The sequence below is a fragment of the Vigna unguiculata genome, chromosome 1, assembly GCF_037176805.1.
Source record: "Vigna unguiculata cultivar grain cowpea cultivar isolate G323 ecotype 2 chromosome 1, ASM3717680v1, whole genome shotgun sequence".
In the NCBI taxonomy this organism is placed as follows: domain Eukaryota; kingdom Viridiplantae; phylum Streptophyta; class Magnoliopsida; order Fabales; family Fabaceae; genus Vigna; species Vigna unguiculata.
The window spans coordinates 46,435,774-46,507,436 of NC_140792.1; the positions used below are offsets into that span (position 1 = coordinate 46,435,774).

General features: G+C 30.9%; 7 protein-coding genes and 5 pseudogenes across 10 annotated transcripts in view; 4 read left to right on the top strand and 8 right to left on the bottom strand.

Moving 5' to 3' along the window:
• Nucleotides 1-248: 248 nt before the first annotated feature.
• LOC146889014 (small polypeptide DEVIL 11 pseudogene) lies at nt 249-1,231 on the top strand (annotated as a pseudogene).
• An 11,050-nt stretch (nt 1,232-12,281) lies between these two features.
• LOC114178422 (FKBP-like peptidyl-prolyl cis-trans isomerase family protein) lies at nt 12,282-15,826 on the top strand. The gene is made up of 6 exons (XM_028064316.2): nt 12,282-12,417; nt 13,410-13,527; nt 14,621-14,754; nt 14,834-14,913; nt 15,299-15,391; nt 15,493-15,826. Exons 2-6 carry the CDS (start codon nt 13,419-13,421, stop codon nt 15,641-15,643), a joined length of 567 nt encoding a protein of 188 aa, XP_027920117.1. The 5' UTR covers nt 12,282-12,417; nt 13,410-13,418; the 3' UTR covers nt 15,644-15,826.
• Nucleotides 15,827-17,857: 2,031 nt separating this feature from the next.
• SDIR1 (RING/U-box superfamily protein) lies at nt 17,858-21,958 on the bottom strand. 3 transcript variants are annotated; one of them, XM_028046019.2, is made up of 9 exons: nt 21,735-21,958; nt 20,788-20,950; nt 20,579-20,633; nt 20,413-20,465; nt 20,084-20,312; nt 19,803-19,917; nt 19,238-19,283; nt 18,608-18,733; nt 17,858-18,187 (listed from the first exon to the last, which is right to left on the bottom strand). In XM_028046019.2, exons 2-9 carry the CDS (start codon nt 20,863-20,865, stop codon nt 18,068-18,070), a joined length of 822 nt encoding a protein of 273 aa, XP_027901820.1. In that variant the 5' UTR covers nt 20,866-20,950; nt 21,735-21,958; the 3' UTR covers nt 17,858-18,067. The 3 variants fall into 3 exon arrangements, with proteins under 3 accessions (XP_027901820.1, XP_085531179.1, XP_027901828.1); XM_085675053.1 differs by having other exon boundaries at nt 18,608-18,730; nt 20,788-20,980; nt 21,735-21,922; XM_028046027.2 differs by having other exon boundaries at nt 20,788-20,980; nt 21,735-21,922.
• Nucleotides 21,959-27,314: 5,356 nt separating this feature from the next.
• On the bottom strand, nt 27,315-29,365 carry LOC114163750 (aspartic proteinase PCS1 pseudogene; annotated as a pseudogene).
• A 7,232-nt stretch (nt 29,366-36,597) lies between these two features.
• RHC2A (RING-H2 finger C2A) lies at nt 36,598-38,396 on the bottom strand. The gene has a single exon (XM_028073173.2). It carries the CDS (start codon nt 38,153-38,155, stop codon nt 36,995-36,997), a length of 1,161 nt encoding a protein of 386 aa, XP_027928974.2. The 5' UTR covers nt 38,156-38,396; the 3' UTR covers nt 36,598-36,994.
• Nucleotides 38,397-47,061: 8,665 nt separating this feature from the next.
• On the top strand, nt 47,062-54,837 carry APC2 (anaphase-promoting complex/cyclosome 2). Its single transcript, XM_028082565.2, has 17 exons — nt 47,062-47,363; nt 47,432-47,524; nt 47,620-47,851; nt 48,392-48,684; nt 48,838-48,909; nt 49,650-49,894; nt 50,321-50,737; nt 50,847-51,048; nt 51,186-51,300; nt 51,410-51,492; nt 52,371-52,490; nt 52,625-52,713; nt 52,788-52,869; nt 53,198-53,386; nt 53,824-53,892; nt 54,002-54,170; nt 54,327-54,837. The coding sequence occupies exons 1-16, from the start codon at nt 47,133-47,135 to the stop codon at nt 54,122-54,124; spliced, it is 2,655 nt and encodes an 884-aa protein (XP_027938366.1). The 5' UTR covers nt 47,062-47,132; the 3' UTR covers nt 54,125-54,170; nt 54,327-54,837.
• Nucleotides 54,838-55,132: 295 nt separating this feature from the next.
• Nucleotides 55,133-55,991, bottom strand: LOC146889015 (protein RADIALIS-like 3 pseudogene; annotated as a pseudogene). Its single transcript, XR_014995900.1, has 2 exons — nt 55,720-55,991; nt 55,133-55,315 (listed from the first exon to the last, which is right to left on the bottom strand). The product of XR_014995900.1 is annotated as a protein RADIALIS-like 3 pseudogene (transcript).
• A 362-nt stretch (nt 55,992-56,353) lies between these two features.
• LOC114182514 (thaumatin-like protein pseudogene) lies at nt 56,354-57,311 on the bottom strand (annotated as a pseudogene).
• Nucleotides 57,312-60,362: 3,051 nt separating this feature from the next.
• LOC114182429 (uncharacterized) lies at nt 60,363-64,211 on the top strand. Its single transcript, XM_085675070.1, has 5 exons — nt 60,363-60,617; nt 60,863-62,664; nt 63,054-63,255; nt 63,351-63,544; nt 63,762-64,211. Exons 2-5 carry the CDS (start codon nt 60,870-60,872, stop codon nt 63,839-63,841), a joined length of 2,271 nt encoding a protein of 756 aa, XP_085531196.1. The 5' UTR covers nt 60,363-60,617; nt 60,863-60,869; the 3' UTR covers nt 63,842-64,211.
• A 2,060-nt stretch (nt 64,212-66,271) lies between these two features.
• Nucleotides 66,272-68,638, bottom strand: LOC114194818 (L-type lectin-domain containing receptor kinase S.4-like). The gene has a single exon (XM_028085231.2). The coding sequence runs from the start codon at nt 67,441-67,443 to the stop codon at nt 66,388-66,390; it is 1,056 nt and encodes a 351-aa protein (XP_027941032.2). The 5' UTR covers nt 67,444-68,638; the 3' UTR covers nt 66,272-66,387.
• LOC146889016 (L-type lectin-domain containing receptor kinase S.4 pseudogene) lies at nt 67,576-68,392 on the bottom strand (annotated as a pseudogene).
• Nucleotides 68,639-71,395: 2,757 nt separating the features above from the next.
• LOC114194821 (ribulose bisphosphate carboxylase/oxygenase activase, chloroplastic) overlaps nt 71,396-71,663 on the bottom strand; it is a 3,266-nt gene continuing 2,998 nt past the window's right edge. The window contains exon 7 of the mRNA XM_028085235.1: nt 71,396-71,628. The gene's annotated coding sequence lies outside the window, so the exon portion shown is untranslated. The remainder of the gene's footprint in view (nt 71,629-71,663) is intronic.

Here is a 71,663-nt window from a genome sequence, read left to right on the forward strand (position 1 = left end):
GGGTAAAGAGTCTTCTTATATTTTACACTTTTAAAAGAAAGACATGAAATAAATTGAAATTGAAATTAAAATTAAAAATTTTGTTTGTATTAATTTAGAACAACATGACAGTTATTACACTGGTGATATATTTAAATTTATGGTGGGCCACTGTTGGGAAAGGAAGGCCCAGGTGATACCCAGTGCCACACACATACCATCTGCTCTGCTACTTCTTTTCTCAATCTATCAAACCCCTTATAAATATTCACCCTCTCTCCCTTCTTTCCTTCTCCCCTCACTCACTCACTCATTCACTCATTCTCAACAATTGCTTCTCTTCTCTCCACCACCATGTCTTCTTCTACTCCTCCATCATCATCATCATCCACATGTACTGCAACCACCACCACCGCCGCCACCACCACTTTGTACTTGAATAGTACTGAGAACTGCGAGGTGTCGAAGAAAGAAGGGTCATCAAGGAGCACTTCCTCCACCACTTCCCCTCTCATCAAGAATTCAACCACTCAGGGGAAGTGTGCTTTTGCAAGAAAGTGTGCAAGGCTGGTCAAAGAACAAAGGGCTCGTTTCTACATCATGAGACGCTGCGTCATAATGCTCATATGCTGGCATGAGTACAGTGATTCATGAACACAACAAAATGTTTCATCACAAAAAAGATCCACCAAAAAAATTCTCCTCTTCTTTCCTCTTTCTTCTTTATTTTCTTCTCTTCTCCCTCCGTCTCTCTTCTCTTTGTATGAGATCCTTTTGTTGGACATGAACTTTTTCTTGGAGTCAACTGTACATAGAAATTTCAGTTTCGTTCTTCTCTTTTTTGCTTGTGAGCTAGAAATGTTGATCATGGGCTTTTGTTACTGGGTTTTTAGCCTCTGTCATAGATGTTTCATCTTCATCTACAAGGTGGAGCTGCTCTGAAGTTTAATTTCATATCTACTATATGGTAAATTAGAATTGAGAAATTAACTGAAATTAATATATTTTGACTAATGCATATAACTTTTTTTTTTCTTATAAATTTTTAGGAGTTTTTGTTTTTTGGGATTGAAGAAGAAGTGATGGATTTTGAGATCTAAAATCTGAGAGTGAGAGATTTCTTTGAAGCATTGCAGGCTGATGAGGTGAGCTGAGGTGTGTGCTAGGCTTTGTGTAGATCTAATGTGTGCTTAGGATGACGCAACACCATACTTTCTATAATCCATTTTAATTAATTTCTTATTTCTCAGTATGTTCTCACCGCTGTTAATTATTAATTGCCTACCATATACATTAAATTATTTTAATAAAAAATTATCTTCTAGAAAATTATGATAGAAACATGCTAATATTTTTTTCTTTTTTTAACTGGTATTGTCTCGATATTTTTCTTTAATTATAATTTAGTATTAAAACTAATAGGTTTACGGCAGATATAAACATCTTTGGAACGAGGAAAGGGGCAAGCAACAAAGATGCCGTTTCCTCGGTCAAAGGTATGCACTAACTTTGGTGCTAAATATTATTATTATGGTGTTTACGAGACAAATTAATAGCAATTTTTTAAGGTCTTTATTACTATGAGATCTTTTTGTTTAACTCACACATCCATCTTCTCAGTTGAAAAGGTAGATATTTCTCATCTTGAAATAAATAAAGTATTGTAAAATAAAAGACTTACTTTTTGTAATCAAATCAATATTCAGTCTAATAACTTTTGTCATGTTAGCGAGAATTGCTGAACCTTTCAAATCTTAAATGCTAAAATTTTATTTTCTTTTAATTTTATAAAAATAATTAATTTGATTATGTTATATTGAACAACAAGAAAATTTAGAATTATAACAATCAATTTGTTAAAGAGAAGACAAGAGTAAAAATCATGTCTTCCATTCTGGATATAGAGTGGAAATTTATTGAAAGATACACATTTAATTCTCTTAATTTATTAAAAGGATATTTATTTAGCTTGTTAGTTAGACATTCATATCTTGTGTACTTTTAATAAATAGTATTAAATTATTTTTAACAAGATAAAATATTTTATTGATGTAAACTTTAATAAAAATTTATATAAATATAAAATGTAAGATATTCTAAAAAAATAATAAAGTTATATTTGTAAAAGTAATATATATTATTTAAAAAGAAAGTCATTCAGCAGCGAGAAAGAAATAAATGCAATTTCTTCTTGATATAATATTTTGTATAGAAATTATCAACCGGTATGTTTTAAAATACCATGGGTGGGTGGCACAATAGATTATTTTGAAGAAACTCCCAACTCCCAAGGCCATTTTTTTAATTTTTGGTAGAATGACAAGATTGTCCTGTGAGAAAGATGCTTTTGAACTTTTTTAACAAGCAGATGCAGTTTGACGAAAAAACTTGTGAAGGGGCATTGCTGTAATATGGTTCACTGCATGTTCCTATAGTTAAATACTGCAGGATTGATTAATTAATTATGATATGAGTGAAATTTTGGAAGAGTAATTGGGATGCAATTGAGGGGTAGTATTGTCCATGAAAGAAATTATTTACAGCTGGGTTTGCTGTGGTTTACACAGTGGGAGTGAAGTTGCAGAACCGGTATCAGAACCTGACCCTGCGTAAAAAAACAAAACAAAAAAAGGTTAAATAAATAATATATTCTTTTTATTTTCAAAGATTATTTAACTTAGGAGGGGTGAAATGTTCACTAAACTAAGCACTTTTTTGGAAGAAAAATAACCATTTACTTGGCCTCTAATGGTGAAAAAGATGTGTATGAAAAGTTGAAAAATAAAATAAAAAATATTTATTTACAATATTATTAATATTATTTTATGACTTTGGGAATGGCAGGCTGGCTCAGACGCTGACAATGGCATCGCAGGCGAGAGAGCAACACATGGACTCTCAGTCACTCAGACACAAGTTAATTTAAATTATTTAAATGTATAAAGATTAATAGTTACTTTTAATTTTTTTATAAATAAATAAATTTTAAATTGTCGTTTCTTAATAATGTCACGAGAAGACATCACGATAAAATATATTGTTAGCAATACAAGTAGGAATAAAATTTAGTGTATTTTCTTAAATAAGTTATCTTAAAATAATTAGAAACATTTTTAATTAAGAAGATTAGGGTGTAGGTTAACTATAGAAGAATTTTAGTTGCTTTATGAAATAAATAAAAGACTACTAATTTTAAAATAGATTCTACTTGTTACAATAATAAATTGATTTAGTTAAATAAATATTTCAGATATTATATATCTATATATTATATATATTAATAATGTTATACTTTTTATTAAAATACTTTGGGACTATCTATTTATTAATTTACTTAAAAACTTAAGTTATACTATTTGAATTCATTAACCTTTTATATAATTGCTTGAAGAATGTACAAACTTGAACCTGTCAATTTCCCTGAAATTTAACACATGAACTTCATTGAAATATATCCACAATCCAAATAAATTTATTATGTATAAAATGAAAAAACTAGAGCCTTCAAAACTTAATAATTGACTCTTTGTAAAAAAAAAGTTAAATTGAGTTTTACGTAATTATAACAATTCTGAAAGATTGGTTGTCTATAAAATTCTTCAAAAAAAAAAATAGTCAAGGAGAAATTTTAAATTAATTTTATATTTCATATTGACAAATTTTAAATTATCCGTGAACTTTGTTCTTTAAGTGAATGGAAAAAAAACTGGAAGTTTAAAATTTTGTGTTACTATGTGTACACTGATTGAATATTTCAAATAGTTGCTATGTAAGAGAAATATTGAATAATGACACTGATTGTGTTACTATAAAATACATTATCTTTGATGATACTTTCTTTTCGTGTTAGTTTGATATAATGAGTCATCCTTTTTCTAAAACCCTCTTTTGATGAAAACTGTGTGCAATCACATAAACATGACCCTAAGAATCTTAAATTAGGTTGGGATGTTAATGATTGGGATTTGGTTTGGCGTGAAAGACTATTACCAATACAAGGAAGTGGAAAAAGAAAAGAAAAATGTTCATGCTTGAAGAGCCCGAAATCCAATACATGATCAAGAAAAGGTGAAAACATAATCATCTCATATCTCTCAATCCACTCTTATATATGGTTAGATTATTACTAAAATCTCCATCTACCTTAAATTTGATTTGGACCATAACTTATCATTGACTTATGCTAATCTTAAACAAGTAAAAGAATACATAGTAGTAAAAGAAAATATTACACAAAGGGAAGGAAAAATGTTATTTATTATACAGTTTAAAAAAAACATATAGTTTTAAGAAGAAAGTAAACAGTATATCATTTAGTTATTTTCGTATGAATCATCGATCTTATCTTCTGCAAAAGTGCATATAAACCACGTGATAAATATTCTTGTAATTTAATTAGTTTTCATAAGTAGTGAAAAGCCTTGACATTATGTATGAGCTTCCGATGAATAAGAACATAAAGTTGGGACACATGTATTGTTGTTCCCTTGTTGTTGTATCTCTCTTAAGTTTTTTTTTTTTTTAATGTAATTATGGTCTTTTGAGCAAGTTGTTAGAGAACATAGATTTTCACTCCATGATGTGATCTTAGTATTTTTATTTTTATATCTAAATTTGATTGTAATCTACATTAATGAAGAAAAAAAATTCAAACTCTATCGACTATCATTATCTTTTGTCCCCTGTTTGAACCATCTTTGTCTAGTTTGTTTTTATATATCCAACAACATGTACCCATCTACATAATGGCATCTCGTAACCTCGAAAATTGATAGTTCATTCTTCATAATTGTTGAACAGTCATGCTCCTCTCTCTCCACATTTTTTTTACACAGGAAATCCTTGTAATTATCGATCAATACTTGTTTTTCCTTATTTGTTTCTGAATCCACTTTACAAGAATTTTTGTTTTTCATATACAATCTATTTTATTTTCTACAAACATCCAAATTTTCTCTTACTATCTTAAAGTGAAATTAATTATTTTTAAATTTGTATATTTAAATTATATCTTTCTTTTAAAATAATGCTTTATATTTTATTTTCTTTCAAAATACACACAAGTAATAAAGTTATACAAAAATTTGTTATTTAATTTGTTTGGTTAAATATATTTTTCTTTATTAAACATAGGTCAAGTTTTCTTAACATTCTAAATATTTTAATGATTGATTTTATAGTCTAATAGAAGATTAAGTCTGTGAATAGAAGTTAGATGTTTGTTTATAAATTCATTATATAATTATAGTTTTAAGATTTTTTTTCTCCCTTTACATTTTCTCTAATTTGTAACCAACAAAAATTGTATATAGAATTTGATCATCATGCAAGTGAAAGATTAAAGGGAGTATGAATTAGTATTGGTATAATTATTATTGCAAACATAGTTTTTGTATTATTTATAAGCACGGGAATTGTATAATTGTTGTTGATAACAGATACCTATAAAAATTTACATTTTCGGATGATATGTTGTTAGTTAGACAAGACCTAGACGGTATACAAAATTTCATTAATTGTCTTAAGCAACTAAAGTAACGAGACATATATCACAATTGGTGACATTAGTAAAATAGATATTGAAATGATTCTCTCTCCTGTAGAAGTATATTACTTAAGGGTTGGACAAAACACCATGGCTTGTGATTTAAGCACAGGTGATTATGAATACTTAAGTATGACATAAGGTAGTGTGCATATGTGTCATGTATGGTAGTTTATGATGCATGTCATAGTCACTTAAGAATTTGTTGGAGGCTCTAGAGTCCTAAGACAATGGAGGAGTCTTCTAGATCTTGTTGGATTATTTTCAATGAGAGATTTACTCTTAAGTATTGGTGGTAACCAGTGACAAAACTTCTTAGTGTTATAGAAGGTTTTAGCCCTCAAGCTTTTTCAATATAATAAATTAATATATCGGATTGCATTTCATTCAAGCAACAAGTGTGTTGCTCAAGCGAAAGAAACTTGCTCAATTGGATATTTTATTGAAGCAGTGGACGATATTATGCTATATATTATGTTGCTTTTATATATGTGATAAATTTTTTGGTGACAAAATGTTGTATGACAGCTTGATTAATTAAATATGCTCTAAAAGGTATATGATTAATTTTGAAATGCATGACATGATGTATGCATGATATATGTCATTTTTTGCCAGTCTTTCATAGATGGTAGATATGATTTTGGTCACTTATATACATCTATATGCATTAGAATATATTTCTCTATAAGGTCTTTTTCTATAAGAGTGACCTTGGTGGGTGACATAGGGATATACGAGGTGGTATCATGTATTGGGTGACTGTGATAAACACAAAACTCAATTAACATATGTATTTTGAATTTATTGTTGAATAATCATATAGATAGGACTTTTGGTTCTCAGAAGATGAAAGAGAACTACATAAAGCTGGTGGTGTGTGTTTATTTAGCTTGATAGCAAATATTTTGTTTCACCCTTATACTAATAAGATAGGTACGCAAAGATCTAATATATTCAAGACATATTAAGTGTTAATCTCTAATGAGACTTGTTTATCATGATTTGAAGTCTTTTGGAAAACATCTTGCATTTAGTCATGATAAAATGTATGATTAGATTTGAGTTAATTAACATTCATAGATCTTATTTATATATATATATATATATATATATATATATATATATATATATATATATATATAATAGGTTGGATCTTATATTTTATTTACCTTAGTTATACCTTATGTTCATTATATCTTATTATAACGGTTATACTTGAACATTGTTGTAAGTTCAATGTAATCAAATTTCAAGATATTGTTAATAATTTTGGGGTGAGGGTATTTAGATGGAGTGTGTGGTTGTGTACATAACATCACATATTCTTTGTTATACTATGTTTAAATCTTTATAAATTAGTATTTTATTATAATATAATATTTATTAGTTTTTAGTTTTGTATATTTTCTTTGAAGTATTTGTTTTCATAATTTATAATTTGATTGTCAATTAAATTTTAAATAATTGGATGATGTTAGATGTATATTTGTCTGTTGCCCATGCGAGCATAAAAGGTAAATTACAATTTTAACTATTAGTAATTGTTGATGGTGACAAAGATTGATTGAAAGTAGTAGTAATTAATTAGATGGTATGCTTCATCATAAATATATGGAGTGTTATTTTTAGTGAATTCTTTGAATTGTAGCTGTTTTTTTTTTTTTCTTCTGTTGTTGCTTTAATGTAGTATAAAATTATTGTAAAACTAAAAATAAACTTTACAATTTTTTATTATTATTTGTTATTGCATGATCAGTTCATTAAGGAATTGACAACATAGAAAGATGTTGGAAGTTAAATATAGACTTAATTAATAAATTTAATCTTATTTAACGAACGAAAGACATAAAACATATATAGTGGATTTTGATATGGTGTTTTTTCAACGTCATTAAGTCCACTAAAATAGACCGTCTACAGCATAATGACATCATTTCGTTATGCAAAGATTCATGTACATATGGTATAGATAGCAAAAGTATATTTTTTGTTGGACAAAGATATAATCATATTACAACTCTTATTATATGTTCTTGTGTGTTCATATGTGATTTTTTTTCATTATTTTATATTAGTAATTTATTTATAATCTTAATAATTATTATACGTGGAAAGCCATAACTTGATTTTAGATTTTAAAGATTGATTGAAAAGTGATATTTTATTTTAATTTGAAACAGATAACTTAACGAATGAGACACTTTTAGGAATAAAGTTTGACTTATTGATAATTGTATTGTTGTCTTAATGTTGGTTTTCTTTAACGACCATGGATGAATCAATAATTATTAAAGGAACTTGGAATCTAATTTCTAAGATATTGATGATGGTGAATAATATTAACGAATCATTTGTATTTGTTGAAAAGGAACATATGAGTAGGTTTGAAAAGTTTAAACTTAACAATATTCTTACATTTAATTTCCTTTATTTTATGTTTTATATAGTTGCATTATATAAATCTTATCTATGTATCCTTTGATTTTATAAACATTGGATATTTTATGAATCCTTGTAAATATTATTATGAATATTAGACAGTTTGAATATGAGAAATAATAATTGTATCATCAAATTGTAAAGGTTAAACAATTTGAACATGCTAAATAATATCTTATATTACCAATTCTTTGCGGAAGCAATAATATCTCTTTGTCATTGATTTTACAATAACATTGTTTTTGTTTGCTAGGTAATTGAGTCAATATATAAATAATTCCTACTTTGTCTCTATTTATTATATTTATTCTTTCTATTTGTTATGTTTCATTTAGTTTTGTGATTAACCTTTGTTAGTCTATGAATCTAGTCCTATCTACAAGTTGTTATTTAACTCTATAGAAAAAAACGACAACAACAAAAAACAAAAATACTTGAAGAATTAGACTTTACAAGAAGAATTTGCTTCCAATGCCTTTTTGTCTAGCTGGCAATAGTTAAATTATAGTATAGTTGATTTTCAAATCAGCAATATAGATCAACCATCTTAGTTAAATTCTGGTATAGTTGATATTTCTTCAAAAATTTTAAGATAATTTTAGATGTTACAATGATGTTTAAGATCCTAAAGAAGCAACTGATGAGCTACTCACGTTAATAAAATTCAATAATGTAACAGAAAAAAAGTCGAATATTAATTCATATCCAACAAACAATAAAATCCTAAAGTCAAGTTTAAATTCATTTGACGAACAAAGAAAATAAAAGCAGGGCAGATAGAAGACACTTGATTGAACAATTTTGGTTTCTCTCTACAAAACAACATCCTCAAAAATTGAGTTTTCTTTGGAGCTGGATGCAAATCACAATTAATTAGCTTCGTAAAAATTACATACGTATATAAACATTTTTATCTTTTATAGATTTATTAAGTGAATTTAGTGTGTTGAAAAACAACTATAAAACACCTTTTTCTTCCTTCTTTTTATCTTTAATTTATAACCTTCTTCAATTATCTTTTATAAATAGTTAAGTATTTTTTGTGCCAGTTAATGTAATTAAAGTATACTTTTTTAAGTATTCTTTTTGAAATACACGTGTTTGACTTTCGTTAATTATTGATTCATTCATACTTTTAATGTTGGTTATCTTTTATGATCCATGAGTTGATTTTATATTTTAAAAATCGATTACAAAATGATCACTAATTTTTTATTTAAAATGAATTAATCAATAAATCATATCTATAAAACTGAAGTTTGACTATAAACTATTATATTGATTTTCTTTAATGATCACTTATAGATAAACCATTATTGATCAATTTGAAGTGGACGAATGAATGAGGTGATATATTTGAAAGAGAAATTTACTTAATTAAAAGTAAAAATGTATTGAGTGAAGTAAAATTAAAATAGAGACAAAAGAAATGATTGAATAAGAAAAGTGATGCGTTTTTGGAAGCGAAGGAAGAAAAGCGAAGTAAAAAAGCCCAAAGGAGAGGGGAGTGGCCCTGGTGGGTGGGTGGTGGGCTCTGATGGGTAAAATCCAAGAAAAGGTGGGACCAAAAGCGAAGCATGTGTAGAAAGGGTGTTTGTGAAATTGAGGCAAGAAAAACCCGTGGGCAAAGGAAAGGACTAGTTAGTGGGTGGGCCGGGCCCAAGGACGTGGTCAACGGTCACATCAGCAAAAGGATTGGCACGTGTTGCTTTGGGATTGGAGCGTTGGAGAAAGAGAGGAAAGAAAAAGGGTATGATGTGAGTGCGAAGCAGAGACACTCAGACACCGCGCACGCACACTGACACATCAACTGCTTCCTCTTCTCACCCACTCTCTGTCCTTTTCTTCTTTCACCTTTCTTACTTATTATACTTAATATTCCAATTAATTTTACTTATATACTTATTACTAACATGTAATCCATGAAAATACTTATAATTAACTTTTCCTTAAATGCATGAAAATAAATTAAATAAAAATTAGGTAATACATGCACTTACAAAAACTAAAAATAATAAAATATTTACTAAAAGCTAAAATTATTTTAAAAAGTGAAACATTCATTATTATTATTATTATTATTATTATTATTATTTATTATGAAATAAAAAAAAATAGTATCTTTATCTTCATTCACACTTTCTTTTCTAATTATAACTAGTCAAAACAAATAACATTTATCTGTGGTTTGCATTGCACCAAAGTGGAGGTGTAAAAAGGGAAAGGAAAAGAAAGAAAGGGATGTTATGGGTTTCCTATAGAAGGAAATAAAAAGTTGGAGAATCAAGAACAAAAATGTGTGTACAAGTCATCCTTTACATAAATATAAAATAAAATAAGTCGAAAATTATAATAATACAACATAATACTAATATATATATATATATATATATATATATATATATTACTTGAAAAAATCATGAAGGTGACATTGTTGATTTTTATTCTTAATTTATAATAAAAGTATTTTTCTTTTACTTTTAATTAAAATGACTTTTGTTTTTACTTAGTTTTCAATATTTTTTTTATTTTTTTAACATGTTTGATTTTTCATCATACATAAAGGTTAATTACCGTCGTCCATATCTGAAAATTGGTTTTTTTATCATTCAGTGTAATTTCATTATGAAATTATAAAAATAAGGTAATCTTTATAGACAAGTTATAACTTGACACTGATTTTCATTATGAAATTATCAAAATAAGGTAATTATTTAAAAAAATATTAAATTTAAAAAATGTTAATTATCAAAATAAAGTACATTCGACTTCAATATATTTTACAAAAGAATTATAGTCGTCACAAAATTATATGAATTCGGTACATTTTATAAAATACATAAATCATTTAAATTTTCAACTTTATCATCAAAGTCATGTTAATTTTGTATCACTTTATTTCGGTTAGAATAAAACCGTCTCAGTAATAAAACATATGATTATTTTTTTATTGAAGATCTTAAGGATCGGAACTTAGTAGAAAAATATAGGTTAAAATTATTAACGGATTGGTTTAAGTAAGTTTGTAATTAATTTTAACAAGAAATTGGAAATGAGTTAATTGAGAAGAGTACTGAAATATTAGAAATTAGATATGTGAAAATGAATTCTAATTTGTTAGTCAACTCGACTTATTACGGTTTTGAGTCAGGTCAGGTTAAAAAAAATTCATTTTTTTTAAAGTGGATTGAACTAAACTCGACTCACTTAACTCATAGGTTAAAGTACTTCTAATTATATTTTTAATTATATAGGTTTACAATCTTATATTTTTAGATGCTAAAATGTTGCTCAGTAATATTTATATAGTTTGAATGTTTAATTTATTTGTTTGTCTTTGTTTGTGAAGTTATATACATTAATGTTTTAATCTTTAACTATTATCTTTATAATAATATTTAAAAAATTAAGTCAACATTTTGATTCCGCTATTATAAAAAATAAATTAAATAAATTCATTCTTATTATAATACAATAAATATATAAAATAAATTACAAAAAAAATAACACATCCATAAGTGAACTAATCCACTAATTCGTGATAAATCGGATCAAATTGCAATATTTTTGATTCACTATAAAGTAAATTGAATTGAATTGATAATTTCTTAGTTTAACCCGTGATGAATCAAACCGTACGAACCAAGTTGACTCATTTTAAAAAATTTTATATTCATGCACATATCCATTATCCATTTTATTATCTATGTATATATCCATTATATCTATTTTATTATGCATCCCAAATCTTAGATAAAAACATCAAAAAGAGTTGGCAATTTATTTTTAAAAAATTAATTACAAAAATTTCAAAACTAAATTATTTTTAATCTACCATAAAAGGTTTTAAAACTGAATAAACTCACAAACAAATAAAAGAAGTGGGATTCCGATCCACACAGTAAAAGAAAATATGTAGGAAGGTAATTTCTTTGGATATATAGCAATTTTTGAGCTCGCAAATCCCAGAAAATAATGGGACCCAAAAATCTCCATAAATCAAGAAGTTGTGAGCTTTTGGATTTTATTTGAACTTGTATTCACTCTCTTTTGGATCCTTACAATTGATTTAATAAAATAATAATTTTATATTTTAAAATATTTAGAAAATAAAAATCCATTATTTTAGCAAAACAACAAATATGTAACTTAATTTTGGAAGAAAGAATGGAATCTGACGATGAAAATCTGCTCATTTACTAAAACAACTGTACTTAATATTTAACTCCCCAGTCTCCTCCTTGCAACGTGTAGCACACGCGTAAGCAATTTGACAAGCAATGTAAACCACGCTCTGTTTGCGGCGCGTGGGCATGATTGTGCTGTGGCATTTATTCTTAAAACCTCTGAAGGAGACGAGTTTCTTCAAACGCATGGCCACTCCAAATTCGGCGCTTTCATCAATTACACCGTTCACTAGCTTCGTTCTTCCGTTCACCTAAAAAAAAGGGGTTAGTTTCCTTTCGTTCCATTCTTTCGTTGCTTCCGAATCAGTTTGTGAGGGTTTTTTGAAAAATTCAATCTTTTTAAATAATGGGTATTGTGAAAACTAGGCAAACTTTACAGATTGAGGGTTCTTAAAATGGAGAACTTGAATTTCTGTTATCTCTGTTGTTTTATCGAGAATTGGACTGTTGTTTTTTTAATGCTATTGTGATGGGAATAGATTACTGAGAGATGAGATGGAATCTGAATTTCATGATTTCATTCAATTTATCATGGTAAATGTTGTGGATTGTATTTTATTTGTGGCTGATGTTTAGTGATTGCTGTGTTCTATAGGTTCAATTTTTAGTTTCATATTATTATTTTGCATGTACTTCTGTACTGAGAATACGTTGAACCCTTTTGGACTGTTTATCTTACCAGGGAGGGTAAAAGGAAATTTTGGACCCTTTTCCAACATTTGCCCCCAAATTCCCTAATCCCCACACTAAGAATAGTTACCGCAATGCATTATAAAGTTGGTAATTTAACTTATACTGCAATGACATTCAGACAACTGGAGATAATAATTGAATACTGTCCTTGAACTTTAAATCTACAACGGTTCGTGTGAGCTTCACCAACTTCACAACGCGGCCAAGATCATGATCAATTTTTTAATGCTTTTTTATTTGCATAGTTATGAAATTGATTGACTTTCCTTCCAAGAACATTTGTACATACAGAAAGTGTTGTAATTGTAATGTCTGTTACTTTTCAAAAATTGAGGGACCACAACTAGTTTAGTTCTTCTTAAGATATAAGAATGGTACTGATCGAAAACTTGGTGACTATGGTCATTAAATTTTAATCTTTTTTGGTACTTGTGTCTTGTTTGGATTTAATTCTATCTATTCCGGGAAGTTTGATGACTTGATTTAATTCAACCTTGTGAGGTGCATGACATTGCTCCACTTATCCCTGTTTATGTTTCTTAGCTTTTCTGTCTTATGAACAGAGTGAAACAATGGGTGATGCAATTGATTTGACCGGTGATGGAGGAGTCATTAAGACCATTTTGAGAAAAAGCAAAGCCGATGCTGTTGGCCCTACAGAAAATTTTCCTCTTGTTGATGGTATGTTTGTACTTGCACGGTGAATATTTTGTAACTTGTCTAGTAATGGACTATAGTACATGCCAGTCTCAAAGCAAGATACAGTACAGTCAACACCTTTAGATTTTGGCTACACAGCCGTCATGTTTTTTGTGATTTTTATCTTGTAAAGTGACTCTTGGCTTTTTAGGTGCTGTAGAAGTCATTCCGATTATTAGCTGTCTAGAAACCTGCTTATTAGAATAAAAATGAGCATCTCTAGTATCTTATGCATTAACCAATCATATAGTACTAATTTTGAAAGCTTGTCATATTGTCTTCACGCATGATTTCAATTCTAAAATACATGGGAACACATACATCACACTTGCTATAACTTGACTGTTAAAATTTCCCCTTATATGTGAAAATGTAATTATCTTCACAAGTATCTCTGTGTCAAGGTCCATCTATTTGAGAGTGTTATAGAGACATCATCTTGGACTATTACACAGTGGGTTGGAATTGCATGATGTTAGGACACTTACAAGGAAAAGTTTAGCTATTAAGGCCTAATTTGGATTAGTCTCTAGCTCGGGGTGAGTTTTCCATTTAGATACAGAGTTTTTCTGTTATTGTGAATTGAGTGTATAATCACACTTGTAAACCCTTTATTTATAATCATTCAAAGTATAATATAGGGAAACTTTATAACGGCTAACAATGTAGAATATCTCTAATTATCAACTGTACATAATTCCCTAATTACTAGATCAAATCATATCTTTTGCGTTCCTCCTGAAACTGGCGAATACATGTCATATGAGTCTAACTTGTCACAAATGTGGTCAATACTGGAGCTCTTCAGGGATTTAGTGAGCATGTATGCAATTTGGTCATTGTGTTTAGTCTGCTCATGGAATGTGAATGGCAGCTTCACTGTCACATATTAGTTGAGTATCTAATGACAATATTCAGAAGTGTACCTTTCATATGATGCCTTTTTTGGCCTATGAAGTTTATCTAATCTGACCATAAGTTTTAATTCTCTAAATTGGATGTGTTTGAAGTTTGTTTGCATGAAATGCTTGATTTTACTGATTCTCATCTAAATGTTGTTGTTTGTGCTGATCAGTTCACTATGAAGGCACACTTGCTGATACCGGTGAAGTTTTTGACACAACACATGAAGATAACACTATATTCTCTTTTGAGATTGGGAAGGGCAGTGTTATCAAGGCTTGGGAGGTTGCAGTCAAAACCATGAAGGTCTAAGAAAGCATACTTTTGATGAAACTGCATTTAGATAATGGTTTTGATCCTGATATTTATCTGCTAATCTTGCTAGGTCGGAGAAGTTGCAAAAATAACTTGCAAGCCAGAATATGCATATGGCAGTGCGGGATCTCCTCCAGATATTCCTCCAGAGTACTATTCTCATGCCACAACTATTGTTAGGAAACATAATAACTATTAAACAAAAAACTTTAAAAATGAAAGATGTATCATAGAAAAATGTGAAAGCTGGGATACATTTTTAACCTTTAAAAGGCATGAACGAAAAAACAACCTGGGATACAAATCTACTAGTATTCCAATTATCATGTCATGAAATCAGCCTCTGTGGTACATTTGGTAGGTGTGAAATAAGTCAGGGTGTTTAAAAGAAGAGAAATGAGATGGAAATAATTTGAAAATGTTGAGACCTACCGAACTATTTATCACTTATTTCTACTCATGTTTCTATTTCTCTTATCATCTATTCTCTGTATCTCTTCAACTTAAAATTCATAATTTTTCAATTTCCTTGTAGAGCAACACTTGTTTTTGAAGTTGAGTTAGTTGCCTGTCGGCCAAGGAAGGGCTCCAGTTTGGGAAGTGTTTCAGAGGAGAGAGCAAGGCTTGAGTAAGTAACTTTTTTTAACATTTTACCAAATACATGTGCTTCTTTTTGTTTTGGATGTCTCGTTCACTACAAAATAATTAACAATATAATGGAAAAAACAGCGAGCTGAAGAAGCAGAGAGAGCTAGCTGCTGCTGCCAAAGAGGAAGAGAAGAAGAAGAGAGAAGAAGCAAAGGCAGCTGCTGCTGCACGTGTGCAAGCAAAGTTAGAAGCCAAAAAAGGTCAAGGAAAGGGTAAAGGTAAAGCAAAGTAGGTCTCATAAACATCTACACAACAACTTTGATATATTTTGATGACAATCAAATCAAATAGTTATGTGTTATTTACTATTCAGCATCTCACTCCAAACCATGTATAAATGATTGGTTTTGTCCATCCAGATAACATAAATATGATGTTTGGTAAGATACTACATAATCAGAAGCTAGCAACAACATTTTCCTGGGTTTTTGTCTATTTATATAGACACCCTATTTCATTCCTTCCTACTTTCAACCAAGGGTGGTTGAAAGTAGAGACGTAGCTTAGTTATGCAGTGAGGTGAACTTAACATGTGTAGATAGATATTAACAATTGTTAGTGAGTTAAAAATTATTGAAAACTATAAAATCATTAAACAAAATATGAAACCTACATATTTTTTATGATTTTAAGTAATTTTAAACACTTCCAAAAGATAATTTCAGAATCGATTTTACCCTATCTTAGTATTCTTATCGCGTAATTGTAATGCTATATTATCTTTTTCCGAAAGGTTATTTTGGAAATAATTTATCATCCTTTTGAAACTATTATTCTAAAATGAGTTTTCCAGCAAAATATATAATTACTGCCAGAAAAATATTTCTGGGGAGCTTTTCTCAATGTTCTTTCGAACTTTTGTAGGCATGGGCCACATGCAAAGACATTCTAAAAATGGAATTTAACACCTTTTATAGAAAACTGTATTTCCAAATGAATTCCAAACGATTTCCAAAAACTCGTTTCATAACGATAATCATAAATCTCATTCTGACAAATCTCATTCTGACATGTTACAAAATGGTCTTTCGAGAAGTGTTATCGTTTTTTAATTAGTTTTTGAAGAAGAGATTGTTAAATTAAATTCATTTTAAAATGGTATGTTTTGTAAGGGGTAAAATTTCTGCAATTTAAAGTGCGTTTTTAATGTGTTTGGATAGGAATATTTATAATTTTCTTGTAATATAAATCTACTAAATTTTTTTATTATTAATAATAAAAATAGTTTATACTTTTTAATTGAGTCCTTATTGTTTATTCTTTTTTGTTAATTTTTTGTTTAATCTTCCTCGTATTAAAAAAATGCAAATGTTGTTTATTCTTTTTGTTTAATCTTCCTTATTAATAGAAAATAATATTGTGATTAATGAAAAATAAAGAATGATTTTAATTGGAAATTTGTTAGATAACAATGATGGTTTTATCAACGATACGTGGAGACAAATAACAAGATGATGGGCAAGATAACAACACGTCATCTAATTAATGAAATTTAAAATTCAATTAAAAAATATAAAAATTTCAAATGCTCTAACAAAAATAATAAAGACTCCATTGAAAATACATAAATTTATGATAAGCTTGAAACTTACTTAAATCACATTACTGATAAAAAAATTATTTTAATATTAAATAATTTTTAATAGTTTAAAAATATAAGTCTATAATGTTTTATGATCAATATTACTGTCATCCAAAGTTTGTCAAATTTTTTAAATTGATATTAACCAGGATTTTTATCGGATAAGGTTAATTTCAATTAGAGTTGCTCATAATTATTTTGATTGAGAAGTAAAAGACAATCCCACAAGCATCAATCAAAAAGTAACAGTGAAAGGTAACAACCACAAAGAAAATAGCATTTATCGAACAATAATTTTATCAACACTAACCCAGAAATTTCGAATTAACGTTGACGGAGAAAAACTTCAGCACACATAAATGAAAAATAATCTCAACAAGGAAACTCGGCATCACCTCTCAAAAAATTACCTCGAACTAAGCATAGTCTGAGTTCTCAATTGGCTAATTTTAGAAGATTTTTGTTATTTATATTTATGATTAATCTTAAATAATACTAATTATTTATCTATTATACTCCCACGATTACCTTATATTTCATTAGTTTATACACATAAATTTATTGCGAGACAGAAAATAAAAAATCATTAGAAATAAAAAAAAGTATTATTTTTGTTAGTTTACACGAAAAAACCCTAATAAGATCCTGTTGTGCATAGATTAATTTTTTTTAGTTTTATTCATCCTATTTCTCTAATCTGATTACACAAACAAATAGAAGTTAAAGATCGCCACTTTTAAAAAATTCTACCTTTTTTCATCCTTCAGTTGAACAAATGAATCAATTAAACACGGTTGAAGTGATAAATAAGCACTGCGCAGCGACACATAAAAAGGGAGGGGAAATGGTAGCAGTAAAGAAAAATTTGTGCAGATGGCGCTGGGTTACGCACAGCAGCCGAAGAAATATAAGCTGAATAGTTGTTACACGGTATTCTGCCCTTCTTCTCATCCCTACACGTCAGGGTAATTACACCAATACTGGTCAAGACCTACTATTTTTGATACATCATCACACTAAGTTATAGTTGTAGACTTTAATCACACCTCCATAAATAAAAATTAGACGATGTATTCAAACCATGTCCGCGATATCATTATGTCCATTGTCACTCCACCCAGATCCAGCTCGAAATTTACATACAGGACATGTCCCTTGTTGGCGCAGCCAAGGATCGATGCAACTAGCGTGAAACTTCAAAAAATAAAAACATAAACAAGGTTTCAGAACCAATTTAATCGGATTAACAGATTTCAACCACATTTGTACTTTATTTTTTCTTTTTACCGACAAATGTTAATCGTTAGTATTTTATTAATGAAAGATCTGAACTCAGAACCTCTAAAACCCTCCATTTTAAACCCTTCAAACCAACTTTATAAATCTCAAATGTGAAATGTTAGTGAGGGAGTTGAAACCACATTTTTACTTACAAAGTGGTCATAGTTTAGATTTTCCTTCGCATAAGTTCAAAGTGACAATAAACTTCTTTACTTCTAAATATCAGAGAATCAGATGACAACAGCAGATATGAAGTGACACAATAAATCATAAAGCAACATGAAAAGCTTATTGTAGACCAAACGTCACAGATTAGCAAGCTATGAAACAAACCTGATGCAAGCAAGGTAAGCTACGCAGTACTTCACCGACATTAACTTGCTCCAAGCATACACTGCAAGTGAGTTCATCGTCAGAGGCTTTCATGCTTCCAACAGCCCCTGAAATGTCTTGCTTCTTCTGCCATAAATGAAAAGGAATGAAGCATGCAGATCAATGTAGCAGCTCAGAAAAATAAAATTCTACAATTTGAGTGAGGAAAAGATAGCAATATAGAAGAACAATAATAACCATGTCTTTGCCCTTGAGTGAGATTGGATACACCGACCGAAAAATGCCATAATGTTCTAAACTGAATCGTGTATGTACTCTAGACAAACCACGGACTTACAATGCAGACGTTGCATATTCACATGATAATTTAGTCATTTAAATCACCCAAAAGAATTGCAATGAATAGACAAATAATAATGATGTAAAGTGATACAACGTTGTACACAGAATAATACATCGGCATGAACAGGGACAACACTTTCCCCTACTGTCAAGAATAGCATTATCATAACAAGAAAAACATGTAGAAAAAGCATGCAAGGAATCAATGAAGTTATCATGAGAAACTTTGTAAATTCACTTGTTAGACCACAGATTGAGGAAAAAATAAGGCCAAAATGTAGACAATACCTCAGCAGAAGTGGATGATGATGCTGGTTGCATTGATGAACCACCACTGTAAGCAAAAGCAGCTTCTTGTCAAATAATCGAATGCTAAATTAATTTACTTTGCACACATACGCTACTTCTAAATGAAAGGTGAAAATTCCCATTTCAATTAGAATTTCAAGTTAATACCAATAACAGGCAGGCAAAATTTTACAGGACAGGACGTTTTCACATGTCAACAGCTAATAAAGAAAGTATAGTTAAAGGTTGTCTTCGTAAATCATATAAAACATGGTAATACACAGTAATCATAAGCACCCCAAATAGCATGGCAGTAAAAAAACTGGTGTTTCCATGCCATCATTCAGAATATAAAATTCAGTCAAAACTATCATAATTTCAACATGGCATTTTTTCATATTATCAACTCTTACCCTCAAATGAGTCCTCATATTTGATATTTAATTAATAAGATGAAAATAGAGAGCAGTATTTTTGCCGCATCACACAAACATGAGCTTCTAGTGTAAAATATTAATATCCATGTAAAGGGAGAACATAACAACGGGTCTGATTGATTAATTACCTCTGGGGACCAGCAACCTTATACTTGTGAACTGGAAGAGCATTAATCTCTTCCTCGGTCATGGAAGGTGCAGTAGAAACATTATCTGAATCTAAAGCTCTTAAAGTTTCATAATCTGATATTGGAAAGAGAAATATGTAATCAATATACTATATGAAACATCTGAAGAGATTAGAAAACAAAAATTAACTATAGTAGAAATCATTTTCAGAAAGTTCCAAAAACATTATGAGAAACAAAGTAGCAATTTACAGCACAAAAGACTGAAAATAACTACAAACCAAGATCATCAAACTCCCGGTCAAGAAGAGCAAGCTGAAGTCTGAGACCCTGCAGACGCCCTCGACTTGCAAGTGCTATCGATGGTGGCATATGCAACCTCAGTTCTGTGTGGCCAAGAATGCCACTGGCTGCTGCTGCATGAGCTTGGGCCTGTGCTTGAAGCTGTTGACATGTTGCATACATCCTCAACATTGTTGCCATCAAGAAAACACCGAGCACCAGCCAGAGCTACAAATAGAGATAAGACCTTATAAACCACATGAATAAATTAATGCCATTTTTTCATTGAAAAACTTGCATTCCGACTTTACATACTACAGGACCTTACCAGAAAATTTGGGGACATCTGGTGAGAGTTCAATATCATGAATAACAGAAGAACTGAAACAAACATATAAACAATAAGAAATCGATGGGACATTGAAAGAAAATATATTGGGAGAAATAAAATATTAAAGAAGAAAGTGATAACAAAAACATAACAACATGAGTACCTGTGACGAGAAAAGTGAGTGAATTAGAATTACTAGGACGAGCTGCATGAACACGCTGGATAAAATATTGGAATCAGTATGAAGTTTTAGACTTTCAGTTGATATTTTATTCATAGAACAAAAAGCAACAGAAACAATAAAGCATCACACGTGTCAGCTCCACCAAAACATTTATACAGGTGCAGACCACGAATACAGGGAGTACATACCAATGCTCGCCTCTCCGGTATAAATCCTGGAAAACCATTTTCAATATCTGCTCTTGTTCCTCGAAAAACAAAACTCATGACTCTATATTTGAAAACTTGACTTGAAACTTCAAAGGTTCACTAGAGAGTTGACAGAAACCAGCAAATAAAACCTTTGAATATTCTGAAATATCAAATAAAACTTTTGAATATTCTGAAATATCAAATAAAACCATGGTCAGTAGACAAGAAATCAACAACATATAAATGGCAGAGTATAAAGTTCAATAGGAACAGAAAACAGGGGAAAATGAAAATTTTCCACGAATATCATATAAACATACAGACAGAAGGTATCTAACATACTACATCTGAGCCTATCAGGATCATCCCTACAATTGGCCAACGCTAACAAACATTAACACATATCTATCATAAAAACAACATTCCCACAAAGGAATAATAAAGGATCAAACATGGAATCTTGGTTAGCAATACATAAATCGCTAAAGCACAATAAATCATATACTTCAATTTTCAAAGTAATCCGTGAACATTTTACAATATTTAACCCTTAATGATCCTAAAACATGCATTCGATATTTAGTTTATTTATTATATGGAGCACTTATGGAAATTTAAGCATATCAAAGATTGACAAAATCCATTTTTCACAAAAACACACAAAACACCAGAACCGCGGAGCCAAATCACTTCCAATCATTGCATACAATTCCACAATTTTGAAGATTCAACCCAATGGAAAGAAAATAACGTCAATCAAGAATTCACCAAAACCTACCCCATTGTCATTTAACGGCATCAATCAAACCAACCGCAAATCCTCCATAACATTCAATTGAATATAAAAGCTCAATCATAGTAATATCAATAACAAAAAATAAAAAAACTTCAGGTGATTGAAATTTTGAGAATGAAATCGCGCATGAACAATGAAAGAGGGTTACCAAACTTTACGAGGAACGAAAGCGGCCAAATGTGATTGGGTTGTGATCGGAAACAGCTATAATCCGCTTTCGATCACAAGGCAGAGTCGGAATTAGATCTTTCACCTCCGATTCGATTTGATTCGAAACCGAAGATCACTAGAAATGTTGATGTAGTTTTCTCGTTTTCTTTTTGGTTTTCTTTTAATATTGGTTGAACAATGGTCAAGTCTGTTATATTTGTGGTCTGTAGCAATCCTCACATTATGTCTTCATTCTCAGCATTTTAAAACTTTTAGAACAATAAAAAGTGAAAAAACTATGTAATAAATAATAAAATATAAAAAAATAACATTTTTAAAAATAGTTTTATATTTATATTCTACCAAATTTATATATACTTTTTAGGATATTTTTATTTATTTAAAATTATTATTTTTAGGATAATAAAAAACTTAAATAATATGTTTATTACAATTTGGTTTGTTATTGAAAATATTTCTTTCACAGAAATCATATATATATATATATATATAAGCAAAATAAAATAGAATTGATTAAAACAAATAAAAAGTTAAAAAATATAGAAGATTTTTAAATTTTATTTTTTAAATAATTATTACTAATTTTATCTTTGTAAGTAAGTGTTTTTCTAAATTTATCAGTTTTTTATTTTTATTTGACTATTTTTATAAATTTAACCATTTTATTATAAAATAAATAAAAACTATGTATAATAAAATTATAAATATTATTTTAATTTTATAATTATAATAATAATAAATAATTTATTATTTTTAATTGTTATAAAAAATACTAAACGTATGTATTTTCACTACTACTTTTTAATTTTTATCATAAATATTTGTATATAATTCAATCAATGATTTATTAGTTTTATTTTCGTATTAAAGAAATCCTGTAGGCATGTTTGTAATAATATTAATACTCGAAATAGTTGAAATCATTTAATAAAAAATTATTCATTTATAACCAAAGTCAACTAAAAAAATTTAAAATAAAACTCTAATTAACAAACTCAAATTGTAATCATAGTAAAAATTGGAAAAACTTAATAAAATAAAATATCAAATAATATAATAACCAATACATATTTTTTTAATAAATCGTAAATATGTCTAATAATCTTTCTTGAAATTTTATTTAACTTGTCATTTATAATTTGTAACCTTAACATGCTAATAAAATTTTACATTTGCTTACTAATTCTTCCTTTAATATCACTTTATTTATATGATTTATTTTTAATAGTATCACAATATTCATGTAATTTTTAATAAAGTATTTGTTGTTCTACTATAGTCATTCAAAGTTTTACATATACATGTAATAATATTATGAAAAGATAATGATAGAAAAATACTATAAAATTAAAATGTTATTTTTAATTAGATTACAACGTATCAATAAGAAGTTGGAATAATTATACATTATATAATTTTATAATTTTTTTCACATAAATTTTGTTCCACAGAACTTAAAGTTTTTAACAAAAAGAAAATATCTTAAAACACTGAACCATACTATTATAGTGTGTTATACATATTGTATTGTTTTATTAAGTAGGTTTGATAACATGTATTGTGTCATACCTTAGGACATGTACGTATTTTTTTTTTATACATTTATACGTTTGTTGTTTCCCTGATTTGCACAAAGTAGAAAATAATGTAAAACCATATTAAAATAAACCATTATATTTATACAAAGAAAAGAATTATATTATTCACGTAATATTAGAATAACATTAGAAGTAAAAAAAATATTTATACAATGATATTATTCACATGATATTAAAAGTAAAAATAATATATATTTGTATAAGAAAATAAATCCAAATATATAGCTAAAAAGTGGTAAAATGATCTCATCTTCATTTTTTTTTCTTTTGTGGTTCTTCCTTTTTTTTATCTTTTTTTTCTTCCGTAATAGTTAAATTTAAAATTTCAAGATTATATAAAAGTTAAGAAAGATAAAAATTATTGAAGTTAAAAAAAAAAAGTTAGAGTTAAAGGGAAGCAAAATAACAACTATAGGAATTAGATTAATCACATGACAATTGTCACAACAGCGGTATATGTTATTGTCATATAACATCACTCTTATTTGACATGTGAAAATTTTTCAAAAAACAAATTCTAAAAATAATGAAATCAAAAAATATAATAAAAAATCGTGAGCTAACACTTAACACATTAATTAACGTCATTACTGATGTACTAACCAAATTGTAACACATTTTAAAAAATTATGATCAATTTGAGACTAACACAGAGATTTGATGACCTAATTAAGATTTTCAAACAAAATATAAACCCAAGAGAGTTTAAACCTAATTTGAATAACAGGAAATTAGAAAAATATTTTATATGTCAATAAATAATTAAAAAAAACATTTAACGTGATAGAAATTTTGAAAAAGAAATTATGTCAACAAGATAAAGTCAGAATCACATCTTTCAATGTTGAAGATCACTAGAAACAATAATATCACTTTTTTGTTAACGAACAAGACAGCTTATAGGAATTGCATTGACACAACGTTGGCGAAATAGAGCTCAACAAATAATACGTTGTATAAAAGTTTAGCATCTATAATAAACATGTTATCAAATAGTTGATTGCAGCTTTGAAGATTGATTTGTTTGGATACCGAATTTCTATCTTTAGACAAATATAAGAAGTTTAGCTCTTTGCCTTGCAAGCTTGAGCCTACGGGGCTACGGTCTATATCTGGAATAGTAAATCTCAATTTTTAAACGAGTATACGAAATTTAGGCTCAAGCCCGGTCTGTCCGGAATAGTAAATCTCAGTCTTTAAACGAGTATGAGAAGTTCAAACTCTTCACCTTACAAGTTTAAGCTTAGGGACTCTGATTTGTTCAGGATAGTAAATTTTGGTTTTTAAATAATTATGAGAAGTTCAGACACTTCACCTTGCAGACTTGAGCAGCCTAGGGGACTATGGTCTGTCCGGGATAGTAAATCTCAAATCTTAGACGAATATGAGAAGTAGATAAATTTTGGACCTGGAATCCCTTTAGAACAAGACATCCTAATGATAATACACCCCACTACTCCTAGGTGATAGAGTGAAAAATAATCGTTGTGAAAAATAATCGCTTCTAGCTCTATAAATAAATCGTTTACATGCTACTAAAGGACATGTACATTTTTTTTAGTGTTTATGGACTAAATATATGATTAGATTTAGCATGAACATAATGAAATAATTTTTTTATATATTAATAAAAATTATAATATACCACTTGAATGAAACACTAACACAAAAAAGGCCTTTAACGTCACCCCAATAACGTCTGCTTAAAAAAAGCCCAACGTTAAAAATGCGCGGTGGCATTTTTGTAAATAACGAGACATTTTTAACGTCTGACGTGGAGCGGGCAGACGTTACTTAACGTCTGTTAAAAAATATCCCGACGTCACTCAAAAAAGGACGTCAGCCCCCAGCTCGACAGACGTCCCTTGACGTCGGACCAGCGCGCGCCAGACGTCCCTTTACGTCGGCCCCTCCCACCCCCGACGTCACTTAACGTCGGCCATAACACCCCCGACGTTAAGTTTCAGTTTATCTCTGCGCAAAACGCAGAAACCCTCGCGCTGTTCATCGTTTCCGCGAGAGTTCCCGCCGGCGACGCCATTTCCGACCCCCTCCAGGTGAGTTTCGAAAGGTTTTCGCCATCAAACTTGTTAGGGTTTGATTATGGGTTGATTTTACGCGTTTTGAACCGATTATTTTCCGTTTTCATCCCCATTTGCAAGCTTTGTTGTACGTGTAAGCACTGTGCCTGTACCCAGATTGAAATCCAGCCCAAACGAAAAATCTGACGCCCAATAGAGGTTGCTTGGGATGACATGAGTTGAGGACTTCAATGACACATTGAGAATCGAGATGTGGATGGTGAGGAGGGCAAAGCCGTCATTTCCGGCGGAGAGCAGGACGAGCTTCTCGTCGTAGAGGGATTCCGTGGAGGGGCAGGCGCTGGAGAGGCGGAACTCGCAGCCAAGGTCGAGAACGTGGAGGCGGAGGAGGTCGAGCGCGAAACGCGGTCGTTTTGGCTGGGAGCGGGAAAGCGTATGGAGGGTGGCGTGAGGAGGAGGAGGGAGCGGTGGTAGACGTCTGTGTTACCAGCCCCGACGTTGGATAACGTCGGACTCCCTAAAGACCGACGTCAAGTGACGTCTGCTATTTTTCCGACGTTATTTTGACGTCACCCGATACGACGTCGGTGTTTGGACAGACGTCAAAGGTTGAAAATGTCGGACGTTAAAAGGCTTTTTGGTGTTAGTGAAACCACACAAAGAACAAAAATTAAACTAATAATAACTTAAATGTAGCATAGATGTTTCACCTTTTAAACTTTAATATATGATGGATGATGATAATAAAGATTCATGACAATGATATTAAATTATTATAATGTAATAAATAATTTGTTTTTATATAATTGTAATGATATATATATATATATAATTACATTTACGATAATGAGTTACAAAATAAAAAATATCAAAACAATATTCTATATTATAAAAACAAACAACAAATAAAAATATTAAAAATAAGTAAAAATAATAATATATGTATCTTAGAAACAGTTTCATACACCATTAAATGAAATCACACATAGAATAAAAAAAACGAATAATTAAGGATAAGATAAGATGAAAAATATTTTAGAAATATAAGAATACTTTTCAAATACAAAACTTGAAGATTTAACCATTTTCATGTGAAAAAAAAATAAATAAAAAATAAAATATTTAAAAAGGTAAAAATATTCAGATATAAAAAATAAAAAATATTTAATTAACATACATCATTTAAATATAACTATTTGATAAAAAAGAAAATATCTTGGAAATATGAATTTATTTCATGATAAGTCAAATGATTAGAAATAGAAAAAAAGGTGTGTAGTTAAAAGAGAAAAAGGCTATAAAATTAAGCACTAGGAGTAATATATATATATATATATATATATATATATATATTATAAAAACATATGCTGAAGAGTCCAAGTATATTACTTTAAAATCACTCAACAAGCCAAAACCATTCCTGTACAAAGCGCGCAAACATATACTTACCAAAATAGAACAATGGATTAGTACAGACGCATTAAACACGAAAGCAACATTACGATTAAGCTTTTCGCAACAGAAACAACACTTCTGAAAAAAAAGAAAAAAACTTATACAAATCTAAAAATTGCACTATTATTTAAATTTTGCAAGCACTGTTCACTCAGTTGTAACTGTCACGTTAAGTTACACCATTTTACTCTATCTCTACTGTCTCCACACATTATTCAACATCAAAAAAATTCTCAACAAAACCGCATCTCATGACAGATCACCAAACTCTCACTGCCATCAACAAATGGTAGGATCTAAGCAACGTACAACTACTGCTGGCCATGGTAGAAAATAATTAATCAAATAATATTAATAATATTAATAATAATAAGAATAAATATCAAGACATATAATTAATTAGACCTAATGATTTTTATAACAACCTTTTAGATTTACTGAGTACAAGAAAACATCTCTAACTTTGAAAAAAATAATAGAATTATCTATTATGAAAAAGATACAACAGTTGTGTACAAAAAAATAAGGTGGTTCTCGACCAAATCCACGACCAATCGAGAAGACTAATCTGGCAATGGTAGGGCACAGCACACCCAAATCTAATCAAACTAAGGACCCATGCCAAGTCTTCGACTCGCAAGTTCACACCTTGTGTCAGCAAATCCAACTCTTGAGTTGACCAAGTCAAACTCCATCCACACGTTCTGCTGATGATGGTGCCCAATCACATAAGCCTCAATTCCCAACAAATCTGAATTCCCAAACGTGAAACAATACACATCTTTTCCCTTTGCCACGTCATCACCCACTCGATACAATAGCCTCTCCCCGGACACACCCATCTCCGCCCCCTCAAACACCATTGTCACGGCGGGAACCGTCGGCACAACACCCCCTCTTACCCGAAAACACAAATCCATCGCCCCTTCAAACACAAAATTTGGATCCTCCAAAAGGGTCAGCACCCCTTTCGTCTGTTCCAAAAACTCGTTCTTTAGAGCATTGTAAACCGACCCGAGAAGGAAAGTGAATTGGGTACCCGAATCCACCATTGTCTGTCCCGCCCCGGTATGGTCCGGCGCGAAAATTGACTTGGGCACCTGCAATGGTTTTGAACCGACCCGAATACCCATCAAACGAACCGTGTAAGCGACCCGGTCGAAGTAGGGTAACGGGGTATTCATCTTCACCAGCGGCGTGTACTTCAAAGGGCCCAGCCACGTCAGTTTCGCATCGCCGAAGAGTAACACGCCGGAGGCGTCGTGGCCGGAGATGCAGTACGAGAATTTCGGAAACCCCATTTGCGTCACAAACGAGAGCGACCCGCGGTTCATACCCATCAACCCGGTTGTCTTGGAATCTTCCTTGGCGTTGGAGCTGAACCCGGAGTCCATGCACCCGAAAATAATCCCCGGTTGACCCGAACCGGATATGGAGAACGTGTCGGTGGCGAGGTTCCCCTCTATGGAGGTGAGGTCAGCGTAGGAGACGGTGGCGTGGCAGAGCTTTCTCGGGTCACAGGAAACGGGTATGGGGAAATCTCGGGTCCGGGTGGTGCAAACGGTTGAGGTGCAGGGTGTAGGGGTGTAGGAGGAAGAGAGTTGCGGGTTGAAGATTGAGTTAATGTTTTGGTTTTTCTTGCAGTGGAGCCAGGAGAGTTCGCTGCCTGTGTCGAGGACCATGGTAACGGTCTGTGGGGGCGTGCCTACGGTGAGTGAAACGGTTAAGGTGACGTTGTGGTGGAATGAGAGCTTACGTGAAGAAGGAGTTGGAACAGAAACAAACCCATGTGGGAGTGTCTGGGATATTAGAGGCAATATGAGAGGGGCTTGGGGTGAGGAATAGGTTGTTTGGATTTTGAGAAAAACAGTTAAAATGGTAATTGTAAGAGGAGGAAGATGGAGGAGGATGATAATGGAGGCCATGTTGTGTTGTGTCTATTGATTTGGTTTACCTCAAACTTTAATGGGGAGAGAGAGAGAGAGAGAGAGAGAGAGAGAGAGAGAGAGAGAGAGAGAGAGAGAGAGAGAGAGAGAAAGGTGAAGGGTGTGTGCGTGTGTGTCCTTTGAGACAGTAACTGTGTTGTGTGGTGGGAAAGAGTTATACATACATGATATCTCTACTCTTAAAATTCTCTGATGTAGTTGGATTCAACTTTGGACTCTGTCATGTCACGACATGCAGCTGAATGTGCATAGTACAACTCTCACTTTTGGTCATAACCAGCTCTTATGAACACAGAAGCTGGTTCATTATTTCTGTTTTTGACATGATTAATTTGAAAGGTGGGGCAGAGAAAAAGAAGGAAAAAGTTAGATGCTACCAAGGTTTTTCGGGAGAAAGGTTTCACTTTAGAAGGTATAATCAGACATAAAGCGCAGAGTTTTAGGAAAACGGGGAAGAGAAAAGGTTGAGGTTTGAGACAATGAAGAGGGCTATTTATTGTCCCTTGCCTCTCTTAAAACTTATTGTGTATTTGCATGTAGATTGAGACACCTATTAGAGTAATTTAGACTAAGGCATGTTGATTTGTGAGGGTGATGCAGCTAGGTGGAATACATGTTCTATAATTTACTGGTTTTTGTCAATTCATAGCAATACGTTGTTCAACTTGATTTGGACTTGTCTTTGATTGGTTGAAAAATAAGGTCTTTTACTTGAATGAGTAGAGTTGGTGATAATTTGCTGATAATAGCAATTTTTTATGTGTTCAGTAAGATTTGGTTACACAGTTGTCTCCAGTAATGAACCCTTAAATTGATTTCTTCGAGAAAAGGCTAAGTTGAATTTTGGTTTACTAGTCTTTTGATGTGAGGTTGAGAAGGTGAAACTTCAGTATTTGACTAAACATATATGATTAGATTAGTTATAATTTTAATGACGACACCGACTTTTTACTTTTATTGGGACTATGAACATTTCATATTTATTAAAAATTCTGCACTTAAATCTAGATTAATGTTTTCAAGAGTTATATTATAGTATATTACTTTATTTTATATTTATCTGCTACATAACTTTTAAGATTTTTTTTTTTTAAATTGTTCTAGTTCGAAGAAATTATAAAATTTACATTTTTATCATTTCTATCTACGTTTTAATGTATATATAACTTTTCATAATTTTTTTAAAACTTTTGTGACATTTGAAATTATCTTATGTACAAGATGTTAAATGAAATTTCTTACCACACTAGTGTTTTAAATTTTAAATATAAATAACATCCACGCATTAACACCAAAACTTAATTGTTTTCTATTTGTTATTTGTTTAATTTAACTTCATCCAACTATTAATAAATAACTTAATTTGGTCTTTTATTTTTAAATATATCCAATATTTCCTTTTATGATCAAAATAAATTAAAATAGAATGTTATTTAACAGTAACAGTTTAAAATTGTTACTGAAAAAATCATTGTTAATTCGCGGTAATTCTTTTAGCGATGCTATATAGCGGTATCATTAGTTAGACGGGAGTTATAAAATTGAATTCATTTTAAGAAATAAAGACCAAATTACACTCAATTTAAATTATGGAATAAAATTCAATCACTTATTAGTTGTTAGACAAAATTGAATATAACAAATAAGTAAAGAAAAAATTTAACTAAGCTAACACAAAAATGTCGTGTCAAAAACTGAAATTGTATTTTTCTTCAATGAATTAGAGATTTAAATCGAGTTGGTGTAAAAAAATTATTTAAAAAAAAAAAGAAACATATCAATCTTTTTTTACTTTAAACAATTTTAATTTGTGAGTTAAAGGCATTAGTTAGATTTTTTTAATCTAAATTATGGCCATGAAAAGATTGAGTTACGTGTATGAGTTGTATAACGTATGATCGTAATAATGACTTCAGTTTTGTATTTTGTGCAAGAGGAGGTTAATTAGGTAAGATGTGATCCTTTCTAATACTTTTTTTTTTTATCAATTTCACACCACATTTACCCTTTTTTTTCATTCACTTTAATCATGATTGTCTTTCTATTTTCTACACAGGACTCATAATAGTTTCTATTTTCGATTAGAGATTAACTTAACTATAAATGTGAGTTGTTGAACTCAAAAAATCACTATAAAATATTACTTTTTATTTCCCAAAATCATGCAATTTGGTTGGCGCTCCTACTCTCGTAATTAAGTTAAAATTGTCTTGAAGGCAATTGATATTAAGATTTATGCCAATTATAAATAAAATTATTATCGCAATGATAATTGGATATTTATAAAAAACTTGCTTATAAAATAATTATTTTCACGGAGAATTTAATTTTTCTTTTACTAAATTATTTGAATAAGAAATTTAAAATTTTATAGAATGGTGTTAGTTTAAAAAGTCTATCGTAACGAAATTTTTTGGATATTTTGTTTCATCCGTTATCGGGTCACTGACGGACCACCCATTAATTTCTAATTTTGTATACAAGATGTATATACCTTAACATGTTTTAGATGTCCAATGTAACCTAGAGATAAACACTTTCACAATATATAAGTGGGTGCAAACTTTATCTTAAAAACTGATTTTATGTAGTTGGGTTATGCTTAAAAGTTCACTTCTAACAAATGGTATAGTTACTCATATATAAATATCTTAATTTTTATTTAAAATGCAAGAATTTTAAAAATTTTCATAATGTTTTGTATTTATTTATTATTTTTCTGTTTTTAGTCTAGGCATAGCTGATTCAACCATACTCAACGCATTATTATTTACTTCATTTTGGGTGAGATCTTTTTGGTTCTACACTATTTGTAAACTAAACAAATTTTACTCAGATTTATACACTATTCACAGTTTCACAAAACAATAGTCTACCCAATCTAAACATAATTGGATCAAACACATAAAATAGAGAATTTGAATGGTATTTCATATTAACCATTTAATATTTTGTTATGTAATTTGTATTTAGGTATATATAAACAAATTATTTGGTTACATTTAGACTTTTTATTTATATGACATTGAAACTTATGAACTATATAATTAATTATTTTAAGTAATTTTATGCATGTGCAAATATTTGTAGGTATGGGTAACAAGGTTTGTATAACATCTGTGTAGGCCCAAATGAGTGAGCATGGTATTATCTTATTTATTGATATTTTTGGAATTATTTATCATTAATAGAGGTTAACATTGTTAATAAAAAATTGGAATTTAATAAAGAATTATATTATTTTATCCGAATTAAATTTTTAAAAAATATAATACTTTGAATTTGCATGTATTACAATTTCTTAAAATTGAAAGTTTTCTGGTCAACATTTTTTTATATAAATTTAATATAATAAAATTATTTATCTTTGTATTAATCTTCTAACTTCTAACACATTTCCTTTTCAACTCATCTTAGTAGAGTTTAAAATAAATTTTGTTTGGATGATGTTAATAATTACTATCAGATTATCAAATATTTATTAACTTTATATAATTATAGAATGAACTAAAAAAATATTAATCAATCATAATTATTGTTAAAAAGCAAGTTATAGTTACTTCAATTATCACAATGAGTATCCAATCATAAACAATGTATTATATAAAAAAAAATATGACGTCTATTTATATTAAAATAAGTTAAAACGAAAAATCTAAGATGCCAATTGGTTACACCAATTGCAAATTTGATCCTATTATAATCAATACAATTATAGGCATTAAATTTGGTTACACGAATTGTCAATCAATGTATTTTATGATTTAAATTTATGTAAATGGAATGGAGTTAAATTTCTATATTAGTTCTAGAAGGTATTTCATAAATTCATCTTGGACAATTTTGAAACACACCCTACACTATGAAACAAAATCCCAAAATACTTTTTTACTTATAGTTTTTTAAAACTAATATTAGGGACCATTCAAACAATAAAATTTCAATTAGAGCGATAATTTCATTTGAAATTTGCACATAATAGTATCACAAACCAATGAAACTCAGACAAATTTCAATGCAACTAATTTGTTTTTTCTAGTAACATGGCCCCAGGATTTGGTATTTAAATTCCAATACCACTCGCTTTGTGTCATTCAATTCATTAAAACGATAGAAAAACTGACCTCAATTTTAGTTATTGGTCAAATGAATATGTTAACATTTTGTCTGTTTTCATATGTGGTTTTGTCTTCACAGGGAAGAATGGGCAAGGCGTGTTACATAACACTTTTTTAATCATGTAATTAGGATATTTAATGTTTTGGTGCAATTCTAAATTATTCTCTTAAGTTTTGTTTTTAAGATATTAATTATCAATTTAGATATTGGTTATACTTATAGGTTTTCATCTCTTATTATAAAAATGAATTTTTGTGATAATGAAATAATTAAGATATTTTTAGAAACTCATTATGTGTTGTAATTGATTTATATTGAATGTATATTAGGGTAAAGAGATGAGCTGAAAGGTGTCTGGACAGATCTAGATTGAAACCCTAAAAGTGTTAATTGTGAATATCTTCAACAAGAACGGCTCAGAAAGATGTTGCCAACAAACTCCACCATGGAATTTGAAGTTGGAATTCAATACTAAATGGAAAAAGGTTCAAAACAATAATGCATCATCATGCCTAATTTTCTTGTCACTTCGGCGGAGAAATACAAATATTTATATTATGAATAGAAAGTTACTTTGTTGATCTTTGAAAACTTAATAATTTTTTTTTTTCATAATTTTTATATATTACATTCATTTAATTTATCCACTTTTAATATATATAATACTCTTTGTAACTTTATATTTTTACTGTAAAAAGTAATCTGAAAAAATATGGCATACCAGAATAGAGAACAACAGAAAATTACTATGCAATAGGTGTTCTTAATTTGAATGCATACACAGTGAATTTTGGATGATTTGAGAGTGAGGGAATTTGACTGCTATACGTGACTCCAAGTTGAGATAATTAAAGAAGTTTTTTTCTTTTTTATTTATCCAAATTGATATCGCAAAACACAGGTTACATAACGAGTTGAATCTTAAAAATTCTGATTGAACTTTTCTCTAGAAAAACTTCAAAATAATAGGAAACTGTTTTACTAGGTTTCTTTTATATAAAGTGCCGATAATATAGACCACATATTAAAAACTCTCCTTCAAGCTTTAACCTAAAAATACAAACTCACACGTAAATTGTTTCACATGTTTTTGTCCAAAAATATTCCATAATGAAAGATAATTTAAGAGTAACTAATTATTTTCGGAATTGCAAGTTGATAATTGCACTATTTCACGTCAACAGATTTTAATAATATTATTATTATCATCATTACTTAAAAAATATACTTTCAATATTTTTGAGATAAATTTTAATTTGAATAAGTTTCTTCCAGTTTTTTAGAGTATATGTATATATGATGAGGGTATTCACCCATCTTTCAAGTCGTCTTGTTCACTCATTTAAATAAACAGAAAAAATTGGAAGCAAACATACAACTTTATTGATGTATTTTATGCATATCATATAAAAAATATAAAAAACAAAGAAATATATCTTATAAGTCACACATAAAATATTAAAAGTAGGTTTTAAGCCTAATTCAATATCATAAAATCAGTTTGTAATATTAGAATTGCACCCACTTATATATTGTAAATTGATTTTATATTTAGTCAACGTAAGACTTCCAACATAAAATGAATATATATATATATATATATATATATATATATATATATGCACTAACATTTTATACAATAAAACTCGCAAAAATTGTTATGAACTTGAGCGTAAGAAAGAGACACAGCATATACCTTTTTTTTTTATATGTAGAGAACATAAACTTGTAAACCATGGTTGGTGGAAATGAGCAAAGCAACCTCACTTCGTAGTCTTTAATCTCTCGTTATACTACAAGACTTGTTTTTCTTTTCCTTGAAATGAAACGTGGGTGATTATGTAACAGCTCACACACAACCCATAAACCCATAATTAGTGAGTGTTGTATGATTTAGATGCTAATCTCTATGCTTATAATTGGGAAAATGAGGATTCTATAGATATAAAGATTTGGATCCTTTAATACAAATACTACCAATAGCATAAGATCCCTTTCCAATTTTCAAATTTCCTTGAATACAGGTAAAAGACACGTGTACAAATTATTGGCACTTGAATGGCGTGCACAAAAAAATAAGTATCCACCATCCACCCACCACTGCACGTGCAATTATTTTCCTTACTTACATATTCAAACCCAACCCAAACACTATCGTTCATTCAATAATATCATTATTTTTTTAGTATATCAACATTATCAATATACTTATTCACAAATTTTATTGTCTCTACTAAATTTGTTGTCACGTGTCATTGATATTAGTATATTTCATGCTGAAGTATTTTTCGTTTGAGAAAAATGATCAAGTCATTCTGTTCTTCATCTTTAACCTTTTCAAAAAGTTTGATAACGTTATTGATGTGTAACATAACAATTCATTCATGGAACACTTTCACATCAAAACTAACATCATTTCCACAACGTTATGATTGTATATGTTGAAATATGTTGAAACATTATTTACTATTTATCCTTATTATAATTTATATATTCAACTTTAATTTCTTCAGTTAAATATGACTTACAAAAGTTACAACCTCTATATAACTTATGAGATATTACAATCTTTATATGGAATATCGTTAACTTGATCAACCACACTGTTTAAAGGATTTTTAATATTCATATATTTGTTTTTGAATAACTTTTGTAATGAATTATTCAATGTTGACAAAATTATTTTTATTATTATTATATATTTTTGTTAAGGGTTGTGTTCTTCTAAATATTAAAGATGCCTAAATCATAAAATGCTTTCGCTAGTTCTCATTATATCAACATGCAGCATTAAAAACAATAAAACCAGCACAATCATTTTGAAATAAATCTTCCCTATTTTATTTATCATCTTTTAATTTTAATTTTATTTTACAACAATCATTTTAAAAAAATGAGATTGTATAACCGATTTCTCAACTTAAATAGCGATTTGAATTGTTTAGATGATAATAAGAGGAATGTGCGATTGGGGAACTTTGAATTTTTTTAGGTTAATATAAAAGTAAGAAAGGTAATTAGCTTTCCTGAGTTGGCAATGCTATTTTCATGATAATTGGTAAATGTCCATGCTCAAAATACAGAGCCAACTCCTCAATGATCCAAAACAGTACGAATTCAGAGATGTTAGCAAAGGATCACAGTTAACTTCCTGGAATGCCATTAGATAAAAAAGCACAATATTTACATGACCTTAAAATTTGTACCAAATAGCCTAATAGATTCATGAACATTGTTAACTGTAATGGTAACAAGTTGTGCATGATACAGATGAGAAACTTTATTCAAAAGTTAAAACACTCACCATAATGATAGCTAAAGAGAATGATGTGTACCGTAAAAATAACTGTGAATCACGAGTTAGTTTCACCCAGAATTGTCATGAAAAAAATTCAAGAATGTGTCTTCTTACTTTAACTGATCATTAAAACAGAGAGTAATGCAGAAGGAGACAAAAACAATCAATTCCACACAATGTAGTAATGCAGAAGGAAAAATAATATATTGTAGTGGAGAAAGTGATGTAGCTGACCAGTAATCTTAGTTATCATCAAGAACACAATCAATTTGAGACAGCAGTACGCTGAAAATTAAAAGCCAATGACAATGGGGGACACAATGAACAATGAATTTGAAGGAACATAAACTGACGTATCACTGTGACCAGAAAGATAAAAACATGGAATAAAAACAGTAGAAGGTGCTTCATTTCATTATCAAAGTAAAACGAAGTTCAAGATCATGCATCATCACCATATCATATCCCCTCACCCCAAAAATTCCAAAGATACACAAACACTTGACAGCTCCAAAGCCCCTACTTCAGTCTGGTTCCTCCATGGTTTTGACTTTCAACAATTGCTGTCACTCCCTATCCCTATGCCCTATTCTTAACATAACACTTCCCCATCAAAGAAAATGTGAGAATCAATCACTAGACTCCATGCTTGCATTGAATCCTTGAGGACTCTCAACCAATATCATTATGTACATTTTGACAATGATAAAGGGGAATCCAGAGAAAAAAAGTTGAGAGCTTTTATACACTCTAACTTACCTTCTTCTCTTCCTTTACTACTACCATGCTCTCATCCCACTGTTTACATCCATAGACCAAGTCCTACGCGATCGCGGAGAAGGATCCATACTAGAACGAGACGAACTCGCTCTCATAGACTCTCTACTAGAAGCAGATCGCTGTGTAGTACTAGAACCACTACTTCCAACCCCACCTCTGAAGCAACCAAACAAATTGCGGAAAAAACGGTTCAATCCTCCACTCTCTCTTCCTCTGTTCCCTCTAGAAGACCATGAAATCCTCCTAGGCTCACCTCCATTGTTAAACCCTCCATCCATTTCGGTATACACCACAGGAAGCTCCCTCTCAGCACCTCTTCTCCCACCGGAAAATCTCCCTACAGCAAACCCTCCACCGGGCAACCTCCAAATCGTCAACCCCACATTCTCTTCCTCGTTCAACCCAACATTTTGTGGTGGATTTGAATTCGCATTTGAATTTGCGTCTGAGGAATCCGCAGGTAACTCATGGCGACAAACAGGACAAGAATTGTGGAGTGCGAGCCATGGTAAGATGCACTCAGGGTGATATATATGCTTACACGGCATTTCCCTCACCGCGGTACCTAATTCAAAAGCTTCTTTGCACACCGCACAGTGTGATTCCATGGCTAAGTGAGTGTCATCAATTTCGATGGTTGGTAACGAATCTATGGCTGCTTTTGACGCAGGAGGGTGCTCGTACCTTCCAATACCGTTGATCTCCATCTGAGAGAGTTGCTCCAGAAGCCTATCGAATCCAGATCCGAGTAGAAACTCTGACATGCTCGGAGGCAAGGGTCTCAGCCCAGAACCGGCACCATCGTCGTAGAACAGCTCAAAGCCTCGACTTTCCTCCTCGCTTGTAGCGGAGGTGGCAGCTGCGCTGCCGCGGAGGACGATAACGGGGTTGAAAGGGGAGCGGTCACCACCGTTGCGGCGGGTGCGGCGCAGGGCAGGACGGGCAGCGTTGTCGGAGGCAGGGCGCTGACCGATCATGTACATGGCGGCGGCTGGGAAGCGGCGGCGGCGAGGATCGAGGTGGACTGAGCGCGGCGGGTGTTCGATTTCTTCGATGAATCCGCCGTCGCAGTCGGGACAGACCACGGCATCCTGACGGAAAACGCGGACGAAGCGGCTGCAGCGGTAGCACCAGTACGAGGATGTCCCAGAAGACATCATCGTGAAGTAGATCTCGAAGGAACCGAACGGATCCGCAAGCAGGATTCAAATTTTTGGACCAGATTCTCGTAGAAAGAAACTGTCTAAGAATCCGAAAAGGAGGAGGGAAAAAAAAGAAGATAAGAAGAAAGGAGTCAGAGACTACGAGGAATGGTTCATGTGTCTCTATGTGGGAGTTTCCATGGAAGAGAGAGAGGGGGCAGGGGCAGGGGCGACGGCAAGGTCATGTGTCGCGTGGAACAAAGATAACAGCGAAACCGCGTAGTCATGTCTTAGCGTGTCACCAACCACGTGGCCGTCTGTGGTTGGATGTAACAAAACGGCACCGTCTTGATGATGCAATCTTGTTAATAAGCTGAATGAGCCGTTTTGGGACTTTGTTTTCAACTTTCTTCTCTTTCTCTCACTCTGTCTTAACGTGGACACATTCTAATCATTCCTTTCCGTCTTAAAAAAATATTACACACTTTTTTGTTCAAATCTTAATATTTCTAGATTTTCTTTCTTCTATATTTGTATAATATACTGGATTTTGTTATTACGTTTTTCTTCCAGTTTTCTTTATAATTAATTGATTACTTGTTTAATACATGCGTATTTCTTTTTACATTTTAGATAATAATTAAATACTTAATTATTTTTAGGAAAGTCAAATATAATTTTTTTGTGAGTGGCTAAAGGATGAGAGTTACAAAGGACAAAAAAATATCTTACTTAAATATCAATCTATGGCTTTATTACTAAATATTTTTAAAATTAATTTGAGGTGACTGATCTTATTGCTTAAGTCACTTGTTAAACTTAATGTTATTGCAAGTAACACAAATCATCACTTGAATAATCAATTAGATGTTAAAATATTACACCTAGAAAACAGCAACGAGATATTGTACGAGTATGATACATACAAATTTTTCAAACATAAATTGTTTTCATATTATTGTGTTATACATTTGAAATATTTTTATAAATAACATAATATATATATATATATATATATATATATAAATTGTATAAGAAAACAGCAATATAATTTATAACTTCCGGACGATAAATAGATGTTATTTCTCCTATTTTATTTATTAAAGTAGTTCGTTAAATTATATAAAAAAAATGGTATACATTAATGTGTTACTGTGAAAAATATGTTGACAACAACTTACAATCAATTGTCAAATTACATATACCTTATAAACTCGTAAATTTTGATGAAATTCACAATTTTTCTCTCTTGCAACTTTTGGTCCCTAACTCTTCTCCAACTTTTTTTTTTTTAATTTTTAATTCACAATGAATGAATAAAACTTGCATACTTCTACTTTCATCTAAAAACGACAAGTGTATGAGTTGGACATTTGTTAAAAGTGTTTTAAAAGTATGCTTACGGACAAGAACGGACAAAATTCGATATTCATGTAGTTTTCGTGTAAAAAATATACTTTTTAATCCATCTAAGAGAGTATAAACTAAAAAATAATAATATAGACCAAAATTAAAAGAACTCAAAAATTTTAGAATAAAACTCAATCAAGCCAAAATAATTTTATATTTTAGCACAATAAATATATATATGCTCTTTTTAAAAGCAAGACTTTATGACATTGTTAAAATTCCCTTAAACTTTTCCTTTCCTCTCTTGTGGTCGTTGGGATTTTATTTTGTTTTTTGTTTTTTTCTCTACAAATAGGAAAAATATTATGTCATTTTCAAATGTGTGGGGGTAAGGCATTGTTTTTCAAAGGAGCGTTTTGGCGTGCATTTTATCTTTCCATCTTTTAACGCCGTGTTTGGTTGGTTGATTGTTTCTATTCAGATTTTAAAACAAAAATATATAAACATGAAAAGAAGATTGAAATAAAGGTGTAGGTTCTATTATGATAAGTAATAATAATTCAAAATCCGTAAAATTAAAAAAGTGATAATAATTGAGTTTGAATTGGTAGTCTTAAATGACACACATTAATAAATAAATAAAAAATGGATTGTAGTGCCACACGCTGGCCTTAATAAACGCTCAGAGAATCTTTTAATACAGGTTTTGGTAATGAATGTTGCTGGTACAGATTCAAAATCTCATAAATTAATATTGGACTATAATATTATAAACTTGTCAAATGTACGGGTAAACAATTTATTTTACTTTAAGAGCTCGAAATAAATAAAGCAAAGCATTAAGATATTTAATATATTCACTAAATATTTATTTATTAGGCAGTCTTGTTATATAATACTGTATATAAAAATTACAAATATTTGAATAATATTAAATAATATAATATTTTTATTTCCTGATAATCATTCTTAACATAAAACATAATATTTAATAGCAAAAGTAAGCTCGTGTAAATTAAGCAATACTCAGTATATTATTTCAATAATCATCTTGAAGTTAATATTTATCATCAAACATATATAGTTATTCTACAAACAAGTTTCATAGTCTATCATTTACCACGCTTTTCTCATTTCTATCATAAATATGATTCAACAATAAAAATTAGAGTGCAAACGAAATTTATCATCAACTTCAAAATCAATATTTAACATCAATAATTAAATGTCTATTATAATATATATAGTCCTCTAGACTCAAACATCACAACATAACCTTCGTGGTTCATTTATAATATAAACATTTGACTCTACTTATAAATGATTAGTATATTAAGAAATTCAAAGACTATGTACTTATCATAATTCATTTCAGTCTCTTAAAAGTTATAATTATAATTTCACATTGAGACATTAATCCCTCTCAAGTATGACAAGGGTAAATTCCTTGTATATGTAAGATTCAAACCTTTTTCATATTGAAGCTCCGGATTGTAAGAATCTCATATGACTCTCACGAGTAGTTATTTTCTTATACATAGGTTTGATACTAACTGATTCAAGATACTTTATTCGAAATTCCTCTCAATGCATCATCTAACATCACATAATTTCATTTAATTTCATTCATCGTCTCAGTCATTCCTTATTCTCTTGTTTTCCTTCATCTTCAAACAATTTTCTTCCTAAATGTCCATATTCTTTCATTAACATCCCTCTCAAAATTTCATCTCTTAGTATTATGCATTGAGTAAGGATGTGTGTTGGTCAAACTCTACTAAGATTACAAACTTATATAGAGTGTCATAGTCTACGTGATAAGAGTTGAAGAAGGTTCTTGTGGCGGGATTAAGAGTGAAACCCCTCACCTGACAATGTCATAAGTTATCTTACCATGTTAAGAGGAATTTGATTGGTTGTTAAGCCAAGTGGAGCCAAAGTGTTGTTTCTGCAATCCATTGGAAAGTTTTATGACAAGTGCAAGACTTATTGCGTTCAAGTCGATGCATAAATCTTGATATTCAGTATAGTATTATATTAGATATTGAGTCTAGTATTATATTATGCTTATGTATTTGTGTGCAAATGGTTTGATGATTGAATCATTAAATGTTGTGTTTTGGTTGCATTGAGATATTGATTTATAAACTATTTTTTTATCATTAAATGTTGTGTTTTTGTTATATTGGGATATTTAGTTATATAATGTTGATGTATGTTCATGTTAACATTAACTTATCCTCTTTATTTGTTGGTTGGTTATTTGTAGTTTTGTGATAATCATTTTTATGGTGTAAACAAACAACCTCCAAATGATAATAATAATGATAGACGGTTAGAAATTACAGAAATAGACAAAGTATAAAATTATTTGATGTGATATATAAGATTTTATATTTTGTAATGTGGTGTATTTATGACAACACTCAGTTTTTTGTAATAAATTTATTCTTTTTATTTTCTTAAATTGAAGTTATTTGGACATGATCTATAATTACACATTTGAAATTTGTTTATATATGTTTTTTTTATTCATATGATTAAAGTGCTCAAATATTATTAATATATGATTGTCATAAATATATTTTTTTTTGGGATGTTACATATCTTATGATAAAAAAAAAAACAATGCAATAAGATCACGAGGGAGGCATAATCCCACGAGAAAAAACGAATCCTTTTTTTTTTAAGTTAAAGTTTTGTTTTTTTTTATTTTTTTATTTACTGTTTTAAGTTGTCTTTGATAAAATATGATTTTTGTCTTCGATAGTATATGAAATTAATTAACGGTTTACGAGTTAAACATAAAAAATTAATATTTATTTTAAGTAAAGTAGCACATATTAATATTATAATACAATATCTAACATACGATAATTTAAAACAATCCTTAAAATCAATAAAATAAATAATATATCGATGTCTTAAAATCAATATTAGTTTAAATTAGTAATCTAAAAAGTTTAAAATGATGGAAATAAGAGAACACATTTTAAAGAGACCAAAAGAATTCATATTTTTACAAAGATTAAAATATGAATCTCAAATTGTATCAAGACGGAAAAAAAATGTATAAAAGCTAAAATCAGTACATACTAATTTCGTGAGGACTAAAGTATATTTAATTTATTTTAATACTTAATAACTCATTTTTCTCATATTCATTTTTAGCAAATCATACGTGTTTAGAAAAGTCTACGCGTTTTTACATAAGTTATGTGAGTACTTTACTTCCCCGTATTAAAAATACTTATGATAATAATATTATTAACGTTACAATAATTGTTAACGTGTTATAATGTTTAATTTCATTCTCATACTTTTTAAATAAAAATTAACAGTCATTTAAAAAACCGTAGTGTTATTTTTTAATATTTAATTAATACTTTTTTTTTATTTTACATGTCAAAGATTTTAAATTTATAAAATAATACACTCACTTTAAATATTATACAGAATATATATCATAATGTTGTTTTTCTAATTTAATATATTTTTAACGGAAAAACGTTTTTAATAAAAAATAAAACGAATATATTAAACATGAATAAACTATGTAATTATGAATGTTACATTATTAACTGTGAATTAATGTTAAAAGGCACTACTTCGAAAATGTAAAATAACCTGTAAAAGAATGTTAAATCAATTTACATGTACATTGTTGAAATATAGAAAGTCACTTGGGAATATTGGATTGTAAAGGTTAATAAGGTAAAAAAAAAACTATACAGAGATAAATATCTAAATGTGATAAGAGAAAAGCATTTTGTTAGTTGTTCATATAAAATTAAGTAAAAGTTAATATAATCTTTTGTCTTGTTTCTTTTTATCAGTTTGTCTTGTTCTTTTGATGCATAAATTAAAGGCCAGAAATATAAAAGAGCTTTTAGCTGCTTGAAAATAAATGTTGAATATTTCATTCAGTTAATATGTATTTTTCGAAAATAAATTATGTTCATTTTCATAACCTATATTTTTTTAGGATGAAAATGTATCAACAAATTGTGATTATGTCTATGACATGTTACAAAACATTAGCACTATGAATCTTGAAAATGGATCATAGGGCGTGGTTGCTTGAATGCTCAACCCAATCAATTCTTTTAGAATGAGAACTCACTACACATCCAACTTTCCTAACCTAGCTACCCTCTTTCCTTTACCATCCATGAATATCTAAAAACTTACTATTCATTCTAATAACCCAATTACAACATCATCCTCATATTCATTAAATTGCAAAACCTATCTATAACACATTTTGGTGCGATTCAAGAGTCATTATCTTCTACAATTAAATTTTTGCATAAAGTTTTACTTCACACAAACCACTCTACCTCTTCTGGTGACCATAATTTAGAGTTTGGATAACCAATAAATAAAAGATTGAAAAAATTATAGTTATGTATTTGGGTGAAACAAATTAAGAGAATAATTTATTTATTTGAAAATTTTGAATTTCTTTCAAAAAAAATTACATGCTTGAATGAGGAAATTAAAAAAAAAAATTGACGAATATTAGAAAAGTATTTTAAACAACTAAAATAGTAGAATTTGAAATTTATTTAAAAATAAAAAAATTGAAATTATACAGTTGTGAAATTACTCACTCGTTAGGACCAAAAAAGTCTACAAGTCCAAAATATCAAGTCGGTCTAGGAAGAATGTTGAAATGAGTTGGTTCGGGCATAAGGTCGAGTCAAGTGGGCCCGGGTTGCAGGTCGAGCTGAATCATGCCAAGCCAAGTCGAGTCTACCAAGATCGTAGGTCGACTGAGTCGACCCAAGCCGAAGGTTGAGATACAACAAAGTCAGCCTGGACCGAAAGTCGAGCCAAGTTAGTCTTGGACGAAGGTCACAACGAGATGACTCAAAGATGAGTCGGTCCAAGCTGAAGGTTGAGCCTAGTCGACCCATGACGCAAGTTGAGCCTAGTCATATTGGATTGAAGGTCGAGTCGAAGGTCCAAATGACATGACTCTTTGTTAAGTCGACCCTATTTGAAGATCTAGCCAAATCAGTTCGAGTCGAGGGTCGAGTCGAGTTTATCTAAACATAAGATTTAAACTAATATACTGTAATTAAAGGTTGAGTTGAGTCAACTCCAGCTGAATCAATTCAAATTAATTGATGTCAGATCAATTTACATTGTGTAAAGGTTGAATCGACTTGAATTGGTCTAAGTCGAACCAATTAAAGTCAAATTGACTTGAATAAACTTGAATCAAAAGTTAAGACGAATCGTGTCAAATAAAAGACCGAATTAAGTTAAGTTGAACTCAAAAATAAAATTTAATCTATCATAAAATAAAAATTAAATTACTTTATTCAAATAAAAAAATTAAAAATTATTATTTTTTAATTACTTCATCTAAACTAATTATTTGTAAACTAATTATTTATAAAGTAAGAAGAATTTAATTACTTATAATTCAATTATTAAATATTTTAATTTTTTGGAATCGTTAAAATCCTTCCTCCAAAAACACAGAATATAATAATTGAAGCTAACTTCATTTTCTGCTAATTCTTAGTTTGGTTGACAAATGAAAAAGTAGACTTGACCACTACATCTACGTCAACTTTGGTTGGTGTTTTCAAGTTGAAATAATTGGAATACTTAGTGGGCAACTACCATGCACAACTGGAACAAGTATCTGATAACCATCACAAATGAAACCGTTTATTTATTTTTTATTCTTTAAATCCTTTTAAATTTTCATATTGATTAAATATAGATATAAATATGAGTAATTTTTTATTAAAATATTTATAATTTATTAGTTAATTTGAAAAATTCATCTACTTTTATTTGATTTTTAATTTCTTAATTTATTTATAATACATGTTTGATTTTTTTTTCATATAAATTTACTTAATTATTATTTAATATTCTTATTTTATATTTATGTAATTATAATTTTTTTATCAATATTTAATATTAAAAAAAGTATATTATTTTGATATTGAATACTTTATATTATTATACTTTTTTATTGTAATTTTTATTTTTAATAAAAAATATTGAATTAGTATTTTGAAAAATAAATAACAAGCAAGGACGTTGTTTCCTATAAGAATGAGATGAGAGAAAAAATTTATCCCATTAAATAAAAATAAGGTCAGGGTTAACTCATATTGAATTGAGTTTGTTTGCTAACTCAAAATAAAATTATAATCACCAAATTTAATGTTTGTTTTAGGTGTTGATATTTTGTCTTTTTAGTTCATAACTCTCGATTACCGTTACAGTGGACAATATTTTTATTTTATTTTGGGTATTATATTATGTTATTTTACAATGCAAATGGGAACTTAATATATATATTAATACTATAGTTAAAATAATAAAGTATAATGTATCACTTTTATTTTATATTATATACTTTTTGTTATAGCATTGAAATACTCAATAACCTTGCTTGTTGGGCTTTTTGGATACAAGGCCCATATGACAAAAATCCTCATCCAGTTTGGACCGGATATTTTTATTTTTTATATTAATATTAATAATTATACAATAAAAAACCGTCATTTCCTACTAATTAAGGCTTATGTAGAAAATAGTATGAAAAAAAAACTATTATCATGATTTTATATTCTTTTAAAAAACAAAACCGAATGAATTTTATTTAATTTCAGAATTGTTATTTCCTGTTATTTAAGATAAATTGAAAAGACAAGGGAGTAAAACCCCGGGAGTGTATCCAATAAATTCTTCATCGTCAGCATTATAAAAGTTAAAAAATTGCTGAAATAATCTCAAAATTTCCCAATTTTTACATGACTCTTTACCTCATGCAATTATGGAACAATGCTTAACATATTTATTTATTTTTGGAATAAACTTTAAGTATTTTAATCTTTTACGCCACATAATAATGAGTAGTTTTAATTAAAAAAATAAATTAAGGGTAGCACTCGGTTTTTATTATTGTAAAATTAGAAATCTTCATTTCTCACTCTTATAATGAAGAGCAATATGTATTGATATTTTTAGGATAATATATATATATATATATATATATATATATATAAATAATATTTTGTCTTTATAAAATTATAAAATTTTGTTTTTATTTCTAAAAGTTTTGAACAATTCTTTAGACTTTTCAAAATTACAAATGTGTTATTATTATTAAAAGAGTAAAAAATCACTTAATAACTTATAGTATTTAGTAACATGATATTTTACTCATTAAAACATTTAAAATGACAATAAGCTAACTATTATTGATAAAAATAATACATATTTTAAAAAACTATAAACATTTATGAGAATATTTTATTTACAGTATAACTTATTCATTTTTTAAGGTTCACAAATTCTAGGATTTAAATTTCCTAGAATGTGAAAATTTACCGATTACCAATCTTTCCAGAACATTAACACTTACGAGAAGGACGACTACATTTATAAGTTTGGAATACTTAAAAAAAATTTCCTAAGACATTCGAAAAATTTAGAATTTGTAAAGTATGTGAAAACAACTACATTTTTATTATAACATTTACAATTCCACTTAAAGAGCGAAACTTGGTATAAAATATCTTCAATTTTGATTCTTTATGTTCTCAACTTGAAAAATTTGCATCAGTGAGCATTTTTTAGTTTAGTTCACTGACTCATAATTCCCAAGGCCATGGAGGAACCAAACTCTTGTTTCTTCAACCCTGCAATTTTGGATTCCCTATCTGAGGATTCTCTTCACGAAATCATCGGCAGCTACAATGGCTTCTGCGACGCAACGCAATCCCTTCTCACCGGGAACGGCGATCTCTCCGTCGGTCCCGACTTCGTTTCTCACGTTCACGCCCTCTGCAAACACCGTCTCCATTCCCTCGTTCAAGACCACTTTCTTCGAGTCCTCGAGGTACCCAACAATTTATTTCACCAACAGTGGTCCAAAGTTTGAAAATTTATCGACTCTTTTGGTTGCAGGAGACTTTTGAACGAAATGGGGCATCAAGATTTTGGCGCCATTTTGATCCCTACTCTCATGTTGCGGGTTTGAACAAGAATGATGATCTTGATGTTAGTTTTCTTTATCCTTACTTTACTTCTTTTTTCCTTTTTCTTTTTTTCGTTGTGGTGGGTGTTTAGTTCTGCTGTATGAATTGTTGAACCAGATTGACGAGGATGAAATTCAGAATGTGTTGTATAATGCTTTGGAAGAGGTTACTTTGGAGAAACAGTATCAGGAGAAGTGTCTTTTGATGTTGGTGCATGGTTTGCAATCTTACCAGGACCAGATGTTAGAGGATAAACATGATTTTGAAGGAGAAAGAAATTACCTTACTTCTAAGTATCAATGGATTGTCTCTTCTGTTCTTATGGCCACACTTCCTCGGCATTTCCCCGGTTTGTTTGCAGTTTGTTACTTTTTAATAGGTTAACGAGGGTTTGTTTAAGCAAACTGATAGCTTTAGTTATGAATGCTTTTTTACTAATCTCGTGGTTTTCTTCGTATGTATACTTTTACATCAAAGTTTGATATGGTTAGCACTACTATACTGGTTTACATAGGTTAGTTCCTAATGCAATATTTTGAGCTCTTGATCTATGTGATTTGGGTCTTTTAAAGTGAATAACTGAGTATGAGTAGATAAGTAATCTCTGTCATTGATAAAAAAAATAATGGTTGATGTTCCAAATATATCCATGAACCAACGATTGAAATTTGTTACTTTACCTTGTAAAAGTGAGTTACTCACTTTTGAGAAGCCATGTCCTTTTTTGACGTTTGTGAGAACATTTTAGTTGCTTGAAAGCTCTGCTTATTAAAAATACAGTTACTGTGTTTCCTCTTCGTATCAATTTCTCTTATTTGATCTTTTTTAAGGAGCTTACCGCTTTCTTTTCTTTTTGCCTTGTATGTTTTTTCCTGTTTGCAACTTTTAGTTATACTGCATTGGTATTTTAAAAGAAAACTGGAGGAGTTAAGTACGATCATGGATGAAGAGTTCTGTGATGATGCATCTCAAAATAAGGATGGCATGGATTTAGATGAAAAAGGAAAAGTATGCAACAAGGTTGGTGAAATGGATGTTGATGAGTGCTATAACGACCATAGGTTCTCGGAAAACAGTAGACTGGTGAAGAACATTGGAAAGGTTGTTCTTGATCTTAGAAATCTTGGATTTACTTCCATGGCGGAGGATGCTTATGCTTCTGCTATATTTTTACTACTGAAGGTGAGGATGTTTCTGAAATTCAAAGTCCTGGCTTTTCCAGCTTTCCTGAATCTCATTTTACCAATTTGGCTCTCACCATTTTGTTTTACTTATGTATCTCTTTGTAAATGTAATCTGTGGATGACATCTGGCTTTCTCCTTTCTGAATGGCAGGCAAAAGTAAATGATGTAGCTGGTGATGATTATCGAAGTTCTGTTTTACAATCTATTAAAAGCTGGATACAGGTTTGTTTTGCATATAGAATTTCATGCTAATTATGCTATAATTTTCAGTTGTTGTTTTATAATTACATTGACACTTAATTTTGACTCTAATTACATTATAAATGTAAATTTTTGTATCAGATAGTAATAATTAATATTGTTGTACATTTCATCATTCAGATAACACTTAGCTATTTATCATTTTTAGATGTTGGGAATTGATGAAAGAGACTGGTCAAAGGATGCCCAACCAGCCAAAAACATTTCCAAAATCCAGTCTTGTCAAAATTTTATGCCACATACAAGTTTCACTCCACTTATTTTCTTAATAGGATTTTTTGCTTTATTAGTCGTGTTGCATCTCAATTCTTACATAACCATGATTTCTTTCCTCATGATATATACTAATTTCATTACATATACCACATCTATACGAATTCAATTAAATAAGATTTTATTATGATGTTTTGCTTTGGTCAATCATTTATTTTCACAAGAACAACCTAATTACGTGCTTTACTAAAATATCGATGTTCATATGCATTAAGTGTAGTAGATAAAATGTATCTGCATAGTGCATACGAGTTCCAAAGTCATTAATGGAATAACTTATTTTGAGACCCTATTTATATATTTCTGAAAGTTTGACAGTCACTGTACTTTATATAAAATATACTTTCTAATTCTACCCATAGTAGCCAATTTAGGGAAGTGTACACTCTCAATTCTAACACGGTATGCTGATAACTGGTATCATTCAGGCTGTTCCTCTCCAATTTCTGCATGCACTTCTTGTCTATCTTGGTGATGTAGTTAGTTATGAGAGTACTTCATCAGGTTTGAAATCACCTTTAGCGCCACAGCCATCTTCGTGCTGTCCTGGAATTAATACTCCCTCTGAAGGGCTAGTGAGATGGAAGTTGCGGCTGGAATATTTTGCATATGAAACATTGCAAGATTTAAGAATAGCTAAATTATTCGAGATCATTGTTGATTATCCTGAGAGGTACTTTATTTATAGTTCTCTTTATTTCTTTTGAGTTTTCTATTAGAAAATTAATTATCCTCTTGGTTTCTTTTCTTTTTTTTTAACAAATTGAATGGCTAGATCAACACCGTTGCCTAAAACATATGTGGTTATAGCTTCTAGTCATAGCAGAGACATTGACAATTGTTCTAGGATTTAACATTTTCTTTCAGAAATGAAGTTGTTTCTGTTTGTCAGAACAATGAATCTAGAATTTAGATTATCAACTCTTTCTTCTTGCAGTTCCATGCTTGCCTTGGTTTTGAATAACTTTCAAGCTCCAACATTTAGCACTTGTGCCATTTGGCTTGTCTTAACTAATTCACTCTTTACTGGATTGTGGCTTGTTTGTTCATGTCATGTCTTCTGATCATTTATTTTCTTTCTCTCTACTAATTTTTGAAGCTCTCCTGCAATTGAAGACTTAAAACTGTGTCTTGAATACACTGGACAACATTCAAAGCTGGTGGAATCGTTTATTTCAGCACTGCGATATCGCTTGCTTACTGCAGGCGCATCAACCAATGATATTTTACACCAATATGTTTCAACAATTAAAGCACTTAGGACAATAGATCCTGCAGGTGTTTTCCTTGAGGCAGTTGGTGAACCCATAAGGGATTATTTAAGAGGAAGGAGGGATACCATAAAGTGCATAGTAACAATGCTGACAGATGGAACTGGTGGAAATTCAAGTTCCTCTGGAAATCCTGGAGATAGCCTTCTTGAAGAGTTGAACAGAGATGAGGAAATTCAAGAGAATGCTGGTGTTGATGATGATTTTAACAGTGATGATAGGCAAGCATGGACCAATGCCATGCGGTATATCCATGTTCTGGATGATGATCAGTTGTTTTTAATTGTTTTTTCTGATTTGATATGCCTGCCATATTATAAAATGACCTTTCTTTTAATTGCCTTTTCCAAGCAGATGGCAACCTGACCCTGTGGAAGCAGACCCATTAAAGGGAAGCAGAAACCAAAGGAAGGTTGACATACTTGGGATGATTGTTGGCATAATTGGTTCAAAAGATCAATTAGTTCATGAATATCGAACTATGCTTGCTGAGAAACTTCTAAATAAATCAGATTATGATATTGATTCAGAGATACGTACTCTAGAACTCCTGAAGGTATTTATTCAAATAAAAACTCATGAAACCTGGTTGTTTGATAGGTTGTGGAGTTAATATTATATTATTATTTTGTATGTATTCATTCATGTTTTGTATTGCTATCTAAACATATATTAATGCCTTTGTTTTTGCAGATACACTTTGGAGAGAGCAGCCTACAGAAATGTGAGATTATGCTCAATGACCTAATTGGCTCAAAGCGAACCAACAGTATCATTAAAGCTACCATAAATCAGCTGCCTCAGACAAGTAATTTCCAAGTTCATATTTCCCATGTTTGTGATTATTGCCAGCAACAATTTTAACTATTATTTATCTTTAGTTCCTTTTCACAAACAAATTGGTGATGCTCCCTCAGGTACTGAAGTGGGAGACAGTGCAATATCCATGGATGTAATTTCTGCCACTATCATATCTTCTAATTTCTGGCCTCCAATACAGGTTTGTGGACACAATTATTTTATTGATTCTTTTGAATTTTAGTTAATGAGCAGATAAATGATTTATGTATGTCATCACACGACATCTATTCCTCAATAAGACTGTATTATATTTAGGCTCAGCAATAAGGCTTTTCCTCTGAAGAAAGTGCCAAAACTTATTGTTCAATATAATTATTATTATTTATTTACTATTATATGTAGTCTTCACTTTCTAGGGGTACGATTCATTACTTCTTTCAATTAATTTCTGTTTAAGGATCACTTCTGCTTGAGATGCAGGAATTATGTTGGTCCCTTTGTTCCATAATGCCTTAAATTGTAAATCAAATCAGTTTTTTACATAGTTTATCCTCATCTTATCTTAAGCAAATAAAAAATGATCAAACATTCCTTTTTCTGTCCCTATCTTTCCTGCTATTATCAGTCTTTTTCATTGTTATCATCATTATGCTGAGGCAAATTTATATTCTCCAAACGTAAATGTACTACTGACGTATGTAACAATTTTTTGCAGCAAATTTTGATTTTTTTCTCTAAAAAGGTAAATCAGAAAATAAAGACACATAAATAAAATCAGGTTTTTTAGTGTTGATTTTCATGCAGTTAAACAATTTCAAATTTGTGATATAACGTTTCAGTTCTCTCGTCTAGAAAGTTCAGGTAACTTTGCCTATCATTTTTTTGTTTAATTGAGTTGTGTTGAGCTTGAAACGCAAACCAAGCACACTATGATAACACAATCTACCTGCTGATAAATAAAACATAATGTAGCCTTTCTCAACATAAAAAGAAAAGACAATCTAGATTTTTTTAATGATTTCATTGCTGTACTGCAAAACTGCGTCTGTACTATTTTAACTTTGAAGAAATTTACAGGATGAGCCACTTAACCTGCCTGAACCTGTTGACCAGCTCCTATCTGATTATGCAAAGAGATTTAGTGAAATCAAAACTCCTCGCAAGCTTCAGTGGAAAAAAAGTCTTGGAACCATCAAGGTTAGTTGCTCTATATTTACTGTCTGTGGATATTTGATACAGTTTCTGAACTTGATGAATAATGATGCCCCTTTCTCACATTTTACTATTTTACCTCTGTATTTCCTCCAATATTACCATTTTCTATGGTTCAGTTGGAGTTGCAGTTTCAAGATAGGGAAATGCAATTCACAGTAGCCCCTGTTCACGCATGTATCATTATGAAATTTCAAGATCAACCAAGGTATCCTTAGCAATCTTTGCATACCTTTAGTCTGTTGTGTAGTAGTAATATTATATTGTATTTCTTTTTTTCAGTTGGACTGCTAAAGACCTTGCTGCCGCTATTGGGATACCTGCAGATGCTTTAAATCGGAGAATAAATTTCTGGATAAGCAAGGTGGGTCTGAAGGACCACTTCTGCAAATTTCCTTGTTCTTCTTTTTGGTATCACTACTTTGCAGCACGATTATATTTAGTTTGCACGGATGAATATTATCTCTTTTGAGTGGACTAACTTATGATGGTTTTTTCATAACAAAAAATACACTTTTTACTTTAACACTGAAGTTCATTTAGGCATGATGATTATAGTTTTTCGATGACATGACTTGCTGTTCAATTGTGAACAATTTCACGGCTGTGAATTTTCTCTTTTAAAACCATGAAGTCTGAAGCTTAGTAGTGAAGCTGAAAATAAATACTCTTGCTGTCTTTTTTGTACCCAGGGGATCATTACAGAGTCGCAAGGGGAAAATTCCTCTGACCATGTATACACCATTGTGGAAAATATGGCTGAGACAAGTAAGAATGGAGCCAGTGCTGGTACTCAGGAACTTCTTGGAGGTGACGAGGAGGAGGACAGATCTGTGGCCTCTGTAGAAAATCAACTTCTTAAGGAAATGACTGTATATGAGGTAAGTGGGATAAAGTAATGGTCAGTTGATAGTTATGACTTACACTTACTATTACTATCCAACAATAAGAAAATTGACTGCCTAGAATTGAGAAACCTTGCAATATATGCTGTTTAAATTTTAATCTTAGATGGGTAATATATGTTGTTAACCGATCTTTTACAACACAGTCCTTGATCAATATGAGGGCAGGGAAAATATTTAATGAAGAAACACTCTAGAGAATGAATGTTCCTTGAATAAATAAATACAGTTCTTCTTCATCATCATCAGCTTGTTATTCCTAGTTTTGCCAATATGAACAAATAATTTTTGGCCAAAGATGGCTTTTGGGGTGCGCATGTATTTTCATTTATGCATCTCGTCGAGGCATTTAAACGCAAGGGATGTGCAATGCATAGATTAAAATATATCTAACTGATGAAGCTTCTTTGCAGAAATTTATCATGGGGATGCTCACAAACTTTGGTAGCATGGCATTAGATCGAATTCACAATACTCTCAAGGTAATTAATGGTTTTTAATTTATAATTCCTGATAAATAGAACAGTTTTATGCCTATATAAGTATTTCATACTATGATCAGATAGATTTAATTACATGATTTTATTGCAGATGTTTTGCATTGCTGATCCCCCATATGACAAATCACTCCAGCAACTACAAAGCTTTTTATCTGGTCTGGTCTCTGAGGAGAAGTTAGAACTTCGGGATGGAATGTACTTTCTAAAGAAGTAGTTTGATTACAGAGTTGAAATGAATGCATTTGGTCAAGAGCAAAAGGGTAAATTTTCTGCATGTGTTTCCAGAACCTGAATTTCATGAAATTAGTGTATATTTTATTAACTTATTCCTAACCATCCATGTTTTTACTTATATGTTCGTTACCGTACATAATGTTCATGAATAACTTTATATTTGGAATTTACTGAACCGACAGCTTGAGCTCCATTCTTGGTGGCATCTTTGTGTGTTGTCCTGAGGAAACTGCATCCTTTTGGCAAGAGTTTGTTTACAGACTTGGCTAGTCATTCGGGTCAGTTTTATTTTGGTTATGCAATGGTAGTTCCAATCTGAAGCATTCGTCAAGTTGTTGGGATAACACTATCCAAGATACGGTAGATAATGAAAATTCAAGTACACCAATATCATCTTTGCCCCAGGAGATGTGGATTTGAAGACGTTATTAGCTTTCAACATGTGCTACTCCTGGGTTTGCCAACCTTTTCCAAAAGCTTCCACCTTTCTGATATTATCATCTATTCTGAACGAGTCACCTTCCGGTATGTAAATTTGTAGTATTTAGTGCTAATGTAATTTTAGATGATAAATTTAATCAAATAGGAAACCATATTTTATAGTGTTTACATCAAATGTGTAAGTTAATTCGTATGGTACCTTTTTCATAACTCATTAGACAGTGAGTAAACCTGAGCAAAGTTTTTAAGATACTTAACGAAAAATCACAAATCAAGCTGATCATTACCACAACCACCTAGAGTAAGTGTATGTCTGCTACCCCGAATTATTAAATTAAGATTAATAATTAAAATCTTTTGAATGGAAGAAATGTAGTTGAGATAAAAGTTATCAGTTAAGAATTAAATTTATAGTGTCCTACAATTTTAGACATTAAATTGGGAATTTACTCGCACCGAAACCCTTTATTTTTATTCATTTTATGACTATTGAAGCGTTTTTGTTGAAGTTCAAATTTGTGACCCTTACACTAAACAAACTTTACAATGAGAGCATTAGCAACATATTTATTGAATATTGATGTCGATTATAAGGGGTAAATAGTTTCAGTCTGTTATATTTAAACGACGAATAAAATATTCTTATTTAATGAAATGTTTTTTTACCAAGGTTCCAAGCTGGCTTTATTGCAGCGGAACTCACAGAATATAAGATACTTAGGATGGATGCCTGCATAATTAAAAGGAAAAAAAAATTACATGGTGAACTGCATTATAACTAATTTCGATAAATCACAAGGGAAAAGAGAAATAATATAAATTATTTATTTTTAATAAAAAATACTTTTTAATTTAATAAATTTTTGCTAGAATAAAAACGTTTCCACTTCTTGATAAGAGAAACATTTCCATAAGTATAAAAATAAGTAAAAGTAAAAGGAAAATTTTCTCAAAAGTTAACATGTATTATATATAATGTATGAGTAAAATAAACTTAACATTTCATGTTGTTAAACTTCACAGAAGAATGAAATCTCTTTTCCATCCATGTTAACATGTAAAGTAATGAATGCAAAAGGCAAAAGAAAAGTTTGGAACCATAACAAGAAAATATATATCTTAATTAAAGCATACCTCTCTGCATTAATCAAGCATCAGATAACTTGTATTCGGGAATTGGAACCTGCCCCGACTCTATTCTACTTACATCTTCTAAAAGAATTGCGTAGTGTTTCTTCACTTCCTCCACTGATTTATCACAAACTTCTTTCGCTATATTATGCCACCGATCTGGGGTGTCTTCACCATACAACACCAACGCCTTCTCAAATTGTTTGTTCTGCACTCTTGTCCAAGAGGGACAACGTTGTTCTTTGTTGTTCATGTTCAAGGAATTTGAAGCCATTAATTAGAGGGCTTCAAGGTGTGCTTTCATTCCATTTTAAAGAGTAGAAATACTAACGTAAGTTGTGGCTTGACTATAGGGTCAGTCGTGGATAATTTTTGAAGAAACAAATATAAATAGATTGAACGAGTGACAGATATCAATTCTGTTAATATCCATCAGTGCTATTTATAAGTATGATATAATCTATGCGTGGATGAATATTGTTTCTAAAAATAAAAAGATATGTATAAAATATATGATTTTGACAAAGGAGATAAGCTATAACATGTAAATCTAAACTGACTAATAATCTGATAGATAAATGAAATAATAAGTTTCTAAAACTAAGAGAAATACAAGTTTAGACTGAATGAAGAAGAAGAAAAGAGTGAAGCAGGAGAGAGAAATGATCAATGTAGAGGGCAAAATGTAATGACATAGCGAGGTGCCACGCAAGTGTTGAGCACCGGTGAATCATCATAAGCATAGCTATAAGCATTAGGGCAAACGGTCTTGAAGAGAAGAGCAAACACAGTTGGCTTGCATTTTGTAGCAAAGTGACCAGTGCAGCAATACCTATCTGACTTTGCTGCCAAACAAGCACTCTTGCACCCCACAACCTTCCCATTCCTCTCCACAACCAAAGCTGAAGGGCAATAAACGTTCAAGTTAGCTTCACAGGAAGCAACACCACAACCTCCACCACTACCACTCAGTGCCTTCATTGACACAGGAAGGTTAAACCCATCGCCCAAACTAACATCATAGAAATGCAACGCGGATTTTGAGGTTCCTAGAGTCATTTCTACTAGGGTTGCAGGAGGGACTCCACCGATTCCATTGCATTGCAATAAGCCTCCACAATCTCCTGTTTCACAACAACCTTTGCCTGTTTGTTGGTCGAAGAAACACCCTTGTCTGCCCCAGATTCTCCCTGACCAACCCTCCGGGACTTGCACAACAACCTCTTCGCCGCTTCCGAGATAAAACCCGCCATGTTTTGGTGAAGGGTGTCCTCCATTGCCGAGAATCGCAGGCCATACACTTTCTTTGCAGTTGTTCACCACTATGAGTTGTGTCCCATCTGTTTCACATGACACCATAAATCGTCCGGAGAAAACTAATGTCATAGAAGTAATAACAAACGATGTGGTAAAAGAAAATTGAATGGAAATAGATTATAAGAGAAAGGTATGAGCAAAACTGTTATAAACGTTAATACCAGGAATGAAGAGTATAAACATTAACATACAAGTGAATAGCTAATGATGAAGACAAAAAAATGATGTGAAAAGCTTTCATGGGATATGAAGAGGGAAGAGAATGAGAACCTGTACGGGAGATGGAGACTAGAATGCAGAAGAGAACGAAGTAATGTGAGAAAGAAGGCATTGAGTTTAGGAAAGTGGAACCGTTTCTGCTTCTTCCTTCTTCAACTGTGTTGTGGTTCATATCATGGCGCTGCTGAGAAGGAAAAAGCTATGCGAGGTTCCTTGATTTTAGCCATTTTCTAATCATGTTTGAAAACTGTTTCCCACTACTTTCACCTCTTATGCTCCCTTGACCAATTAATATTTGTTAAAGAAAAAATTAGTGATTTTTAATTAAATGTGAAAACAAAATTATGTTAGTAAACCATGAACATAACTAAAATCTTCTTTTTAAACTTATAATACATCTCTGTCACCATTTTCCCAAAAGCAGAAAGGAAATACATAATAAATAATTATATAGTACATAATAAATAATTATATAGTTTTACTCAAAAAAAATGTTCTAGTTCGTGGTATTTGTAGTTTTCAACCTTGCATTATTTCTTGTATTCACAACAAAAAAATGTAAATATAGTATTTTTATTTAAATTTAATATTTAATGATTTTTATTATGATAAGGTTGAAAGTAAAGTTGTCATAGTGGATAAGAACATGTGGATCAATCCGGTTCATCATGAGTTTGGATCGGTTTGGGTTGAATTTTTTTTACAAATGTCAATATGGATTAATTTTTGATCCGATCCACCAAGAACCCGGCTCACCCGGATTGAATCATTGGTGAACCGGATTGGCCCACCAATTAGTATGGTCACACACATTATGTTGAGCTTTGCAATGTTGGGATGTTTTTTTTTTTACTAAACACATTAGTGGGTTTGACAAATGGAAACCTAGCTTCAACTCCAAATAGATGAGGATAAAGAAGATGTTTCAAGAAATGAAAATATTGTGGATTTATCCATTCAAGACTCTAATATTATAGATAGATAAGTGATAAAAATGCTTTGATCTTAGATAGTATTTTTATTTTTAATTTTGGTTTGTATTGGAGTTTAACATTATTCTGGATTGTCCTTAGATTGTATTGAAATTTATTTAAATTTTAATCTGAATTATAATTTATGACTTAAGAAAAGAAAAATTATATTTTATTTAATTAAGTGGGCTAGTGAACCAACTGGTTTAACCCATCAACCCGTAGTGGGCTGGGTTGGGTTCGAAATTTTTCGGCTCACCTATAACGGGTTGGGTTAACTCACTAAGTAACTAATTCATGGTGGGTCGGGTCAGGCCAAGTCAGACAACCCATTTTGACAGCTCTAGTCGAAAGGAAGTAACATAAGCATTTTTTTTTAAGTTTGAAAACTAATTCATCAATTCGAAATTACAAATTCGAAATTACAAATGACAAAATTAAATTTAATAAAAAATTTATAAAACATAATTATAGAATATCTTAGTTTTTATCTAATTATACAATAAAAACATTTTCAACTTTTATAGATATTTTTTTAGATAATAAAATAAAATTTTAGTTAAAGAATGTAAGCAAAAAAAAAATATAAAAAATAGTTACAAAATCCAATTTCATTATTAATTATTATATATAATTATTATCATCACAATTATTATATACTATTGTGTGTCCAATTTTTTTACAACCACATATTAAAAAAATATTATAATAATTATTAAAATGGTTAAATATGTTTTGTTTTTTTCAACTTGGAGTGATAATTGGAATTAGTCTTCTTTAAAAATCTTGAACCAATATAGTATTTAGTTATTTATTTTTAGAAATATGTGAATTTAATTTTTTTAATAATTTTATTTATATCATTTAATATATGTTCGTTTCAATGTTGATTGTAAAACATGTTTTAAACGTCAAATAAACACGTATAAACACGTTTGAAACATGTTAGTTAGAATACTAAGTTCACACATTTATAAAGATAAAAGATTAAATTGATTCAAGATTTGTAGGAAGGACTAATTCTAATTTTTACTAAGTTGAACGACTAAAAACATATTTAATCCTTATTAAAATAAAAAAATATTAAATTGTAAAGCAATTTATAAAAAAATATTTTTTGCAACTTCCTTGCTAAATCTTATTATATATACTAATATTTTTCTAAACATCTAAAAAACATATATGCAAATAGCATTTTGTTTACAGTTTTAGTTACGTAAACCTTTTCGAATACACTTTTTTTTCTTTTATTTAGAATGAGTTAAACTTGTGTGTGTATATATATATATATATATATATATATATATATATATATATATATATATATATATATACTTTTTTGTGTATACTTTTTTTAGTTTTATCTTTTAAATAATTATTTTTTAAATTAAAATAATTACTTTACAAATTTTATTCTTTAAATAATTATTTTTTCAATTTATATGTTTTTTTTTTCAATTTAACTTTTTTTTAACTTAATAAACTTTTAAAACTAAAATAACTACCTACAATAAAATATTACCTGCAAAATAAATACAACCAATTTATAATAAAATTATAAATTTATTTATATTTATTTTTATAATTATGAAAATTTATTATTTTTATTATAAAAGAATAAACACATATGCTTTAGTATATATATATATATATATATATATATATATATATATATAATATTATCATCACAAATATATATATTAACAATTATTATTAACATTGTAGTTGCTTTTAATGTTTATTCTGATTATCAATACTATTATTTTCATTATGTCCCATTATTAATGTAACTGCAAAGTTTAATAATACTACATCATATCATATATACACATATATGTTAGAGAGTTTTTAACTAATTTATCTTGAAACTAAAAATTTAATTCAATTTTTTTTTTAAAACCCACAAGTAAAATGATGGTAGACTTTACTTTTTGTTATTTTGTTATTGATTTAAACCATTTTCATTGAATTGAATTAATGTATGGACATCTACATGATAAATTGTGCTGTTTTTATGTCATCTATCTTTTAAAAAAAATATTGATTTGTACTTAATGGAAGAGTAATTGGTTTTCCAAAAATCATAGTTAAAATTTAAACTCTGAAATAATACAAAAACAGGAGACAAGATTCCGGAGGAAAGGATCGGCACGAATAGCGGTTTTCTCATTCTGTGGCAAAACAAACCGGTCCGGGTAGGTACCTTTTACCGCCGAAACCGGATCTATTTCAAGGGAAGCCAACTCAACCGGATCCCTCTCTATGCCCTAACCGGTCGGTCCGGTCACATTTCCACGGTTCTCTTCTCTTCTCACTCTTGGAGTCGGTTCATTCTCTCTTCCTATTCCCCTCTTCTCCTCCAATAATAAAAAAAAAAGCGATTCATCAAACCGGGTATGCATTTTTTCCTCTTTCACACCCTCTCTATTTGGTTCTTCAATTTCCGTTTTTTTTTTTCAAAACCAGACCCAGAAGCGTTAAGGAATTGATTTTGAAAAAGATTGCATCTTCGTAACAATTTGGCTCTGTGAAAAGTAAACACCGATTTGGGTCATGAGAAAGTGGTTATTTTTGTTGCATTCACACTAATATGGCTGTTATGTTATTATTAATCTATGAAATGGTGGCTGTGATTATAGGGAAAAAATGGGTTCGAATCTGGAACCGGTGCCAATTACATCCCAGAAACATGACCCGGCATGGAAACATGTTCAGATGTTTAAGAATGGGGACAAGGTGCAGCTGAAGTGCATATATTGTCTGAAGATGTTCAAGGGTGGTGGGATTCATAGGATTAAGGAGCACCTTGCTTGCCAGAAAGGGAATGCATCTACTTGCAGCCGTGTTCCCCATGATGTCAGGATTCACATGCAGCAGAGTTTGGATGGGGTTGTGGTGAAGAAGAGGAGGAAGCAGAAGATCGAGGAGGAGATTATGAATGTTAATCCTTTGACCACTGTTGTGAACTCGCTTCCTAATAATAACCAGGTTGATGTCAGTCAGGGGGTGCATGCCATTGGAGTGGACCACAATTCAAGTTTCGTAGTGAATCCTGGAGAAGGAATGAGTAAGAATATGGAAAGGAGGAAGAAGATGAGAGCTAGTAAGAATCCTGCAGCTATTTATGCAAACTCGGAGGGTGTTGTTGCTGTGGAGAAGAATGGACTGTTTCCCAAAAGGGGGGACAATCACATTCATATGGCGATTGGTAGGTTTTTGTATGACATTGGTGCACCTTTTGATGCTGTGAACTCGGTCTATTTTCAAGAAATGGTTGAGGCAATTGCTTCAAGGGGAGTGGGTTTCCAACGGCCCTCGCATCATGAACTTCGGGGTTGGATCCTGAAGAACTCTGTGGAGGAAGTGAAGAATGATATAGATAGATGCAAGATGACTTGGGGGAGGACTGGCTGTTCCATTTTGGTTGATCAATGGACAACAGAATCTGGGAGAGTACTGATAAGCTTTTTGGCTTATTGTCCTGAAGGCATTGTCTTTTTGAAATCTTTGGATGCAACTGAGATTTCAACTTCTGCAGATTTTCTGTATGACATGATAAAACAAGTGGTAGATGAAGTTGGAGTCGGGCAAGTGCTGCAAGTGATTACGTCTGGTGAAGAACAATATGCTATTGCTGGTAGACGGCTGACAGACACTTTTCCCACCCTTTATTGGAGCCCTTCTGCTGTTCATTGCATCGATTTCATTCTTGAAGATTTTGGAAATCTTGAGTGGATTAGTGCAGTGATTGAACAAGCTAAATCTGTGACAAGATTTGTGTACAATTACAGTGCAATTTTAATTATGGTTAAAAGGTATACCTTAGGGAATGATATTGTGGATCCATCTTTTTCACAATTTGCTACAAACTTTACCACATTGAAACGGATGGTTGATCTTAAACACAATTTACAGGCCTTGGTGACTTCTCAGGAGTGGGCAGACTGCCCATATTCGAAGAAATCAGCAGGGCTTGAAATGTTAGATTGCCTAAGCAGTCAAACATTTTGGTCCTCGTGTGACATGATTGTTCGTCTAACAACCCCTCTCTTAAAAGTTCTGAGAATAGCTAGTAGTGAGATGAGACCAGCAATGGGATACATTTATGCTGGAATGTACCGGGCAAAAGAAGCTATTAAAAAAGCACTTGGTAAGAGGGAGGAATATATGGTGTACTGGAATATTATACATCATAGATGGGAAAGGCTGTGGCATCATCCTCTTCATGCTGCTGGATTCTACCTTAATCCAAAGTTCTTTTATAGTATTCAAGGAGATATACACAGTCAGATTGTCTCAGGAATGTTTGACTGCATAGAGAGATTGGTACCCGATACAAGAATCCAAGATAAAATTATCAAAGAGATAAACTTGTACAAGTCTGCTGCGGGCGACTTTGGGAGAAAGATGGCAGTTAGAGCAAGAGATAATCTGCTTCCTTGTAAGAGTAGTATACACATCTGTTATATCATGATTTAACTTTCCCAAGTTTAAGTAACTTAATTGAAAAAATGAATCAGAATCCATTCAAGTGTGAAAATAGTACAATAATGCTGATGTCAAAAAATGGAAGAGGACAAAATTTAAGTTTGTGTCAAGGCTTTATGCTTTAGCATGATGACCAATGCTGTAGAAGTTGAAGTAAAAACTTTTGTTGTCTGAAAGTTCTCCACAAACTACTTGTAGTTTAAGAATCACTGCCAGCGTAGTTCTTTAGAAATATTTCTCTGGTGAAATCTTTCTGGTGTTTGACTGTTGGATTCTATTTGACTTATATGCTTGATAATTTAAATTTTCTTTACACAAGACTTACATATGCTATTTTTGTAGCTGAATGGTGGTCAACATATGGAGGATGCTGCCCAAACTTATCACGGTTAGCAATTCGTATTCTCAGCCAAACATCCAGTGTGATGTCCTGCAAGAGAAACCAGATTCCTTTTGAACAAATAGTCAACACAAGGAATTACATAGAGCGCCAACACCTCACCGATCTTGTCTTTGTTCACTGCAATTTACGATTAAGACAAATGTGAGCTTAAACTGCTGTACATTGAATGTTGATAGTTTGTCTTCATGCTGTTGCCAATTGAATGCAATTATTATTCTGTTTAACTTTTCTTTCAGGTTTATGAGCAAAGAGCAAGAATTTAGTGACCCCCTATCGTTTGACAGCATTAGTTATGTTGATGAGTGGATTAGGCCAAGGGATTTATACACAGACGAGTATGGGAACTCGGATTGGATGGCACTGGATCCATCTTCAGTTAACACAATGCTTTTAAGGCCTTTAAATGATGAAGCTGAAGAATTGGGTGAAGGTAAACTACATGTGCTTAGGATCTGTTTGGACAAGTCTCTCTTTAAACACTTCTAGTAAAGTAAAATAAGAAGAAACAATTAAATGAACCTATCTGTGAGTTCATTGTAGCTTATCAAGAATTTAACTTCATTTTGTTACTTTTATTTCCTAAAGTATTTATAAAATATTCCGCGGTAGAAAGTTATATTAACGAACATGTTTTCAACTGATTGCAGGGTTTGATGATGATGAAATTTTCAGTTGTGGGAAAGATAGTGAGGATGAGAACACTGTTGAAAAGTTGGTAAACCAATAGCAAATGATGAGAGAGAATAACCATGAATTTTTTTGTTGATCAGTGCAAATAGCTTCCCACATTATTGCCTAATTCAGAGAAGGTGTTTCCATTGTTTCCAAGTTTTTGTTTGTAGAAATTACTGTTAGAAGAAGATGGAAGGAGACAGAGTAGGTGCTCGGAGGACAAGTGTTACATACATATATATATATATATATATATATATATATATATATATATATATATATATATATATATATATATATATATATATATATATATATATATATATATATATGAATTGGCATGATTTGCAATGTTCTTGTACAGTAGTTAGTTACATTACAACATTACATCTCCTGTATTTAATAGTTTTACTGTTTTTCTTGCACTTCTAGAGTGTACAGCTATTGCAAACTCAAGTAAATGAAAAGGAAAGCGACTCCGTTAGAATCTGCAATTTTCATTTTTGGCTAAGATTTGCCTTTTATGAATTACTGTAATACCACAATTAACAAGCTCGTGAGTATTTTCACTTGAATAATTTCTTACTCACATACTAGGTTTTTATTTTAATTTATTTTTGGATAATTTTCATCTTAAAAGTTAAAATAATACTTTTTATTTTATCTTACTTTTTAAATACTTTATTAAATGAAATAAGCTAATATAATTTATAGTATAATTTAGTAAGTTATATTACAAAAAGTGAATTTGGATAAGTTTGATGATTATTTATTAGTAAGTTAACGATGCATTATAAGTTATCTGGGAATAAAGCATTTTCTGTTTTTTCTGATAAATTGTCAAATAATGTATAATTTAAATTTCATATATAAATAAAATAAGAATTCAATTCGTTTCCGAATCATAAGTACTTAATAAAACCTCTCACTTTTATGTTCGGATAATTTTTTTCAAAAATATTTAAAAAATTTCTTATAAAAATAAATTAAGTTATACCAGAATTAAAAATAATTTTTGTAAACGTTAATATGATTGTCAAATATTTTTTAATAAACATATTATTTCTATAAAAAGAACAAGAGTGATTGATACGAGAATAAATTAAAAATAATAATTAATAACATATTAAAATGCAAAGGTTATAATTTGTTAAGAGAGTTAAAATTATCGCTGTAATAGAAAAGCAGTTTTTAATTTAGGTTTAATTAATCGCAAGGTACCCAGTTTGGTATTAGAGTGTCAAATTGGTACCCACTTTTAAAAAAGTGTCAATTGCATCCCAACTTTTGAAAATTGCTTCAATTAGGTCCCTTTCAGACAGAGTTGATTAACGCCGTTAGTCAACGTGCCACGTGTCAATCTGTGGTTTTTTTGATTTTTTTTTTTAAAAATTTTAATTTTTTTTTTAATTTTTAATTTTTTTTTAAAAAAAATTAAAAATGCCACGTGTCAAGTCCCTGTGTGTGCCACGTGGCATTGTCAGTGCCACGTGGCATTGTAATGCCACGTGTCAGTGTCACTATTAGATGTCATTGTTTTGATTTCGATTTGGTCCCCATTTATGTTTTTTCGTTTCAATTTAGTACCTACTTATGTGTATTTGATTCAATTTTGACCTAATAATTTTTAATAATTAAAATATTTTTTAATAAAATTAAAAGTAATTAAGTATAAAAGTTTTAAAAAAATTAAGTATTTGATATTTATATTAAAATGTAGTGGTAAAAGTCATTTTAGTACTTATAAATAGCATAACATTCATACAAATAATAAATTTGGTCTGAAATTGAGAGAAACATTATAAATATCAGTACTTAATTTTGTAAAAATATTTATACTTAATTATTTTTAATCTTATAAAAAATGGATTACAAAATTATTTTAATTATTAAAAAAAAAATTGGGACAAAATTGAATCAGATACACATACTTAGGTACTAAATTGAAACAAAAAGACATATGTGGAGACCAAATCGAAATTAAAACAATGACATCTAATAGTGACACTGACACGTGGCATTACAATGCCACGTGGCACACACAGGGACTTGACACGTGGCATTTTTAATTTTTTTTTTAAAATTTAAAAATAATTAAAAAATTAAAAAAAAAATTAATTTTTTTTTAAAAAAAAATCAAAAAAACCACAGATTGACACGTGGCACGTTGACTAACGGCGTTAGTCAACTTTGTCTGAAAGGGACCTAATTGAAACAATTTTCAAAAGTTGGGATGCAATTGACATTTTTTTAAAAGCGGATACCAATTTGACACTTTAGTACCAAACTGGGTACCTTACGATTAATTAAACCTTTAATTTATAAACAAATTATTTTAATTTATTAATAAACTTATTTCACTTTTATTATAAATTATTTTTCTAAGAAGTGTTGGAAGTTTAGTCTAAAACAGTATTTGTCCTAAATAATCAGACAAATTTGATTCAATATAAAAATTTAAATTAAAAATCACAGAGAAGAAAAATAAAAAGACAATTATTTATTCTAGACAATAGGCAAAGAAGAGAATCTTTTGACCCTTTTGACCCTTTAATTCCAAGTATTGCAAATTGGTTATAATAAGGTGTCTCTTTTTCCCCTTTACCGGCCACCTGAAAGGGAAAGAGACGACGCCACGTCATCACCCACCGACGACCAAGGCGAATACGAATGTAACTCCTCATAGTAGCCACCACCACCATCTTCTTTTTTCCCGTAAACCACCGGCGGCGGCGGCGCCACCTCCTTCTCCAAATACCTCACCACCTGCCTCATGCTGGGCCTCTTCTCCGGTGCCTCGGCGGAACACAACAACCCCACTTTAATCACCACTAAAACTTCCACCTCATCAAACGCCCCACCGAGCCTGGGGTCCACCACCGTCAGCGGCGCCCCCATGCGCCAGCGGTCCCAGACCCAGTCCACCAGCACCAGCTCTTCCGGCAACGCCTTCACCTCAATGGGCCTCCTCCCACACACCACCTCCAACAACAACGCTCCGAAAGCGTAAACATCGGAACTGGTGGTGGGTTTCCCCGTTCGTGTGAGTTCAGGTGCAAGGTACCCCATCGTTCCCACCACACGTGTGGTGCAAGGGTTGGCACCATGCTCGTAAAGCTTGGCCAACCCAAAATCCCCCAACCTCCCATTCATGTCGCTATCCAACAAAACGTTCCCCGCTTTGACGTCTCTGTGAATCACCGTTTGTTCCCACTCCTCATGCAAATACACCAACCCCAAACCCACTCCTTTTATTATCTTAAACCTTTCCTCCCACGTTAGTATTTTCCTCGGTTGATCGAACAAGTATCTGTCCAAGCTTCCATTTCTCATGAAATCGTACACAAGTAAAAGGTCGTTTTGTTTCCGACACCAACCCAGTAGCTGTACGAGGTTCCTGTGTCGGAGTCTTCCTATGGTGGATACTTCTGACACAAACTCCTGCATACGTTGTTTCGATTCGTGCGAGATTCGCTTCACGGCGATTTCCATGTGGGACTTCGGGAGAACCCCCTTGTAGACGCGACCGGACCCTCCGAACCCGAGGAGGTTCTTGTCTTTGAAACCCTTCGTGGCTTTGTGTAGCTCTTTGTATGGGAATCTGTGTGGCCCAACAACGTCCCTCTCCCAAGCTTCGATTACTTCGGTGTTCTTCATCCTTCTGAATAGGTAACACGCCAGAGAAATTGCGGCGAGTGTTAGAGAGTCCTAATGTTAAGCGCTTTTGAGTTTTGTTGGAGGCAGAGAGAGATGGGAGGTTGTGCAGGGAAAGGGTTTTGGCCTCTCCGTTTATTTTGAAGCTCCAACCCAAAATATAGTGTGTGCTTGCGAGTAACCCTGTCGAAGCAGAGAACCCCACGTACATGGAATCTTGGAGAATTGGTGAGAGATCTACTGTGTATTTTAAAATTGGGGAAGTGGGTTTGGAGGAAGTTGGGGAGAGTCTAACCTCCAATTGGTTCGTTGATGAATCATAATCAACCCATGCTTGTGTCACTTTACCACTCTTCAAACTCAGGTTTTGCTTATTGGTTGAGTCCTCAGGGAAAAACGCAGCATGAACGGATTTGTTGGATACCATGTTGTTGAGGTTGACACCAACATGGTTGTCATTTATGTCCTCGAACTCGAAGTCTTGGACGGTATCGAACTCTACTGCGAAAAGATGGTTTGAGAAATTTCCCACTTCTTTTGGATTCAGGAGGCCCAAATACTGACTCGGGTACGCGTCCGAGAGCGACGAGGAGCGCGAAATGGTGAAGGCAAAACCGTGGCCACCGAGTTTTGGGTACTGAGGGATGATTGCAAACGCAAAAGCAGTGGAAAATGAGAAAAGTTTTGAGTCGGTGGAAGAGCTTTTGTTGTTGTGCTTGAACTGAATTGGGGTTGGATAAAACGCGTGCCCAATTACTCTCTGAGTGTTGTTTGTTAAACGAAGCAAGCCCTTGTGATCAATCACTGCTCCTCCGTTTAAGGCTATGTTGGTGGCAGAAGCACCATCAAACCCGTTGAAGAAAAACTCTTGACACTTTGCAGTGTTTGTGACCAGAAGAAGGGTCAAAACACAGAGAGGAAGCACAAGCACAAGTGTTCTGGTTTTGGCCATCACGAGGCAGAGCAACCAAAAAAACTGTACACACATGTTACATACTTCATATTGTTTGTATAAATCATTAAGTAAACTCAAATTAATAGTGCGTTCTGCTGTGATGTGCTATTCAAGAGTGTGTGGATTGTAAACTGAAACGTGGTTATTACTTGTTTGCTTGATTTCTCTCACATGTTTGGTGTTTACCACAGATTGTGACTTAACACAGGTTTAGCATTTTGAATATCATCATCGCCCACTTCCACTTCATTTTTTTTGTATCAGCTTTATACTGTTTATTTTATGTGTTGGTGTCTCCTCTCATGGTCCTTTTCCCATAAAATTTATTATCCACCATGAATTTGTTTGGATGTAGTCTAGCCGAACGTGGATAGCATGTGAATATTTGATGTCAATTGTTTTTCTTTACAACTTACATGGACCAGAACTTTATTTCCTGTTTCCTTAATTTTTAAATTATAGTGATATTGAAATAATATAATGGAAAGTTGATTAGCTTAATATCATGATTTATGATTTGATATGCAAGAGTTTGATTCTGGATTATATATGTTTCAGAGTATGAGATATAATTTAATATGGAGCATCTCCAACTCAGCAAAGAAAGCTGCCATTTTCTGAGGCTTGTCGTCTGGTTTAAGCGACACAATGAAAGTCAGAGCATGCAGGTAACATAACATAAAATAATAGAGTGGTGTACTTGGGTTTGGCTTTACACCAATTTTACTTGCTTGCCAAAATGGGAAACCGACTTATAGGTGATATATCTGTGGGTTGGAGTTGAAGTACAAACAGGTCAACATTGGTAATTACATGTTCTTTCAACATTGGAGTATTTAGTACAATTCTATATCCAAAAGATTTGAACAATTCTGGACAAGATAGTTTATGCATTTTCAATAGATAATATAAATCATATTTTATCTTTTAAGGTATAATTTTCACTTTAAAAAGTCAGATATTTTGAATTTATCTAATACAGAAAAGATATATAACACAAAATGAACTAAAAGTTGAAGCTGAATAAAAAAACTAATTTCTGGGGTTTTTAAGTTGATTTAATTCAAATCAATGAAATTTAATTCTAAGAATCATATTATACCAACATGTGTATAGTTTTTTTATTTTATCAATTAACTGTGTAGAGTAAACTCATATTACTTGTTTTATAAAGATGTGTGCTGGTGAAATTACAGTAGCATGTAATTATGAAAAGTGTCTTTTAATGTGTACTGGACCAATCCAAATTCCTGGCCCAAACATAGTTGGGTCAAATTGCACGTCTTGTCTATTCGTGGCAAATTTGACTACCTCCACCAAAATTTTAGTGCTTGTTCTAGTGCTCCTCCACGTCATAAGTGAAATTGAAATAGAGAAAAAGAGTAAAACTAAAAAATAGAGGATAAAAATAAAATTGTTAAATTTTTTTAAATGGAGAGAAAAAAGAAAAAAGAAAAAAATTGTCTCTCACTTATTTAAATGAGTAAAAAATTAACAAATAATGAAAATATTTGTACATTAATTAAAAATTAGTTTAAACCTACTTATTTATTTTATTAGGTTCTCTTATCATTAAAATATATATTGTTTTTCAATTTATCATGTATAATGTGATTAAACCTTTTAAAAAACATATGAAGAAAAAAAATGTGAGTCATCCTCCTAGTTACATGCCAATTGAAGGAAAGGAGAGATTTTTATGAATCCTGAAAACACCATTTTGTTTCACATTTCTCATCCCAAACAAAAAGTGAATACTTCAATCAAATGTCTACCTTTTCCATTTCTTTTTCCTCTAATTGCATAGACACAAATAATGAGAAAGTCCTATCACTAGTGCTCTTCACTATTCTCTGGCTCTTGGAAAAGCTTAGTCTCATCTAGCCACAACTTACATGCACATAATCTATATAGCCTAGCCCCCACCCTACTCCTTTATGCATGCAATTTTCTTCTTGTTGCTTTGTGGCAACTTAGAATTTATACCTTTTTAGATATTTCCTCACCATTTGTACAACAAGAGAAAAACATTAGAGTTTGATTATATTATAACAGAATTATCAATTAATTGTATATGAAAAACATTATAAAACCATCATCATATAGGTTTCTCTAACAACAAAGTCTTGTCCCTATTCAAGACTATCTCCTCCTATTCTCCTTTAGAGGAATGATATTAAGACATCTCTTCCTTTTACAAGTATATCTAACTCATTATTTTTCTTCTATTCCTTTTTTCATATCCTACTATACCCACTTTTGTACTTATATTTTTCTCTCATTCTCGTAAGTAATAGGATTTTGGGTGTCCAACAGTTATTTTGTAAAATTTATAGTATCCACAATTTATTTGTTTGCACGTGGACCTTGTTAGCATAGAGAGATGTATGTAGCTGAATGTGGATGACATGTGAATGTGATGTCAAGTTGTCCTTTCTTTACTATTTACACAGATCAGACCCTTTTTTTCTGCTTTGATTTTTTGACTTTAAAATTCAAAGTAATATAACAGCATGTAGAAAGTTACTTGATTTTTTCATGAGCTTGATGTTCTCTTATTAATTTCCTCACCCGCTTTTTTTTTTTTTTTTAAATAATGTTTAATAGGGTTTTTTTTCTTGAAGGACAAAATTTACAGCACTGTCATTGCCGTTGTTATATACTTCTGCATCAACCGTGCTCGTTTTTCAAATGATTCTTTTCAGTAGTGTCAATATTTTTCTAAACTTAATCACTTTCTGGAAACGATGTTTGGTATTCGTGATCAAGGTGCGTTATATTCGAAGGGTATACAAGAAATAATATATATCAATGTTTTTTTCTTTTCCTTTGAATGCTGCAATTTTTAATGTTTATGATTTGTGATGTTCTTTTAACAGTTTATTATCTGAACTTGATCTCTCTCCAAGTTTTTCAAAGCCTCATCACTTCGAAAACGAAGCTATAGTGGCTAGATATGAATGCACGTCAGACAAAAGATAAAAATAAAAATCAAGAATGTATGACAAAAGGAAAAAGCACCAGATTCATTAAGTGCAAACTTTAACCAAAAATTATAGGGAACAGTCCAATAAGAAACATATGGTAAAATTATTTCAAACTTAGCCTCTTCTCTTTGCACACAACACATTGAGAATGCTAAGAATGTAATACACAAGTGCCATCACAATTGCTAGCACTTGGACCAGCACAACCATCAGGGACAGAAATATTTACTTGCCGGGTTGCTTTGCCTGCACAGAAAACAATTCAAGAAGAATTTCAGATC

Excerpts from the sequence above, each read along its gene's own strand:
- LOC114178422 (XM_028064316.2), top strand. The coding sequence starts at position 13,419 with ATGGGTGATGCAATTGATTTGACCGGTGATGGAGGAGTCATTAAGACC. Across the intron at positions 13,528-14,620 it reads AAATTTTCCTCTTGTTGATG|TTCACTATGAAGGCACACTT; the intron begins GTATGTTTGTAC and ends TGTGCTGATCAG. Across the intron at positions 15,392-15,492 it reads GAGGAGAGAGCAAGGCTTGA|CGAGCTGAAGAAGCAGAGAG; the intron begins GTAAGTAACTTT and ends TGGAAAAAACAG.
- RHC2A (XM_028073173.2), bottom strand. The coding sequence starts at position 38,155 with ATGATGTCTTCTGGGACATCCTCGTACTGGTGCTACCGCTGCAGCCGC.
- LOC114182429 (XM_085675070.1), top strand. The coding sequence starts at position 60,870 with ATGGGTTCGAATCTGGAACCGGTGCCAATTACATCCCAGAAACATGAC. Across the intron at positions 62,665-63,053 it reads AAGAGATAATCTGCTTCCTT|CTGAATGGTGGTCAACATAT; the intron begins GTAAGAGTAGTA and ends CTATTTTTGTAG. Across the intron at positions 63,545-63,761 it reads AGCTGAAGAATTGGGTGAAG|GGTTTGATGATGATGAAATT; the intron begins GTAAACTACATG and ends AACTGATTGCAG.
- LOC114194818 (XM_028085231.2), bottom strand. The coding sequence starts at position 67,443 with ATGAAGAACACCGAAGTAATCGAAGCTTGGGAGAGGGACGTTGTTGGG.
- SDIR1 (XM_028046019.2), bottom strand. The coding sequence starts at position 20,865 with ATGAGTTTTGTTTTTCGAGGAACAAGAGCAGATATTGAAAATGGTTTT. Across the intron at positions 20,466-20,578 it reads ACTCACTTTTCTCGTCACAG|TTCTTCTGTTATTCATGATA; the intron begins GTACTCATGTTG and ends TGTTTGTTTCAG. Across the intron at positions 18,188-18,607 it reads GCTTACCTTGCTTGCATCAG|TTTCACGCTAGTTGCATCGA; the intron begins GTTTGTTTCATA and ends TATTTTTTGAAG.
- APC2 (XM_028082565.2), top strand. The coding sequence starts at position 47,133 with ATGGAGGAACCAAACTCTTGTTTCTTCAACCCTGCAATTTTGGATTCC. Across the intron at positions 48,910-49,649 it reads CTATTAAAAGCTGGATACAG|GCTGTTCCTCTCCAATTTCT; the intron begins GTTTGTTTTGCA and ends GGTATCATTCAG. Across the intron at positions 53,387-53,823 it reads AGGAAATGACTGTATATGAG|AAATTTATCATGGGGATGCT; the intron begins GTAAGTGGGATA and ends GCTTCTTTGCAG.